Source organism: Chenopodium quinoa, unplaced genomic scaffold (assembly GCF_001683475.1).
Source record: "Chenopodium quinoa cultivar QQ74 unplaced genomic scaffold, ASM168347v1, whole genome shotgun sequence".
In the NCBI taxonomy this organism is placed as follows: Eukaryota; Viridiplantae; Streptophyta; class Magnoliopsida; order Caryophyllales; family Amaranthaceae; genus Chenopodium; species Chenopodium quinoa.
In genome coordinates, this window is record NW_018744362.1 from 1,869,777 (window position 1) to 1,941,602 (window position 71,826).

At 38.5% G+C, this 71,826-nt stretch overlaps 3 protein-coding genes and 2 long non-coding RNA genes across 7 annotated transcripts; 3 read left to right on the forward strand and 2 right to left on the reverse strand.

The window, feature by feature from the left end:
- The first annotated feature begins 5,316 nt into the window (after nucleotides 1–5,316).
- Nucleotides 5,317–20,922, forward strand: LOC110696400 (histone-lysine N-methyltransferase setd3-like). Of its 2 annotated transcripts, none has more exons than XM_021873689.1 (13): nucleotides 5,317–5,912; nucleotides 6,011–6,086; nucleotides 8,734–8,939; nucleotides 9,033–9,119; nucleotides 10,818–10,910; nucleotides 12,873–13,027; nucleotides 13,973–14,057; nucleotides 14,144–14,230; nucleotides 15,578–15,688; nucleotides 18,490–18,591; nucleotides 18,668–18,838; nucleotides 19,381–19,456; nucleotides 20,528–20,922. In XM_021873689.1, exons 1-11 carry the CDS (start codon nucleotides 5,535–5,537, stop codon nucleotides 18,833–18,835), a joined length of 1,548 nt encoding a protein of 515 aa, XP_021729381.1. In that variant the 5' UTR covers nucleotides 5,317–5,534; the 3' UTR covers nucleotides 18,836–18,838; nucleotides 19,381–19,456; nucleotides 20,528–20,922. The 2 variants fall into 2 exon arrangements, with proteins under 2 accessions (XP_021729381.1, XP_021729380.1); XM_021873688.1 differs by having other exon boundaries at nucleotides 5,320–5,912; nucleotides 15,578–15,697.
- A 1,845-nt stretch (nucleotides 20,923–22,767) lies between these two features.
- LOC110696401 (acyl-CoA-binding domain-containing protein 4-like) lies at nucleotides 22,768–33,621 on the reverse strand. Of its 2 annotated transcripts, none has more exons than XM_021873691.1 (14): nucleotides 33,479–33,621; nucleotides 32,987–33,102; nucleotides 31,270–31,347; nucleotides 31,002–31,115; nucleotides 30,861–30,924; nucleotides 30,712–30,773; nucleotides 30,439–30,578; nucleotides 30,229–30,355; nucleotides 26,815–26,929; nucleotides 26,611–26,699; nucleotides 24,589–24,672; nucleotides 23,728–24,039; nucleotides 23,586–23,645; nucleotides 22,768–23,481 (listed from the first exon to the last, which is right to left on the reverse strand). In XM_021873691.1, the coding sequence occupies exons 2-14, from the start codon at nucleotides 33,095–33,097 to the stop codon at nucleotides 23,305–23,307; spliced, it is 1,533 nt and encodes a 510-aa protein (XP_021729383.1). In that variant the 5' UTR covers nucleotides 33,098–33,102; nucleotides 33,479–33,621; the 3' UTR covers nucleotides 22,768–23,304. The 2 variants fall into 2 exon arrangements, with proteins under 2 accessions (XP_021729383.1, XP_021729384.1); XM_021873692.1 differs by having other exon boundaries at nucleotides 32,987–33,105; nucleotides 33,479–33,617.
- A 525-nt stretch (nucleotides 33,622–34,146) lies between these two features.
- Nucleotides 34,147–34,646, forward strand: LOC110696402. Its single transcript, XR_002506285.1, has 2 exons — nucleotides 34,147–34,239; nucleotides 34,347–34,646. It is a non-coding gene; the product is annotated as an uncharacterized LOC110696402 (long non-coding RNA).
- A 14,206-nt stretch (nucleotides 34,647–48,852) lies between these two features.
- On the forward strand, nucleotides 48,853–57,883 carry LOC110696403. Its single transcript, XR_002506286.1, has 3 exons — nucleotides 48,853–49,294; nucleotides 53,498–53,518; nucleotides 57,382–57,883. It is a non-coding gene; the product is annotated as an uncharacterized LOC110696403 (long non-coding RNA).
- A 10,778-nt stretch (nucleotides 57,884–68,661) lies between these two features.
- Nucleotides 68,662–70,134, reverse strand: LOC110696375. Its single transcript, XM_021873661.1, has one exon. The coding sequence runs from the start codon at nucleotides 70,132–70,134 to the stop codon at nucleotides 68,662–68,664; it is 1,473 nt and encodes a 490-aa protein (XP_021729353.1).
- Nucleotides 70,135–71,826: the final 1,692 nt, after the last annotated feature.

The window sequence follows — 71,826 nt, forward strand, 5'->3', positions numbered from 1 at the left end:
AAAAAAAAAGAGAGAGAGAGAGATAAGGATTAGAATATAAATTATGTAAAAATTTATATAATTTAATTTGCTATTACAAATTAAATAAAGAATATTGATATTTTAAATGATCTGGACCAATCGAATTGAATGGGACAAGGAATGGGACACAATAGTGGGATAGAGGATTCGGACCCCTTTGAAACCCACCTATGATAAGAAAATATTAAAAAAAAAAAACTTAAATTATTAATTATCATTAGTTTTAGCTATTATATTAATATAAAAAATTCAACAAACTTACTATTTACCTTTCCTGCTGCCACTTTTGAATTCTTTCAACCTAATTGTTGAAACTTCATTCTCTAATTTCTCCTTTTTTATCTTTCGTTAGATATGTTGAATTCAAAAATGACTTTGGAGAGTTCATTTCCTTTTATCTTTCACTCGACAAGTTGTCGTAGCACTACAATCTGGTTAACTCATTCTTTCTCAAAAAATATAAAAAATCTCCCAATAGGTAAATTTTCGCAAACACTTAAGTAATCACTATATTGGAAAAAGTATTATGAATAAAATATTAGTTGAATATTATTAAAAAAAACAATTGAATATTATTTTAAAAAAAATAAAGGCAACTAAACAAAATATTGGTGTAATGATTTTCCTATCAACATTTCCATCAAATAGGGCCAGATCTAAGTTTAAGGTAATGGGGTCAATTGACCCCACTCATATTTAAAAAACAAAAACTTTTGTGTTTATCTGGCTTACCATAATACTAATATTGAGATGTACTAGGGTAATTTTTAGGCAATTTGGGGTAACTTTTAACTCATTTTGAATAACTTTAAATTAGGTAAGCTTTAATCTAAATAAATAGTGGGATAAGTTTTATATGGGTAAAATAGTTTGAATAATGATTTTTACTCATTATAAAAGAGATAATTATACCAATAAAGCATAGATTACCTTTGTTAATACTATGGAAACTTCCATATATATTATGTTAATTTTTATTTGATTTAAATGTATATTTTGTTCATTTAAAGACAACTTTGTAACGGACGTACATTTTTTATTGTACATCTAATTTCTTAAAAAATTGTTTTAAAAAAACTCTTATTATAAATATTTACAAGATAACGAAATTATGATTTATTTATCATTGTTTTATTTATTGAGAAAGATAATATAGCAATTATAAGTATGTAAGTTTACGTAATTTGTTAATTTATAGATAATTTAATATAATTTGCTTTATGTTGATTTGAACCCATTTATAAAAAATTTCTAAATTCAACATTACCATCAAATCTAAATAATATGATTTTTTTTTTTGAAAGAAATCTAAATAATTGATATCATTCTTAATTTCTTTACTCCTTTTTCAAATGTCAATTTGATTACACGTGAAGCAACTCTTATTTCGGATTCGATTGGAGAAATGACAAAAACGTAACATGATAAAGATAAACCCTACCACTAGAGACGACTAGGATAATTCCTCCACATTGAATTTGATACTTATTTTTCCCAAAAGCTCTGTCGAAATAGATTAGGAAAATTGTTATTATTAATCCCAACTTTGGGTCATTTTCTTTGATTAATCCCAACTTTCCATTATTATTGAATAATCCCAACTTTGGGGGGCATTTTCTTCTATCAGGCCAAATGATCGGTGACCTGATGAAGGGGTAATTTTTGTTTTTTAATTTTTTTTAAATGCCACATGTCTTATTATTATTGGTTAAAAAATTATAGGAAAGAAAAACAAAAAACAAAATAAAACAAAGCCACCATTACCAACCTCCTGCCCCCACCGGCCGGCCTCAAAGCCAGTTCCCGGCGGCACCTTCGCCCTTCATTCATCGGTTCCCAGACGTATCTCCACCCTTCGGCGGTGCCTAGGCACGCCTCCGCCTTTCAATTCACCGTTTCCCAGACGCATCTCTGCCCTTCACCGGTGCCTAGGCGCACCCCCACCCTCCTCTCTGACACTGATCTCCCTCCCCAACTCACGAAAACCGCCGATTTCCCTCCCCCACTCACAAAAACCACCGATCTCCCTCCTCCACTCACGAAAATCGCCATGAAAACCACCGTTTGGTGGTTTTCATGAGTGGGGGAGGGAGTCGGAGTGGTTGTGTGCGACGCAAGGGTTGGTTATTAGGGTTAGGTGGAGGGGCAATGCTAGTGGTGGGGGTGGGATGGTGGCCCGGCGAGGGAGGAGATGTGACTAGGCGGTCAGGGTGGGGGTTAGGGTGGTCAGTGAACGGAAGGAGAGAGGTTTTCATTTCTTTTATTTTTTGTAATTTTTAATTTTTTTTTAAATTTTTTGGACCAATCAGGGTTTGACACGTGTCAAGTTACCTGTTACAATAAGTCATTGACTTTTATTGACCGGTCATGACCTGATAGAAGAAAAATGCCCCCCAAAGTTGGGATTATTTAATAATAATGGAAAGTTAGGATTAATCAAAGTAAATGACCCAAAGTTGGGATTAATAATAACAAATTTTCCAATAGATTACTACCCAATCGTTTTTCCGGATTTTTACGGTTTAGAATTTAAATGGATAGGATAGCTTTGTGGTAAAGGTTTGAAATTTTGAAATAAAGGAGAGGTTTTATGGAACCATTCTGTTGAATTTTAATATACCCAAAAACAAATTCTTAAAGCTAGGAAACGGACTATTAGTTTGACGGAATTTTTAACATCTACTCCCTCCGTGTTTAAATAAATGAAACGTATTCCTTTTCCTACCGTGTTTAAATAAATGAAACATTTTTTTAGTAACTTATCTTTATTTTTTATAATAATATTCTCTCTACTTTTTAATAACATTCTACTAACTAATGGTCCCCACAAAACCCCTTACTCTCTTCTCTTTCCTCAACTTATACCCAACTACCTATTATTCTAATAAATTCAACTAACCTTCCTAAAACTCCGTGAAAGTCATAACGTTTCATTTATTTAAAAATGGAGGGAATACGACATTTTTAGTCGGAGAAAATCTTAACATTTATAGGTAACGCAACCTAAAGTGTGGCATAAGTGCTAAGATAACTTTTAAGAAAAATTGAAATTAACAATTCCACCTTTGACACTTTTGCTTAAAATAATCCCACCTTTGAGTAATCTAGAAATAATCTCACATTTAACCCTCATCTTCCCTAAACAGTCCTTTGACCGGGTTTTTTAAGTTGGTAACCGATTCTATGGGTTGTCGTGCCACGTGTCACTTTTTAATGGGCTTTTTTAATAATTAATAATTAAAACAAAATATTTAAAACAAAAAATTAAAAACTAAAGTCAGCCCCTTCCTCTTCCCTAATCCCCACCTGAACCAGCGCGCCACCCCATTCCCGTCCTAGTTCGTCGGATTCTAATCTACCCCCTCGCCAAACAGTCACCAATCCAGAAGATTTCTCCCTTCGATTAAATCAAATCAAGCACACCCTTATAGAATCAAATTGGAAATACTATAAATTGAACCAAAACCCACCACAAATTTTACATATTTCAATTCTCAAATTGTAGAATTAGAATCTTAAGAAAAAAAAACTTTACATATTCCTAATATTACACCATATTAAGGCCCATTAATAAGTACCAGTATCCACTCATGTTCCTCAAATATTTGAAAGGGAAATTTGTTAAATTATTGCAGGTATTAAATCGTTCCACGTACATTTGGCGTAGTATCAGTGGATTTATGCGGGTTTTGGAACGGGGGTGATGTTCAATTTAGAAGTTGGCACATGGGTTTTGGGATGGGGATAGGGTTTCAGGATGGGATTTCGAGGTGGAGGAATCTAGCAGTCATGTGAAATGAGAATTTGAGGTCGAGGGGCTGGGATGGGCTAGGCTGCCGGAGAAGGGGGTATGGTTGCTGAAATAGGGAAAGAAGGTTTTTTTTTTTTTTTTTTTTGGGTGGTGGTTATGGAAGTGGTGGCTGTGTTGTTTTAGAAAAAAAATAATAAAATAACTTCTTAAACAAGTTGTAGGTAAACGAGACTGATTTAGGAAAATGAAGGTTAAAAATGAGATTGTTTCCAGATTATTCAAAAATTGGATTGTTTTGAGTAGAAATGCGAAAGGTGAGATTATTGGTTTCAATTTTTCCTAACTTTTACTCCCTCTGTTTTTTTTTTAAAATAATTTATAAAAGTAGATATTATGACAATCCAACAACATATTATATGATCATATTTATATAGTATATATTGATAAAAAAAAATTAAGTTAATGATAATTTATAAATTGTGAAATTTTCCAACTCTACCTTATAAAAACAAGTGGATTTCTAAACATCGCCCGCAAATCTCCACATAAAGCCCACAAACTTATATTGAAGTTACAATATTGCCCTTGACCTTAAAAAAAAACACAACCTCAATAAAAATCAAAGTACGGGGATGTCGAGGCTCGTGGCGGCAAGGTGGTTGGCTCGTGGCGGCAAGGTAGTGGTGGCTCGTGGCGGCAAGGTGGTGGTGGCGCCAGGTCCGGCAGCCACGTCCACCGGCCTGGCGTCTGGGCAGGACGCCCAGCCACGGTGAGTGGCGTTTGGGGCAGGCGCCAGTCACTGTGGCTGGGCGTCCTGCCCAGACGCCAGGCCGGTGGACGTGGCTGCCGGACCTGGCGCCACCACCAGCCACGGGTCGTCCTGGCCAGGCGCCCCAGTTGCCTTAAATTTTTTTTGGAAAATCAGAAAATTTTTCTAATTTTTTTTTAATGTGTTTGATTTTTTTTAATAATTATTAATTTTATGTGTTATTTTTTATAAGTCTAGTATATATATTTTTTATACAATCAAATAAAAAACATAAATTTCCACATCCTAAATCAAAACATAAATTTAATAAACATAATTAAAAAAAAAAGGCAAAAAAAAAATAAATTAAAAAGTAAGGGCGGCGTCCAAACCAGACGCCAGTGCACTGGTGGTGGCGTCTGGCCTGGACGCCAGTGCACTGGTTGAGGCGCCTGGGCTAGACGCCAGTGCACTGGTTGTGGCGTCTGGCCTGGACGCCAGTGCACTGGTTGTGGCGCCTTGCCTGGACGTCCTTGCCATGGTTCCGGCGTCCAAACTAGGCGCCACCTCGTTTTCCGTCGAAGACGACGTATCTTCGGCGACCCTCGCCTCTCCGGCCTCCCTGGGCAACCCAGTACGACTCCACATTTGTTAGATCGAGATTTGTTCACTTTGGGTACGATTTTAGAAATGGGCAAAATTGTCAAACCATGTCTAATTTGTGGGCTTTATGTGGAGATTTGCGGGCGATGTTTAACAAATCCCAAAAACAAAGGAAGGGACTAATGGTTAACTTTTACCCCAATATGGTCTATTGGCTTCGACTCTTCGAGTACTCCAATTCGCTCCTCCTTCCTTATCTTAGTTATCTCAGTTATGTAAAACGACAAAATGTGAACCTCCATAGACCAAAAACAAAAGCCAATCAAAGACCTCCTTCAAACTCACTCATATTCATTCATCATCTTCACTTCCTTCAATCTCTGATCATACTCCAAAACCCTAAAATCCGCCATGGAAGCAGCTTCTTGCTCTTTACAAGTGTACCAAGTCTCACTCTCTCCAATTCGCTCTTCACCTCGCTTACTCACTTCCTTCTCTCGAATTTCTTTCTCTTCCAACTATAAATTCAATCTCAACTCCTCATTTCGCGTCATTCGGCTCAAAAAACACTGCTCAATTTCAAGTAGATCTGACATTTTCGTCACTCAAGGAGCGTCGAAAGAAAATGGGAAGCGTATTGAAGAAGATGCGGAGGAGAGAGAATTTGACTTGAAATCTTGGATGCATTCTAATGGTTTACCTCCTTGTAAAGTTGTTCTTAAGGAAAAACCCTCACATAATTCTAATCACAGGGCAATTCATTATGTTGCAGCTAGTGAGGAACTTCAGGTTTGATTTTTTGATTTTTTATATTTTGATTTTTGGTATTTTTTGTTATAATTTACAGTTGCTTTTGATGAATGAATATAATTTAACCTCTTTGGCAGGCTGGTGATACTGCATTTTCGGTTCCGAATTCGTTGGTTGTCACACTCGAGAAGGTCTTGGGTAACGAAATTGTTGGTAAGCTGCATTTTCAGTTCTGAATTCATTGGTATTGCATTCGTCTAGGAAATTATATCTGTGAAACAATTTCATATGCTATGGGATGTGTACGGTGTTCTAAATATTGTATGTACAATTGTTTTTATTTATTTTTAGCTATTAAAATTGGGAATCACAATTTCAATTTATTTTGTGTATGTACCTTTGTCAATTTTATTATTTTTAGTTTTTTACTAGTGTGTGCGCATGCTAATGCATGGTATATATAATGTAGAAAGCTTAAAGTTTACTTATAGAAATATTGTGGGGATTAAGTATGACATTGTAATAATACTAATAAAATATTGTAATAATTAGTACTTTGAAAATGAAATTGTAACTGCACTGATTTCTTAGCTAGTGGCCATACGAACTGAAGGCTCATCAAATTACTTGCCTCTTCTCAATGTCCTTTCTCCATAGTTGTTAGTTCTCATCTTCTCAACACCTCTATAGCTGTGTGAAAGTTTAGTTGTTAAATTCTTTGTTTTCATACCCGAGTTCAAATGTATACTATGTAGTACAAGGACCTTAACGGTGTGTTTGGATTGAAGGAAATGGAGGGAAAGGAAGGGAAGAGAAATGGAGAGATGGGGTATCTTTCATTTGGATAACAAATGAGGAAGGAAGAGAATTGGAGGGGAGAAAAATGGAGGGAATAAATTGTAGGAAATTGATCCTTCCAACAATGGAGAGATTTGGAAGAAAAACTCACCATTCTTCCCTCCCCTCCCCTTCTCATCCCTCCCCTTTTTTTCTTCCCTTTTCTTTATCCAAACACACTGTAAGTCTTCAAATCTACATCTCTAAGGACTCTAACTTTCAATTAAACAAATATGTTAACAGGTATATGGGATTGAAATATACTCACGATGACTTTACTGTAGTGTAATCTTAAAATATGAAAAAAAGGAGTAACCTATACTATATAGATAGAGGAGTCAATATTATAACTTCTAACCATATTTGTCCAAAACTTCAATACTTAAATTCTACGCACTTTAACTTTTATTTAAAAAGTAAGATATAAAACGATCTATTTATTTTCTTCTCTTTTCTGGCATATGGTAGTGCATTAGCATAAATACATTCCAATTTTCATCAAAATCAAAAGCAAACTAAGAAAATTCCTTTTTTCATAGAAACTTATGGTGCTAGAATTTACACTTCCTCCGTCCCATTTTAATTGCTTAGTTTGAAATTTTCCCCTATTTACACACAGTTTTTGCACCGTCTTTAGTGATTCATAATCCAGGAAAAGTATAGTTAGGCGTGATCTTGTTAAATTGTTCTCATTATGGACTTTTAAATATTAACTTTTTATATCCTTTGTATATATCTCCTTAGATAGATCAAATGAATTTCAAGTTTATTTAACAATTTAAATTTCTTTTATTAGGTGCAAATGTGAAATTGTTTTAAAAATGCAGAAAAAGAAAACAAAGTACTTGTATAATGAATCAAATTAAAGTGTAATTGTGAACCTGAAATTAGTTGAGAAAATTATGACATTTACCATACTTATTAGCGCCACTTACCATGATAATCGTGGACCATAGAAAGCAAATCCAGAAAGCAACATCCAAGAACCAAGATCTGTAAATATGAAAGTAATACACCGGTGATTATTGAAGAAAACCATATGATAAAATTAGCTACAAGAACCACACAATAACATGGTAAAAAAATATTTAAATATACACCTAAATCTTCATCATATTGGTTAGATGATGACAATGAGTATATGACAGAAGGTAAATTTAATTGGGGATCAACTGAAATTAGCGTTGAACTAATGCCTCTGCTCCTTCCTGCAACTTGTGTGGTTAAATTTGTGAAATTGAGATGTAAAAAGGGGAAGGATAGAGGGAAGTAAAAAGGGGAAGGATAGATGGAAATGTGGCAACTTTGGGGAAGATTTTGGTATGTGTCAGTTTTGGATAACGGTTTTGAATGAAGCAGTTTTGGAAAACAAACTTAAATTTTAGGCGAGTGTGCAAAAAGGAGCAAGATCGGGGTTTTGGAAGTTTCACCATAAAATAGACATTTTTGTTATTGTATAGATATCTCTTTGGGATTTCACTTTATAACGTTGCTGTTTTTTGTCCACTATGTTGTTTCTCATTCTTTATGCCAATTCATGTTAGCCGACTCCAAATCATTTCGGGACTAAGGCGGCTTTGTTGTTGTTGACCAACTCATGTAATTTGGTATAGAATGAAAAACAAATAAGGCTTAGTACATTTACTTTCCATGGTCTGAATTATTCTAGACTTGCATTTTTTTTTTTAAAAATAACTCTATGAAATTTTCTTCAAGATGTAAAATTTGAAGCTAGCTTTGTATGATGCTGGGTCTTTTTGACAGTTACATCAAAAATTCAAAACCTGGTCTTTCTCATTTTAAAGACTGTTGTACCACTAGGGGTACCATGTGATGATGCTTACTAGATAAGGTGCTTTTTATTTACTATTTCAATCAGATGCTACATAAATATGTCCAAGCTAATTTATCTGGTTTACTGTGCTATTGGCCGTGCTATTTGCTTACAGACATGTGCCTTTCATGATATGGCAACAAATCAAACTGAGTCTAACTTGCTTCAGCTTCTTCAACTTGTGTGCAGCGGAACTTTTGGCTTCAAACAAATTGTCAGAGTTAGCTTGCTTGGCATTATATTTGATGTATGAAAAGAAGCAGGGTAAAAAGTCTTTTTGGTATCCATATATCAGAGAGCTTGATCGGCAGAGAGGTAGGGGACAACTTGCCGTGGAGTCTCCTCTTCTTTGGTCAAAGAGTGAACTCTCTTATCTTTCTGGCAGTCCTGTCCTGGTAATAAAGAAACTGTGCTTTGTTTGTTTCGTGATAGCGTATTTCGGTTGATAATATTGTTGACTATAAAACTCTTGTTTTGATGGTTTGCAGGCTGAAATTATGGTAAGGGACGAGGGAATAAAAAAGGAGTATGATGAGCTCGACACAGTATGGTTTATGGCAGGATCGCTTTTTCAGGTGACTTTCTTTGTCTGTTTTAGGAAATAGACATCATCATTTACTCTTATATAATTCATAATAGTAATGTGCATAAGTTTCTTTTAACAAAACATTTATGTTGATTTTACTTATCAATATGGTATAGTTCAGCTAGTATTATCACTGCTTTTTGTACTCAAGCAGCTAGTGTGTATTCTGAGATTTTATTGACAATGATTCTACATAATTGACAAACTAGTTTGTGTTATATATTGTGGTAGATGACTCTTGAATGAAGCTGTAGTATGACATTTCTTAATCAGTGCATTCTACAGAATTATGTGTGTACTTCCATTTCAAAATTATAAGCTACATTCATTTTTTGATGTCAAAGGTAAGTTACCTTTGGCAATCAACTTCTCAAATAACTTGCAACACATAAACATTTGAGATTTATAATGATAGATATTTTCATTGTAAACTTTTGATCGATTTCTTTTAGTAATATTGTTAGCAGATTTGGGTTGGTTCTACTTCGAGTCCCTTTGGGCTATTATGGGATGGAGACCATTGCTTGATCCTGACCTTTTACTCCCATGTTTAGCTTCAGCTGGACTAATAGCTAGGCTTCCTCCGTTTTTATCTCTGACTATGATAGTAAGGTTCTATTTGTATCCATAATAATAAAAAAAAAAAAAGACAAAACCATAACCGCTCTCCCTCTCCTCTCTTGGTTTTTCAAAAACTCAAACTTCTCTAGGCTGTTGGAAACTTAGCTATTTCTGACCCTTTCTCTTTAAATTTTGCATGTTCTTGTATTTTAATTTCAATAAAACTACATTGTTTTAATGCAATGAGTTCCTCTGTTGGTGGGATTTGTTGTGTATGAGTGTGAGTATGAGTTTAGTTTAGTAATGGTGGAGTACTCTAAATTTGGTTTGATGAAAAAGAATTATATGATATCGCAAGAGTTCAATACAAGTAGATGAATTAGATGGAAATTATCCTCGTGACTAGAATAGATCATTAGATTGTCTCTCTGAAAAGGTTTATATTCAACAATTGTAGTCTTGAAGAGTTGAAGTAGGTAATCTTAATTCGATTCGTATTGTTATGCTTTTGTTATTTTTATATCTCTTTTGTAGATGCTGTATAAAAGCTATGTTCTCTCAAAAGTTTCAGCAAACATAGTTAAGTAAATACAAGCTAAAAGAATAAGGTTACCAAAAATAAGTTAGCTTCTGCAAAAATAAGTGTATTTTAGGCAAAAATAAGTTATGTTCAACATAGATAAATTGCCCCAAAATTTACTCTAATGCAAAAGCCAAAACTTAACTTATTAGAGAGTAATTATCAATTCAAGATCTTAAATAAACAAAATTTACAAGCAAAACACATTAATAAGTTGCAGTTGGACTAAGGGTTGTTTGGTTCACAAGATTCGGGAAAGGGAAACAATAGAAAAGTAATATGAAGGGTTATGGATCAGGATAGATTTACCGATAGCCTGTAGGTGATGATCAGCAATAATGGTCAATGTTAGCAATGTTTTTGACTACAGAAGTCCAATTTAACTGATTATTTTGGGATAACGAGAGCAATTTGAAGCCTATCTTTCTCTTTTACCCCCCTTCCAATTGTTAATTGCTAGGAATCATGATTTATCATCCTTTCTTTCTATATCTTTATTCTTTTTATTTAGTTATGTGTTTATTTTTTGTTGTTGCCATTTTACAGCAATATCCTTATGACATTCCCACCGAGGCTTTTCCTTTTGAGATCTTTAAGCAAGCGTTTGTTGCTGTTCAGTCTTGTGTGGTGCATTTACAGGTAAGTTTAGTACAAGGACATATTGACATTTGCTATCATTTATAAATCATTTGAATGTCTTTTCCATCTATAACTTGTAAGTAGACCATATTGTTAAACAAGTGGCATTTCAGTCTATAAAAATTGTGGTTGCTTGCATATGTCATGTGCTATCTTTGAGTGTCTTAACATAGGAAATTGCTGTAAATGCCCACTTGTCACATAACTAGTTTTTTTCTTCAGTATTCTAACGTAAGTTCTGTCTGCTACTGGACTCTTAGGGTTACACAAGTTATTCGTCTTTTTAGTGCTCATTTTATCACCTTTTCTGTGTTCTCAAGCTGTTTTTCTAGTCTTTCAAATGTATATTACCAGAGTATTGCAAATCTCTTTTTTTTTTTTTTTTTTCCTTCTCTTTTCTGGAAAGACCTCTCTTCAGTTGCTTGGAGTTCTATGGTGAAGAGATAGTTTGTAGCCCCATGATACCTAGTGTAGTCAGGGTGAAGTCTTGTTCGTATGATGAGATTGAAGGGGGATAAGCTCCTGGTGTAGATGGTATGTCTTTTAAGATGTCAGGTTTGTTGGGAAGAGGATAGTATGATGAAAACTGAGATTGTTAAGGAGTGTTTTCTATACTTATGATGACTTTATAAATCTATGTTTCCTGAGTATCAACTCTACCTTTTTTAGAGGGCGTTTGGTTCATAAATTTTAGGTATGAGGTATGGGCAGACCTAATACCTAATGTTTGTTTTAGAAACTTTCAATTTCTAAACCCATACCTCATACCCAAATGGTATGGGATTTAGAGACTCAAGAGAGGGGGGGGGGGTGGTGTGGCTCTAACTCTAATAGTATATCAACATCTGGATGGCGTGAGTTCTTGTACAAATAGTCAAATAGCCTTTTTTTCTTAAAATTCTCTTTTTAGAGGAAAATATGTCAATTACAACCGGTACCCATTTTGCTGGTTACAACCATCAAAGTTTATTTTTGCAAATTACAACCTAAAAAGTCACCAAACATTTTAAACTACAACCAAAATCCGAATTTTTGGCCACTTTTACCGGAATGTGAAGTCATTAATCATTAATTGATATAAAATAACCCAAAGCTAATACTAGTTTAGAATCATTTATTGATTAATGACCTCATGTTTCGGTGAAAGTGGCCAAAAATCGGATTTTTGTTGCAATTTGCAAAAATAAACTTTGATGGTTGTAACTCGCAAAATGGGCTTTTTACCGGTTGCAATTGGCAAATTTTCCTTTTTTAAAAAATACCCCTTATTTTCCTCGAGTTTTATGATTGCCGATTAATTTCGCTAAATTATACTTTAAGCTGTAGTGACCAATTTGGTTATAGATTTACTACTTTGCTGCAGAAATGATTACAAATAATTTCTAGTTCCCAGGGAGCGGGATTGTTTGCTTGTTCTATGAGAGTAAATATTCCTGTAGTATGCTGATGCCTGCTTATGCTTTTCTTAGAGTCATGTTCTTATTTGCTAAACTTATACTACCTCTATTAAAATGTTCTAGTCACTTACTATAGATATGCAATTTAAGAAATTGTTGAATAATGTGAGTGGGTGTAAGATAAAGTAAAGAGAAAGTGTAAAAAGGTGGGTTTGTGTAAGAAACAGGTGAATAAAGTAAGAGAGAGAGAGAGTATAGAATAAAGTAATTATTGTGGGGTTATTGTCCTTATAGAGGTAGATGGTATAAATGAGTATGTCATAAATAGAATAAGGCAAAGTAAGTACATAAAAGAATGGCATAAAATGTAAAGTGAGTAGAACAAAAAAGAACGGAGGGAGTATGATAAGTAAATGCTTTTTCTTGACTTTTGTTTTGCTGCTTCATTTGTTGATGTATGACACTTTGCATTCCATTTATAAAAATGCTTAAATAGATAATATACCTGAAATTTCCCCCTTTTTTAAAAAAAAATTTATTATAATTTTTTTTTAATCTATGATAGGGAGTGAGCTTGGCACGCAGATTTGCTTTGGTGCCGTTGGGCCCCCCACTTTTAGCTTATAAAAGTACCTGCAGGGCAATGTTAACTGCTGTAGACGATGCTGTGCATTTGGTGGTTGACCGACCTTACAAGGATGGAGAACCTATTGTTGTCTGGTATATATATGTACTCTTATGCTTTCTTGGAACAAGGATTTCCCTTTATGTAATTACATTCTTTATGCTGTTTCTTGAAAGTGTTTGAAATTAGGCTTCATGGATATGGTTATTTCTGTTGCACAAGGAATCACGGAATCAGGCGACCATGTTTGTTAACATACTTGCATGAATGAGATTGTAACCCATCATGTCACCTTCTTTCTAAACTTTGTGAAGCAGCACATTAAAGGCAGCTCTATCTCTTATAGTCATATTACCCATTGTTCGCTCAAAAAATCTCTTGCATATCTTTCTGTTTCGTGTGTACATATTTTAGCTTCTACTCTTCCATGAAATTTCTCCTGAAAATTTGTTGAAATTGCTAAAAATATGTACCCTTGTGTTATTTCAAAAAAAAAAAAAAAAAGACCCATGTGTCATCTGTACACCAGAAAACTTATCAAAATTGAATAAGTTAAAAAATTGGTTGGCATGGAGAAAGTAGTGAGAAACAGCATGTTAAGTTTTAATTTCCCACTGCAGTTTTGTTACAAACAGCCATCCAGTGTATAAAAAGGCATGCCACTGAGGTGCAAGATGACATGGTCCATGCACATTTTTTAAAGGCAAGGCGCACAGCTTTTTTTACCAAAATTTTTATCACTTTTTTTTTTATTTTTAAAAAATGAAGTACGCTTCACTTCAATGAGGCTCACTGAGGCACAGGGAAATCCATATTGCCTTGTTGTGCTTTGAGTTTTCTTATACACCATAGTCCTTTGCTGATTGTCTGAGGTGATTATTTCCCTACCCTTTGCTGGAAGACGTAATAAAAAATTATTTTGTAAAAAACTAAGATTCAACCTAGTTTTTTTACCTCCTTTTTTTGTCTCTTTCTTTGTCTCCTAACTCATGCAACTACATTTTCTATCTTATTATTGTGATATGTTTGACATGTGCCAGGTGTGGGCCGCAGCCCAATTCCAAGTTGCTAATTAATTATGGTTTCGTTGACGAAGATAATCCCTATGACCGTATTGTGGTTGAGGTAAAATTAGCTAGTAGCTTTCTTACGGTACACTATCTTCTTCAGCAACAATTCTTTACATTGCTAATTAATTACGTATTCTTTAGGCTGCTTTAAGCACAGAGGATCCACAATATCAGGAGAAGAGAATGGTTGCCCAACGTAATGGAAAATTATCTCAGCAAAGTTTTCATGTAAGGACTCATTCTTTCAGTAGGGATGAACCTTTTCAGATCAAATTCCCTTGTCTGAAATTTACTATAGGAAAACTTAAAATTTATGATACCTAGTATCCTTAAAATATTCAGCTATGCGATATTGAACATTTCTGGATATTTACTATTTAACTTTTTTTTAGTGGCTTGTGAAAATTTTAATCTGTTCGTCAATTATAATTAGCATCCTAAGTTAGAAGCCAAATGACAGATACTAAACAAAAACTTCTTAAATTTTTGTACAAGGAACGTAAATTTTGCATTTGCACTACAGAAACCAAGCTGCTGTTTGGTTGCATTTAATTAAAACTCTTTTTACAATTAAAAATGCTTTAGTTGAATTTCAAGGTGGGAGAAGAAGATGCTGAAAGTAGTTTTTCTAATACGGATTTTTTATAAGGAAATGTATGGGCAGGTAAGATTTTTAATTATGAGAGGGCAGTGGTGGAAGGATGAAAAGCTTCTTGGGTCTTCTGAAGTCATTTCGTTCCGGAACTGACTTGATTTTGCATTTGAAATGACATGTTACCTTTTTCTCCTGTTAATTCCAGAAACACTGCAGTTGTGTTGGTTAAAGTTTTCAGAAATCTGATGTCTATATTTCAGTTATTGAAATTCCAATATCGTGAAACTTAATGACCGAATTGATGTTCTATATAACTTCTTTTGGATCTCACCATGAATGCTTATTTGTTGAAATTATAGAAGACCTAGCAAGATTATCGATTCAAATTCACCAATAGGCATCCGATCCTATCGAATTCTAAATTCTGCTATTCCCAAAAACCGAATGCTATTGAAGTTGAGAATTCATAACTAAAGTTATTCATTTACCTGATTAAATTTGATCAGATTTTACTGAAGTTCAAGTGGACAAAATTTACCTCTCTTTATAATCTCATACTATTTTTAATACTAGTAAATCTTTTAAAATACGAATCTGATTCTATTTTGTCTCCTCTTCATATTATCAAATTTTTTTACTTTTGTCGTATTTACTTTTTCAAATAGAAGTATTATTTATGTGTAAGTTTTAATTATGTCTCCCTTGTATTTTTAAGGTTTAATTCCTTTAGTATACCATTATGGCATCAGAGTTAACTGGATGAGACTTGAAACCGAATTAGTTCATATCCAATAAAGCAACATCTGCTTCATTTTAACTTGGTCAAACCTGATTACCTGAGCCAGGTACTTGCATGACCTGAAATCACCTGAATCCGCAGCAATACATTACTGCTGTGACGTGACCTGTTTGCAATCTGGTCTGCCTAATTGCCACCTTTACTGACAATAGGGTTGTCATTTTCTCAATTTGTGTTGCAGGTCCATGTGGGGAAGGAAAAAGAAGCAGTTGCTGACATGCTTCCATATTTGAGACTTGGTTATCTTTCAGATCCTGCAGAGATGCAATCTGTTATCACTTCTCAGGGGCCAGTATGTCCCGTGAGTTGACTATCTTACTGTTATGTCCTGGAATCTAAACTTTAGAGCATCCACATCTATTAGGCTCTCCATAATTTCTCTCTCCTCACCTTATTAGTCCACATCACTTTCCACTAACTTTATTACATACCCCTCCCTTTTCACAATTCCATACATACATTCATTAACCTCCCCATTTACTTTCTCTCTCCTATTTTTCCATACCCCACCACCTTTTCTCCCTCCTATTTTCCATACCTCACTAATATTAACAAAACAATTTATAGTGTAAAATGGGACCACTTTACTTTTGGGAGGGTTCCAATATTATTAACCTCCCCAAATTAAAGTGATGGATGGAAAGCTAGTACCAATGGTGGGAAGGTCCCCACTTTTACTTTTTGTCAAATGGGGAGCTAAATTTCTAACCAATGTAGATGCTCTTACTATGTTGATACTTTGGTGGTAGTTTCTTCAATTTTTTAGTCACATACATGCTTTGTAGGTTTTTTTTGTTTGTCTGTAGATACACCACATATCTGCTTGTCTGTATTCTACCCCATAGTTCTGGTCAAATTTTGGAGGAGTCATGCTTTATGTATCTTGATACATTCTTGAGTTAGTGTGTAAAGGTCAAAGAATTATGGATACCTTTAATACTTACATCTCCTGTATGGTTGTCCTTGTGAATTAGCCCAATCTAGATAGCTTCTTTACGGTAGTTTCTTTCTGTTACTCTGATTGTTGAATTGCTTAAGTTTGTGGCTTAATCTGTAATTCTCTATAATATTGCAATTATTACTAGGAGAGTCTATGTTGCTCTCAGTGTATACTCCCTCCGTTTTTTTTTTTTTTTTTATTTTTTTTATTTTTTTTATTTTTTTTTTTATTTTTTTTTTAATTTGCATCACTTGCCTTAAATGGGTGTTTTTTTTAATTGCATCACTTCCTTATATAATAACTTTATACTATATTTTATTATTTCTCTCACCTACTTTAAACCCCACTCAAATTTATTTATCATTTCTCTCTCTTATGGTCCTCACTACTCTCTCACATACTTTCACTTTCATGGTTCCCACATTACTTTTACTATAATAAATTATTCATCCACTCACATTATTATATTATAACAAATTCACTTTCCTAAAACTCCGTGCATTTGCAAGTGATGCAAATAAAAAAAATGGATGGAGTAAATTCTAAAGCTTGATATAATGCCCTAATCTTTGCAAGAATGCAAGCCATCATTAAAGGGGATTTCAACAAGGATTTTAGTTGTGAAATAGAATGAGTCTATGCTTATTCCATTGCCGTTTTTCTTGTTTTACTTGTACTGCTGTTTAACTTAATTGAGTTGTTAATTGCCAATTTTTGAAGGCTTTATTGTTTGACCTTATGAAATAGAAGTGAATAATTTCAGCTTTGTCGTTGCAGATTTAAAAGAAATTGCACTTTGGTGACCTATGCTTTCAATGTATTCATTCTGAGGGCTGGTGTTAGAGTTCTTGTTCATTTTGGCGTCCTATTGTTACCCCAATGCTTAAATAACTAGGCATGTATCATAAATTACTTATTAGATGAATGACATTTATCCCAGACGAACCTCACCTAGCCTAAGTCCCTAAAAACTTTTTCTTCCAAGACACATTTTTCTCAATTACTAGTTCAAAACATTTGTCTAATTATTTAAGAGGAGTTGTTAACTGTAAATTATCGAAGTGAACAAGAATTTTTTATGTCAGATTACTCAAAAGTAACCCAAGTCACCAAAGTGCAATTTTATCAGAAAATTGGCACCAAAGTGAGAAATTTTCTATTTTCAAATTTACATTTGTTTCTGCGTTATCTGAATTTATGTGTATGGTTTCCCTTCAAAGTATCAAGCCTCACTTCATCTATGGTGATTCTTCCTTGGTTGAGCTAGAAAAGCGGTTTTTATAGAAATGAAAGTGTGCCTCTCTTTTAGACTGGACATACTTAAGTAGTAACTTCTATGCTCTTAGTCTAATAAAACCTAGTCTGATTCACGTTGCAAAGCCAATTCTTTTGCCTTTTAAAGCTAACTTATTATATCCTCATCTGTAAACAATCACAGCCTAGTGCTACACCGCTTTTGCCTTTATTTGACACTGTGAATATTGGATTGAATCAACTTCCGCTATGTTTGAATGAGCTGAAAGTGAAAGAGGGTTTTCCAGTGAAACAAACTCTTTAATTCCACATATTCACTTCTCTTTGTTATGTTCTTTCATTCATAGAACCCATGCTGTTTTTGGAAAGCTTTCGCCCCCTCCTTAAAAAGTTAAAAATAAGAAGAATGGGCATTGTTGGGAAGGAGTTGTTTTTTAGAATTCTTCCCTTTTACGCATCCTAAAGAGATTATGACATGAAGAATGATGCTTGATTAAATGAGCGTTTGGAAAGAGTTGTTTCACAGAACAACACCCCCCCCCCCTATTTGTTCTGAAGAGATTATGACATTCCAAAGACACCTCATTGTGGGATGAAGACTGTAACCTCAGTAGCTCAATGCTCTATAAGAGGCTTCCTTGTGGCCGCTTATTTCTTTGAAATAAATGATCAAGGCAATTTATTGTTTTTCCCCAAATGAATTGTCGGCCTTGCACCATTGGGATACTTCAATAGGAGGCGTGGGTTTTAGTGGTTAAAAAACTCATAAAATATTCTGGTATTGTGTAAAAGGATTATCATTGCAATTAGTGGAACTGAAGCTAGTTTATAGAATAGCTGAAGTGATATGACACTGCACTGTTATCTAATTAAACATAAAACAAAATAAATTATTGCAGGTGAGTCCTTGCGTTGAAAGAGCTGTTCTGGACCAGCTTTTGGATTATTTCAAGGAAAGACTTTCTGGCTACTCTACCACATTAATGGAGGATGATGCCTTGGTACTCTCCTGTTCTCTCTATTTCAGTATGAAATGATTCACTGTGAAGCTTTATATGACAAGGGTTAATAATTTAGTTGGCAGATCAAAATCTAAATCCCAAAAAACGAGTTGCTACTCAGCTTGTTAGGCTGGAAAAGAAAATTCTACAAGCATGCTTGCAGGCAACTGTGGATTTAATAAACCTGTTGCCTGATCACAGTGTCTCTCCTTGTCCTGCTCCATATGCCCCTTCATTGAAGTGAAAGGTATTGTAGTTTATTTATTTATTATTGTTAAGGCACAATTTAGAATAAACTTTATTATGTGTAGTTTTGTTGAATAACATGAGTACATCACATTATGAAAAAAGAACATGGAGTAAATTTTTAATTTGTAGCTATAGTAAATAAATGAAAGAATATATGTATCATGTTCATTTATGAAAATGACATGTTGTACTTCCTCCATTTCTCAATATTTATTAATAATGTATATAAATAATTTTCATTATTTTTAGTTGTTAAGTTGATCTCAATATTTATTTTTCAAAAAATAATTTTTTTACAATTTTTTTAATAAAGCATAAGTAAAGAAATTAATGGTCAAAGTTGTGCGTTGACAAACGTGTATAGTCAATTGGTGCAAATATTAAGAAACGGAAGTATTACATATGCACTCGTGTTTTTCGAGGCACAATATTCACTCTTTTACATAGTCTTCTAATTGGATTCAGGATATAAAAATTGTATCAATTTAATATTTGTGTCTTGTAATATTCTCTCCTCAAAGGGTGTCCTGTCACATGCAGTACCATAAGATTTCCTTGTGGCTGTAAGAGGAAGCGTTGGAATCTTTTCTTGTACATGGTGATATCAAATTATGAGGTCAGTATACGCACTTTTGCATGATTTGATGATTAGTTGTTGTTGTTGTTTTATTTATTTTATTTTATTTTATTTTAATTATTTATTTATTGTTGGGTATGAGGCTCGATATGACCAAGCCTTTTCTGTGGACATTCTTTGCTGAATTCAGGCTATGTTACTAATTGAATTCCATCTTTGTTTGGTAATGAATGTATTACAATATTACATGGGAACTTATACTCTTTTTAACATGATATGATAGTTTCATTAAATTCTGGAGTCAACATTTATCTATTTCTCGCTCTTCATTGGTGTGTGGGGTAAGGGGGAAGGGAAAGGGAGGGGGTGGGTGGGGAAGTCGGGGTATTGGTTAGGGCTACAGGGTATATTTGTGAATGAAATTCAATGAGTTTTACTGTTTGGACATGCATTTAGTGTCTGTGTAGTGGTGGAAAGGGGGAGGACAAACAGAGTTTTGAGGGATTAAGGGTTGGGGGTTGTTTGGGAAAAAAGGTAGAGCAGTTGGTAATTTCAGGTTACGTTTAATGATGTAGCATAATGATACTGGGTACTGATAATTAGCAGCAGCTCATACATTGTGTAACTGTGGAGTGGATGGTTTGACTACTGGCACCTTGCACTGAGAGTCACAGTCACCCTCCTAATTGTTCATTGGTTTCATTTCCTGACTTGCAACTCTGACTAGAAGAATGTTCATAGTGAGATTTGTACACAAGTCATTTTCAAGAATGTTTTATGTATTTGTCTATTTGACTCATGTTAATGCTGATTCCAAATTGCGGTGAATAATCAAGAGTCTTGTTTGACTACATTGTACTTAATTCTATAGAAAAAAAATATAAACCTCTTGCAATATGGATGTCTAACAAGGTCTACAATTACTTATTTGGTCATTCAGTAGTAATATCATCAAAGTCTGTGTGTACATCTGTTTTCCCTGTACTCGTCTTAGTTGGGAGACTTCTTAAGGGTGCTATAGTCGACCTTGCGTTACGAGTTTCATTTAAAATGTTTTTTTTGCATCTAACTGTTTGGTTTCGAACTGTTAATGTCTTCTGTGGCCTGCAGGTGTCCCGAAGAGAATGTGCACCATGTATTTCTGGTGTATATGGTGGTGGTATGGCAGAAGTAAATATGCAATTAAGATGTAAAGTTGCTATAATTCTGTCTCTATTGTTCCTCGCTCATCATATACAAAATAGATTAACTTTAGAACCCCTTGCGCCAATCTAGCTCTACTATCTTTTATCTACACTGTAATTTTTTAACAAATCTATGATGTAAGATTTGTTTACCAAATTGATGTAGAGGAATAATATGATGGGTGTTTTGAATCCTTGTGTTTTAGAGTATTCAAAGGGCCTTTCCATCTAAAAAAACAAATTAAGTAGCTTCAGTAATCATTAGTAACAATTGATTATGCAGGTTAAGGTTATTTTATGACATTTGAGATATATTTTCTACAGTAATGTTGATAAATTTCAATATTTGTGATATAAACTTCTTATTGTACCCTGTCAGAAGAACTGAGTTTTATTGACAAGTCACCACAGGTGAAGAAAAGGCATCATTTCTTTTTTATTATATATATATATATATATATATATATATATATATATATATATATATATAAGGAACCCTCTTGTCAAAAAAGGAGGACCCTGATCATACCTTAACCTAAGCGGTTTTTTTGGTCCGTATGTACAAGTCAGACACTTTGAGAGTGAGGTAAGCGTAAAGGATCCCCACCTTCAAAGTGTGTAGTGGGGAATGGAGATTGAACCCCCAACCTCGGGTTGGAAGGTGCAATTTTTCCCGTTAGATCAAGCTTAGCTTGGTTAGAAAAGGTATAAATGCTTAAAAATCTTTTATATGAGGTTTATCAATGAATATACAAATCTCGTCACAGTAATATATGTTCACACTAACAAATGATGTTTAGGGATCTTGTATGTAAAAATAGGAATTGTGTCAATTCATTCACATTCTTTAGAATGGGTAGCACCATATGCGGTGGAACATTATAGAGCTTGGGATTATGGAATGGTTCATAATATTATGTCATTTCTGTCTGATAGTAAAACTACATTATTTTGGAAACTCATAAAGTTTCAAATTTATGCTTTTAGAAGAATTTATGAATTAAATATATGTAAAGGAATTGTGATCAAGTTCGAGTGCAATGTGCGAATATCAAAGTAATTAAAGGAAATGTAAGTCCTCATATCCTATTTGTGTCTAGCAGAAAAGAGTAAGGGATCCTATTAAAGCAAGAGCATATGGATTCTTCTGTATTGTTCAATAATGCAATTAGTTCTTAGCAGTAAAGGATGAACCCCCCCAGTCATGATCCATGTAGGAAATACAACTATAGTTTCTCCAAAATAGTTAAAAGTTCATTTAAATGGAGTATCTAATGGTGAATTAGTCGATTATATTGAACAAGTTAAAGCTGGACAATTCTTATCCTTAGAATGAAAAGAGCACCTGTTTGAAATCTTTGTAACATGGTAAGATTCCTATGGAGACAAATGTGTCCAAGAATTCTGTATAAAGGAAGGAATCACCGAACACCCTATATATGATAGCTATTTGAACAACAAAGATAGTGAAAGTGGCCTACAAGAAATGATGATGGATGAAATGGTGGAAGACTAAGCCCCACAGTAGCAATCAATGGGCAAACCTTTTACTATAGCCACATTAAAATGATTTCACTATTCACTTTGTAAAAGGAATGGATGAAATGAATTTGCTAAGTCAGGCAAAGAGTCAAAGGCAGGCTTAAAGTGAGTTTGCTAGTCTTTTTGAAAATCTGAGAAAGTCTTTTAGAGAAAAACCTCACCTTAAGAGAAAGATTGGTTTAACATTTCTCTTAAAGTAGAGAAAAACTATAATTATTGCCATGTCTGTTTAGGTTTTCAATTAGAGTGTTGTAATATATAAGTGTTGTAATCTTTTCAAGTTAAATTAAATAAAGATTTCTTTTAGAAGGGAACATTATCCTCTCTAACATTATGTCTCAAATAAATTATTTTTCTATTTAAAAGTTCATCATAAACACAATATAAATTGTTTAATTAGATATTACGGTCTAAATTAGGAAACGAATTAGATTTGTGAACATGGTTGAGGTTAGTTACCTTGGTAAAGATGGAATTTGTGAACCATCACATTTGTCGGCATTTGGTAGTTGGTTATAAAAGGGTGCCCAGTTCCTAGTAGGGGTTTATCATTCCCCTCTTAGATAGAAATGTTGTGAAGAATAATTTGGTGCTGCAAACAAAATGAGAGAGAAAACATGTGTATGGATAACAGAAATGAAGTAGAATTGTTAATTGCACAAAATATTAAAGAAGCATAATTGTACATTTTCAGTCCACATTCACATTTAAAAAGAAGCGACAGTAAGCCAGGACAGGGCAATGACTTTTATGTTCATCTAAAACAATGCCAAATACAATCAATTAACTTAATGTTCGTTTGGCATCATTGTGGTTTTCTGTTTTTTTTTTTTTTTCATACTCATGATATATGTCATTTAATGAAACAAAAATTAGTCAAACTAATTAAAATCATGATACTTTTGAAAACTGACAACAAAAAAGTGGAAACACCTTTTTCTTGTTTCCTGTTTTCTTGTTTCTTCTTCTTGTGACAACAAAAAAAGCTGAAAACAAAAAACAATGCCAAACAAGCCCTTAGCTATCATTGCCGAATTTTCAGCTAGCAATGCATAGTTGCTGCTAGGAAAAAAAATCGACAACTTTGCCATTTCAGAATGGAAAGCTACCTAAACTGCAATACATCAACCCCATAATAGAGTTGAAATATTTAGCGAACTCTCAAGGACTGCTTTCACCGCCAGAAAACCATTGCCAAACACCCCGTGAACCTTGTCTCTGTACTGCTGTATTGTGCTCAACCTGCTCAGTGAAGAATTTTTCTTTTCTTAGTGATTGCACTTCAGCCTCTACAGAAGGGAGTGATTCCAACATGCCTTGTAATTCTGCTGTCTGTGCCTGGTAGACATTTACCGGAACAAAAAGAATTCAGTAAGATCAACTATGCGTTTAGAAAGCATGTTCAGTAGATATAGAATAGTTGCAGCCTTTGCAGGTTGTACCTCTAACTTGAAACATCTTGATCTCTCTGATATCAACTGACCTTGAACAGAAGCAAGTTCCTAAAGAAAGAATATGTCCTTTTCAAATAAAATTCACAAGTTGCAGCATTGGCACCATATAAGAATTGATAAATCTGCATACCTTGGATAATTCTTCATGGTTACTGTTAATTTCATCAATCTTTCCCTTCAGCTTAGAGTTTTCTTCTCTAACTTCAGCAAGTGACAATTCCAAGAGTCTTTTCGCATCTTTAACACTAGTTGTACCAGAAAAACCATCCTGCTTTTGACCTGCACCTTCTACTTCAGTGTTCTCTGTCTTGGTTGAATCCAACTGCTTCCCTGAACCGATAGAATAAGCTGCAGCAACGGATGCTGCTGCTGCAGCTGCGGCAGGGGACAGGTACATCTTAGGACGTGCAGAGTCGTTCAGTTTAGGTCTCATAACAAGTACCTAATAATAAAAGGTAGAAATAGCGGACTGTCAGCCAGCTTATGTCTTATTTCTAGACAAGAAATTTTGAATCTAGAGTATCAATAAAGGCTTCTTAGATTTAACCTTCATCCAAAAGTTCGTTTACCAAATCACAACACTGGAAATAGGATATCCAAATGAAAGTGAAAGTATTGAGCATCAATTAAATCATTGGAAGGAGTAATGCATAAAAGTTCAAAAAAATTAGATGCATGGTTCATATGCTGTACATAGTGCACTCTATGCATGCTCCTCATAAAATTTAGATGTCAGCCTCATATTTCTTAGATTTCATTCAAACCAATTTGAATACAAACATCATTTTTGTGAGATTTTCATGAATCTTCTACCAAAAATAAGTATTTATGTGTTCACTAAATCGAGGTTTTACTCTCTCCAATCTAGAAAGTAATGGGTTATTTGAACCGTTCTTGAGGGTTATTGGCCGGAATTATAAAGGTTGAAACTCATTCATGACAAGTTCAAAACACTGAGTTAAATAAATAGGATTACAAAGTCTCTACATACCTCATTGTTATAATTTCCATTATATCCACCAAAAGCAACTAAATATTGGTCCCTGTGAATGTGAGCTAAGCAGATGCTGATTCCCTGCTCAGAAGAAAGTAACAATTATTATCCAGTTTCATTCATTCATTAAACAGAATAAAGCACAAAATATCTCATATTCAAAGGTGATGTCTCCTTAAGTTACACAAATAGTTTTACGCCACCCACCAGCCACCGCAAAGTTGTAGAAATATAACAAAAAGACAAATGTTAGGATCGGAGTGCTGCTGCGATTTTCAATAAAAAAAATTATATGATATTGCCTACCATACAATGAGTAATAAACTTCGTAAAATCTCTCTATATAAAAAGTCTATTGGTAAGTTTGATATAACTCTGCATAATATCATCTATCTGGTCAAAGACAAATCAGAAGATTTGCAGTCATAGATTAGTTTTATACTCAACACTTATCTTAATCATTGTGCCACTACATGTTAAAAGGACAATATGTGACAAAGGTTGTACTCCCTCCTTTTTTTTTTCCTTTTAAGTGTTACATTTTTTTTATTTAAACAAGGGCGCTTTTTATTCTTTATTTATTTTATTTTGTTAAGTGTTACACTTCTGTTTTTTATATTATTTTTCTCCTCTCATGGTTCCCACACAAGCGCACACATACCTAACACTACCCTTTTTTTTAATTTTTTTATTTTTTTTAATTTTTTTATTTCTACCCTTTGACATCCCTTACTGTACAATAAGGAATATTTGCCAATTACAACCAGTAAAAGTACCAATTTTACGGGTTACAACCATCAAAGTTTATTTTTGCAAATTACAACAAAAAGTCACCAAACATTTTAAACTACAACCAAAATCTGATTTTCGGCCACTATTACCGGAATATAATGTCATTAATCATTTATTGATATAAAAATAAACCCCCAGCAAATACTAGTTTGGAATCATTTATTCCATTAAAAGTGGCCGAAAATCAGATTATGGTTGTAATTTGCGAAAATAAACTTTGATGGTTGTAACTCGCAAATTTTCTATACAATAATTCAATAATCTATTACCTCTACCACTGTCTTTATTTATAATTGTTTAATACCCCAACTACCTCACTTATATCTTATTATATTAAAGTCAATTAAATTACCTACAACTATATACTGGTCAAAGTGTAACACTTACCAACAAAAAAACACACACAGGGATACCAAGTTATCATGGGAGGATCTAAGAAAAAGAGAACACTTTAAAGTGGATAAGGGGAAAAAAAAAATAAAGGTAATTGTTTTTCCTTCAATCATTCAAAATTGTATGGATTTTCTCATATCAATTAATGTAGCCAATTTAATTGATACTTATCACAAGATTGGATTCTAGATGTTGAACCAAGAAAAGCTGAAAAACAATGTAATATATAAGGGGGAAAAAAAAAAAAAGAAGCCTAATGGTAGGAACTGATTGACATTCACCACACTTGTCAAAATGCCTATTATTTAGAAACCAAGAGGGCATTTTACCCACAATGTATGTGATCTGTGGTCATGGTATTCTCCAAATTATGTCCATAATTCTATTTAATTATGTATCCCAACAGAATTTTACCCTTACATAATAACTAAGAGATGTACAAGTGTATGAGGTGTCATTTACTTGTATAACAAAACCCCAACTGAACTATCAATTGCCAGACGCTCCTGCTCATGGGCAATCACCCTAGCCATACGAGGACTTTGGTGCACTCAGGAGCCTCCACCACTCATTGAACCTTGCTGCTAAGCCATACACCTTGATGCCAAGGATGTAATTAATCTTATGTTTTTATCCTAAAAAGTGAGACTTCTAAGCCCCTAATTCTGCCCTTAATACGAGACTGGGCAATGGTAATAATAATCATTGTAGCAAGGTAATCCAAGAAGTATCTAAAATTCTAACTACTCACTATATCACAGAGCTTTCAACAAACAATTGCAACAATACAAGGATAGTAAAAATCAACAACACAAATAGGCAAAGAAATCAGACCTCACTGGCAAGTGGATCTCTTGGTTTCACCGAAGTTACCACTGACCAAACAAGCTTGGTCATATCTAAGACTAGTGTATCGAGGGCTCCTAATAAAACAACCATAAAATTCAATAATAAGTGCCACTAACTCCTTGCAAAACTAAGGGAGGTAACATTTAGAAAATCGTAAAGTCGAAAACCATAGACAGGTTGTGTATTTACCGCTTTTATTGTCTCCGCCACCAACTATATACCAGTTTCCATGCACCGTAATACCAGAATGTCCAGCTCGGGGAGATACATAATCACCTCGAGTCTCAGGTTGAGACCACTCCATCTACACAACAGGAAGAACCAAAATTCATTTAACAACTTAAATATAAGTAAGAATATAATGGGTTAATGAACAGACTTCACAGGTTTTTCAGATTTATCTATTTCTCATTGAAAATACATTATACAATCATCTAACACAACTTTGAACATTACCAAAAAAAAAAAAAAAACAGTACTCCTGTTTCAGTATTCTCCATTTTGCATTATTGGTTGTTACTAAATTACTCACCCCATTTTATCCAAATTACAGTTGAGCCACACAAAAAAAATACTATTCGATCCTTCCTTTACACATTACCTCACCAACCCTACTCTCTCTCCTAAAAGTAAACTAATAAACAGATATGAAAAAAAATCATCTATCAACACCACTACCCACATGATGGGCCCACCTTATACTCCCTCCATAACCTATGAGCCCAAACAAGGTATTCCAATGGTAGAGAGGATGGAAGGTTCTTTCTCCCATTAGCAATTGCAGGCTGCTGATCTTGATAGAACCAAGCATGTCCTCAGCATTTAGCAGAAACTTGAATTGGTGTTCAGAATGAGGAACAATCTTTGTAAATGTAATTTAGCATGCAATAGTCTCTATCATGATTCTATCAAATAGTTAGCACATTAAAGTAATGGCATGGTGTCAATATCTGGATGTTGGTTATAACTTACTCAAGATTGCTGTTGGGAGGCAAACTACAGTTAAAATCTGATTCGGCGCAAATAATATTTCAGATCACGAACTTTGGTTGGAGGACGGGAGTCTTAATCTCCCTTGATGGTCAGATTTCCTAGCTAATCTTATTTGTTGAGCGTACCATCCTACTAGTTCTCTTTCTAACATAGGAGTTCCTCTTAAGAACAAGATAGACAAATTAATAAGAGACTTCCTGTTGTCAGGGTTGTGATACTAGGGGAAATCATCTTTATCTGCCCAAAGTTTAGGGAGGCTTAGGTCTCCAAGACTTGGTCTATGATAGACTCACTTAATCCACACAAGAAGCAGCCACTAATGAGAGTCTATACAAGAAGGGGGAAGCACCATGGGCCACAAGATCAAGGTGACAGGCAGCATGAAAGCAAATGATCAACAGTGGAAGAAGACAAACAAGTTTCATAGAAACACTTGCGGAAGTGGTAGCAAGAAAGAAAGACTGATTCTCTGATGGAAGTAAAAGACAAACTCTAATTAATACTAGAATGCTTTATGCTGTAATATATAATGAAAGAGAACGTTAGTAAGAAGGCATGTGTGTATTGAGATATTTGAATTGAGATTGGTAACCTAAAGTTACTTGTAGAGAATAATAGCCTCAAGCTATTCTTTGTAAACCTTTTACCTTAATTATTTAGAAAAATCAGCAAGCTTCCATCTTTATCAATTTCTTAATTGTTATTTTACATAATCAGTAAATCAGTCTATTACATGGTCTCCATGCATATAGCCATTGAATGATATGGACATGCATTTCCTTGGATCCAGATTCCCTGTGGAATCCTGATATTACTAGAACAATAAATTGTGCCAGTGTGATGCTCATCATCCAACACTTACATAGCCGAAAAATAATTACCTCTTGGATGGCTTTTGCTCTTTTTCATGTTGGTCCAATCTAAGGCTGAAAATTAAAAAAAAATTTACAGTTTCAACGAGCATAGCGAATCGTCCATATCGCAAGCTTCTCGAAGTGTAGAGGTTTGTGAGCAACCATCTATCTAGCGATGTCCCACGTGCGCGGCGAATTGTCAACATTGTGAGCTGCTTAAGGCGTAGCGGCTCACACAATAGAATTCCCAACATATCTAATGTTGACGTACTAGTCAGATACGCATTTCTATCTCTTACTCTTCTATCTGTAGAACTAATACTTTTATGCAGGTATCGGTGTAGACAAAGTAATTTAAAATTGCAGAACGTTTTAAATCATTCTCCGTCCCTATCGACTACTTTAACTGAGTTTATAGAGACGTAATTCAAGGGAGAAATGAAAAAGGGGGGGGGGGGAGGGGGGGGACAAATAATTAGATAGAAATAGGAAGTTTTCTGTGGGCCTCAATGAGTATTTTTGAGCTTCTCCAAACTAGCAACCCACACGAACACTTTCAACCACTTTGAAACCTTTTGATGAATGTAGAAAGTAAGTGAGAAAGAAAGATGGTTTAGCATTTTCAGAAGTTTGCAATATAATTGACAGGGGAAAAAAAAACAGATCTCAAAAAAATCTGCCAAAGGAGACATAATAATGGATTCCAAACAGGTTAATAAGCCCCCCAAACTATGAAACTATCTATTTACACTAAAATTGAAAATCTATGAAAATTATCACCATCCCTCTCCCAAAATAAGAAATAGGAGTAGGATGAACTGTTCACAATCTATATAGAGTGGTAAACAATAATAAGGCTTCTCCCATGCCAAAGAATCCTCCCAATGAACAATGCACTCTAAATCACCCACTATGTATATGACCAAAGTCAAAAAGAGAGAAATCCATATGAAATAAACTTCCAACAGTAAAAAAAAAAAAAAGCCTGGTTTCTGTTGGCGCTTCTCATTCATTCCATTTAGTACTGTAAGCATATGAAGTTCATCTACATCAAGCGCAAAGGGTAGAAAATGACAGGTTCAAGTAATGCTGTTAGCAGACATAATCTATCATATTTATCTTCTATTTCTGCTTTGTTCTTTTTCTCCTTTGATCTCCTTCCTCTTCTATCACCTCAAATCAGCTTAGTATACTACATATACATAACTACTATGTGCCTAAGAGAACCAAGCTCAAGAGGACAGCCATCTTCCCCACTAATATAATGATTTTAGTCATCAGATTACCAAAACCCAAGTCACCCTTCTCCATAGGAATGTGATAGATTTGGTTAAGAGAAAAATTTATCTTCTCAGGAACAACTATTCAAACACAAACATGTACATTGCTCTAAAGATAGCATCTGCATGAATAGGAATAAATAAACCAAAAACACTGCCAAAGCTTCTGTAACAAAAACAGAACACACACATACAAAGTTTAATCTTTCCATTGTAAAAGCATGTAAATTTAGCATCAAGTTCAATCAAGTTCCAAAATGGTTTGACAGACATCTAGATTCTAGAAATCTAAGTCCCTCCATCGTTACCTATTAGATAGAAGCTTCAATGGTACATTTTGTGATTATAATTGGTCTTTGTGCAACCATATGATCCTAAATATGTAATAGCTCATGCCTTGAGAATTAAAATACTAGCAAATTATATCATATCCGTTTTAAAAAAAATAAAAAATAATCTCAAAGGACAATACTTACCGTTTCCAAGTCTAGCACGTATAAATCATTGAAGCAAGTTGAATGAGAAGATCCGCCAAATACCAGGAGGTAACGTTCAGCATGTACAGTAGCTGCATGATCATATCTTGGAGAAGGCGGATTCTGCCTATCAAAATAACAAGAAAGTGATGCACAGCTCATATGCAATCACACAAAGAGCTTAAAGAAAAGGGGAGAAGAGATACTCACGTAGCTTCAACTTTATTCCAAGTCATTGTGTCAAGGTCGAGAATATATATATCATTTAGAAGTTTCCGGTGGATATCTTCACCACCAAACACTATCAATTTTGAGCCAACCAGTGTCACCGACTCTCCTTCGCGAGCAACCTTAGCAAAAAAATACAAGGTAAAATAATTGTACGAACTTCAAAACTTGTGTAACATAGCAGGATAATAGAACAATAAAAGAAAAGAGGCGCTTTGGAAAGTGAACAAACATCAGTCAGCATATTTTAGTTACCGGAATTTCTCCAATAGTCTCCATAACACCACATTCTTGCGTCTCTAGATCCAAAATTAGTACTGCAAAATTGACACATAGAAAGTCAAATAAAGTACCTTTGACTAACAATAATAAACCAAATGAGAGTAATGAGAAAATGGCTGAACCTGTTACACAACTAGAATACTTTGAATGCCCATCAAGTAGTAGCAATTTCTGTCCCCAAACAATCTGCAAACATGACAAATAAAGCGCATAAGAAAAAATGTGTTTTACTTGGCTGGGATAATTATGGTTAGTCAATTTACCATATGGTGACCTGAGGTGGCTGGGAAGACTTGTACCAAGCTATCATTTTCAGCTGCAGATGAGGCAGCAGGAAGCTTCAGCGACGACCATGTAGTATTTGTAAAATCTAAAACCTAAAAATGCAAATGTACGTTAGAAATGTCTTTCAACTACAATCAGCAAAAACAATGACAGCTTTACTTCCAAAAGGATGGGATTAGCATTAGCCACATGAATAAGTTACTAACGTGAATAATATTTAAATATGAAATGTAACCGGATGATAACCTGAATATCTGACAAGTGACGACCGTTACGACTACCACCAGAAATGAAAAGCCTCTCCCCGGCAACAGCTGCAGCATGCTAAAAAAGACAAATTAAAATGTTATACCTTGGTTCATATGAATAATCACAACAAAATATCAAAATATTGTAATAAACAAACAAGAAAGGTAGGAGGAAGATATCCAGTACTACATCCACCAATAACACCTAATCCATTTTGACTGGGCGTATCAGCTAATACTATAACTAGTACGGAGTAGTACCTTTGATTATTTAGTTAGCAATATTACCAAAAAAAAAAAAAAAAAAAAAAAAAAAAAAAAAAAAAAAAAAATTAAGAATAATCCAACAAATTTTTTAAACAACAATCTATAAGGCAAGACATGCTATGATGCCATGCCACATGTCGCCTTCCAAAATGCAATGACTGTAATTCCTATAATCCTTTCACTCTACAAAAATGTTTCTATGATTTCAACCACCTTAAAATTATAAGATATATTGCTTATCATCTATGATATATTATTTTTGTGTCTACACACAGTCATCTACTCATCTTAACTGTTATCATCTTCAAGATAAAAGAATTAATTTCAATAATTAAAAACAACATAATTTTAAATTATTAAATAATGATTAGCATATATGCACTAACATTTAGCCATTATGTTCCAACACATTTACATGCTATTTCGTATAGCATTATTTCACAACTAACCATTAAATTTCTCTAACTTTTGGTTCATGTTGTTTTGTTGTTGTTGTTATAGTATATAAGAATTCCTTTAAAATTTCAAATACTTTATAACAACTTTAATCTCATACGTAGAATTATAATGACCCGGGACACCAAAAGTTGATTAATTTAAATGCATTCAAAATAAGTACATGAATATTGTAAAAGTCAAAACCAGTAAAGGCAACAAGGTAATATGGGACTAAGGGAGTACAATTTTTAACTACAAGAAAAAACTTATCATATAAGAAAAATGTAACACTAATGCTAAAACATTATTGAAACAAAAGTTTTCAATGAAAGCCATGCCTATATCTCCATAATGGTCTTATAATTTGGATTACAACCATTATGCTGGCTACTTTAGAAAAGGAATTCGTGCTACAAAAGTTCCTCTGTTTCTTATTAATTGCAACACTTACCATTTTCATCCATTTTTTATTGCAACACTTCCTTATTTGGTAAGGGTCTACTACTATACTATGTTTCTCTCTTGCTAACGCTACTTGCACTACTTTTTTTTTATTATTATAATTTCTTTCTTTCGCTTACTAACAATTATATATACCCCACCAACTGTACTTTATGTTATACCCACCCCCCCAAAAAAAAAAAATTTGGTCCCCTCCCTATAGTTTTTAGTAAACTTTGCGCTAAGTCTAGTGTCACAATTAATTAGAAAAAGGAGTACAAGTTTTCACAAAATAACACATGGAAAGACATATATGCTACAAGCAAGTATGACTTAAGTTAATGGCATTGACATAAACCCCATCTTTTCCATTACAAGTAAAGTTCCAAATCCAATAACCTTGATTGATTAAACTGAACCAGAATTCTTTAAAAAAAAACAATACCATTCAAGCCAAAAGAAAGCAATCTCAACTCAATTCACCCAAAGTCAAATATCTTTCTACCTTTAATGATATTGCTTAAAATGCAGAAGAATTTAAACAAACAAAAACAATCAATGATCACAACCTTATAGCGACCCGGAGGTCGACGACCGGCAACAGGAACTGTCACCCATTGATCATGGAGCAAATTGGAGAACCAAGTTCCAACATCAACATCCTGATCTCCATTATCCATATCAACTGCTTCAGAATCGCAAATTATTAGTTCATATAACATAGCATTTCTCTATTGCCAAAAACAGATCCAATAAAATCAAAATCGAACAATTTCCAATCAATAATTCACAGGCCCGTCCCTGAGGCAGGGCAGGAGGGAAAAGAGATCTAATTTCATATTCAATTATCTCGAAAAATACATAATTTTAGGGATATTTGATTCAATATTCAAATTAGGCACATAATTTTGGTTATGATGTTTCATAATCTAAGAATTTAGAACCAATAGTTGAGATTTACGAACCCTAAACTTAAAGCACTGATAATTAAATTAGATTAGATCAAATATAAACTCTAGATTGTGAAATTGATATGATGATAACAACAACAAACAACTTACCTTAGAAGCTGCTTCAATAGGGATACAAGAATGCGCTTCAACGGAGAACGTCAACTGCGCTTCAATGGAGAACGTTGAGTTCGAACCTCCTATTCTTATTTTTGTGCATTGACTTTTAATTTTCCACGTACTTTTTTTTTGGACGTAATTTTCTACGTACTTTATACAGTATACTTCTTTGTTTAATTTAGGGGTGAGCAAAGACTCAGGGTACCCGGTATCGGACCCGGAACTGATTAGGATCCGTCGGGTCCGGACCCAGAACTGGTCTCACCGGTTCCGGGACCGGACCAAAATGTCGGTCCCGATTATAACCGATTCCGGGACCGAGTCCTGAAATTTCGGACCCGGTACCCACTGGTACCCGGTTCAGTTATAAATTTAAGTTTTTTTAAGCCCATATATATAAACTTATACAAACCTAAAATGCAAACCCTAACATAAAACCAGCCGCCTCCTTCCTTTATCCTCTGATCCTCTTTGCTTTCTCTCTCCTCTTTCCCTTCTCTTCATCTTCTTCTCTATTTCTCTATCTTCTTCTCTAATTCTCTATCTTCTTCCACCCTTTCTCATCATCTTATTCTTCCACCCGGTCGAGCTATATGTCTCTTTGTTTTAGTGAGTTGCAGCCATCATTCTCTCTGTCCCCTTTTGGAAACTCAATTCCAAAAAATTTGGTCCAACAATAATGATCAAAGGGCAAAGGGTGTTAATGTTCGTCAACTAGTAAACATGTTCACGCCTCCCTGCAAGCCATAAAGGTTGATTTCATATATGTATTGGTTGGACTTTAGATCTAATTTTTCATCTCAATATTCTGGAATTTTTCTATGATTTCAAGGTTTTTTTTTTTTTTTTTAATGGCTAGAAACGCAACATATCAAACCGGGTACCTCGGTTTTGGAACCAGTTCCCAGCGTTTCGGTTCCGAATCTCAAATGTTGGGACCCGGTTGTTACCAGTTCCGGGTCCAGTTTCAAAATCTTAGACCCGGTACTAACCGGTTTCGGGACCAGGTCTTTAGTTTTACATCGGGTACTCGGTAGTGCTCACCCCTAGTTTTTTTTTTTGTAATTATTATTATTATTCAAATGTAATACTCTTTCCGTCCCTTTATTAAAAACCTGTATTTTTTTTTTGACAAATCAAAATTAAAGACTTATTTCTATTTTCAGATTGTACTATTTGAAAATATTCTCTACATTTTGATGAGTTGTCATCACTTTTTTGTACTAATAATGACTTTTTACATCAATTTTCAACACTTTCTTTCTCCCTCTCTTCAATTATTCCCAACCACTTTTTTTTATCAATCTCAAACCCCACATTCACTTATGTACTTCTACCACCTTTCTTAATTTTCGTGAAATAAAACCAAAATAGGTCTTTAATAAAGAGACGAAAGGAGTACTTTTTTGTTAGTTGTAATAAAAAAATTAGATATAAATTACTAGTGTGCTAAACCCTGTTATCTTCAGTTTATTTAAGTTAAACTGAAATTTAATTGTTTTTAGTGAGGTGAAATTATTTTTGTTAAACCGAACTTATTTATACTAACTAGGGAGTTCTCCACACGTGTTGCGCGTGTGCTAGTGGTGTCGTAGCTAAGTTATTTCTTATTCGGTTATCACTTGTTTAGAAAATATGTAGTTAAGTTATACATAGTATAAGTTTAAGTTTTTGTAAATATAGACATATGGGTGAGGAGTGATGGAAAATTGTAAATGATTGAGTGTAACACCCTAAAATTTCCTTTCCTTTAAAAGACCTGTTTTGCTCTTTTAAAGTAAGAAATAGGAAAATCTAAGACAATACCACCTCCTTGAAAACGACTTAGGTAATTATTAAAGACACACAACGGAAGACTCACTTAAAAAAAACCATTCAAAACAAGTTAACTCAAAAAGTCAAACCAATGAAAGTAAAGTCTAACCAAAGCCAAACGAAATTAACTTACAACTTGGACCATTATAGGCCCTTATCATAACCCAAAACAAATATAAAACCTTTGTGTTAGTCTCACAAGCAATTATATAACAATCAAAGCAAATAAAACACATCGTATTCTTATGGAAACTAAACAGGATTCGCTCTTCACTCATGTCCATCATGAATATGGTTCATCACTTGAAAAACTTCTCTTTACTTTGTCCTTACTACTCGCCATTAGAAATGGGTCGTTGTAGGACAAAGATAAAGATAAGGTCAAACAAACATACAAACACACAATCAACAATGCTAAGTACAGAAGCGTTAACAGTACACACTAACATGCTTTCATCCTATCAACACACAACTTATTATGTTACGCCTGTTTCAAGCATACAACATACCGTACAACCAACCAATAAATAAATGAATTGCTTATTTAATTTGATTACGCATCGACCGGGTTTCCCACCAAACCCCTACCCCAAATAATTTGAGGTAAACTACATCGGAAGCTAACCGGGTAGGCAAATGTCACATGAAAGTGACGAACATCCTGCGCATAAAATAATAGAAGGAAAATACGGCGTCCTGTACTCCCAATAGAAGTTATGGTTAAATATAAAACCCCATAACTCCCCTCATATGTTCATACTCAAGGTATATACGTTCCAAGAGTTTTGGTGCATAATCTCTTTCACTTTACGTTGTTTACATATTTTAAACTTGGTAATGACTCTCAATCCACAACACAATCAATCATTATAATTCATTCAAGCAATCAAACATACAGTTTAATTCTTGAATAATTAGTGACCACATTAATTTAATATTGAACCCTTTTTAGACTACCTCGGCGTTTAATAACACCTTCAGTGCATAAAGCACCGCAAAATCCTATCCTTCGGTGTTTAGAACACCTTAAGTGCACTAGGCACCGCAATATATTTTATTCCTGTGTACTAAGACACTTAATAGCTCAATTCCCATGCTTAAAGAATCAATAAAAATGATATAAACCATCATAAAATTCCCTTTTATATTCAAAACCAAATTAAATATTTAGTTTAATTAAACATTCTCTCAACCATGCCAATAATAAAAATGTGGTCCATAATCAACATGTCAACATAATTAATTCCAATCAATAATTCACCTCAAATAATTCATACTTCACAAATCAATCACCAAAATCAATCTAATCAACAATTCCAACCAATACCTATCATGATACTACCTTGGAATTAATTAAACAAAGTCTAGCATGCTACTACACACTTAAATAATTACCGAGTACGCGAACGTACCTCGAATATGATCTCAAAATCGCCGCGACTACACAAAATCACTCGCTTGGAAGTCTTCTTCATCCCAAAATTACAAAGAGACATTAATAACTATTCATAATAAATTTCTAGCAATAACTACTACATTTTTTACCAAATGCAATGGCCTAATAAAGGCTATTACAACAATATTTAAATTACCGTTGTAATAGAGTAGGCTATTGTCACGGATTTAACACTAATTTTCTTAGAGGTAGAGCTATTTCCACGGCTCTAAAGAAACGTTGCAGTAGCCTAGCTATTTTAACAAAAATGAGACCTGTTTCGGGGTTTTCTGATGTCCTGCGGGAGAGTTACAATTCCGAGACTGGAACCGGACGCCTGTACCTGCAAAATAACGGAGACTCCTGGGAGCTCCGCCTCCAACGGTCAAGTTAGTACCTGATTAAGGAGTAATTAATGCGGAAATTAAAGTGATTTGGTCTCTCTAGGTGAGAGTGTTTAATGTAGGTAATCTGCTTTGTTAGCGAGATCAGCCGGTTATTACTGTGTGTAATTAATGTGTTTTTTTCCGTAATGTTTCTGTTCTCCCCCTTAATGAGGATTAAGGGAGGTATTTATAACCTTGGAAAACGTGTTCATCCTAGGTTTAAGTAAACCTAGGGCCGATTGGGCTTCCCTCGGAAGTTGGGCCTGGGTGGCCGGTTTCTCCATTAGGCATGGAGTATGCCACATGTCTTGACATAACAGGTCCAAGGTGGACGAATAAGCGCGTGCCACGTGGGAAGCCCTGACTGTTCCAATTGGGGGACACTTGGCAGGACCTGATTGGTCCACGTGGCGCATTCCGATTGGTGGGAGCAAAATCCCCTAATCATTTTCCCCTCACAGGTGGCACGTGATTGGTCACGTGTTACCTGTGACAGGTGTCGCACTGTAACAGGCGACGGCCTGCTACAGGTGTCAGTCGGCGAAAGGACGAGAGATTTTCCCGCCCAAATTTTGAATTCTGAAAGTGACCCTTCGCCTTCCCACTTCGCCTATATAAGGGAGAGTTGTCTTGAGTCATTTTCACACTTTGAGAACTTTTTGAGAACATTCGGACCCCTGAACTTGCTCTGACATTTTGGACCTTTTCTGCCTACCGCCTGTTCTGACAAGCCGACTGCACAGGATTTTCAGAACTTCATCAACCATCACTCGTTCAGGTAACTCAGTTCTCTTACTCTTAATTTTCTTTTTATTTTCTGAAATGGCACCACGGAAGCACACGACACGACCTAGGTTAGTGATTAGCCGGTCACCGGGGACGGCTGAATCTAGGACTAGGAGTGCCGCCTGCCCTTTTCCGGACCCATCTTTTCCCTTTATACAAAGTCCGACTGTATCTGTGTCTTTGCAGAGCAGGATGGCTAGAACGAAAAAGACAGCTAGGATCTCAAATTCAGACGACTCCTCCCACATGGTGCCGCTTAGTGAAACATCTGACCAGGCGCCAGATGTGGAAGTGAAACAAGGCGGCCTGGATGCCGGCAATTCTGTGGGGGGAGTCATAGTGACCCCTTCCCATTTAACAGTTAACAAATCTGCTCCTTTTCAAAGAGAGGAGGCGGGCCCCTCCAGGAGAGGGGAGGAGTCGTCCTCTTCGGACTCGTCGGAGGACGATTCCGAGTCAAGCTCTTCTGGCCATGCTTCTTTGGGTACAGAAGAGAAAAACAGCCGCCTGCAAGAGGCGAGACTTTCTCACGCAGTTTAGAAGGGGGACAATTGGGCGGAACCATCCGCCTCTTACCGAGAGCTAAATACCCCCTACTACTGCACGGTACCTCGGGGCCGAATCACAGCCATGCAAGAGAAAGTGGAGAGCTTTATTGCAAACCACACCATGGGCCCCGATTTTCTAGTGTTTGTGTCAGATCCAGAAGACACAGTCGTCTGGCCGGCTGGTTCCAGTTATGATAGCGCCTGCTTTGGCTGCTACGAGGCGGCCATCAAGGCAGGGCTTCGCTTCCCATTACATCCGGCTGTTCAGCGGATTTTGGATGGGTATGAGTTGGGGTTATGGCAGTTAGCCCCAAACTCCTAGGTCAACGTACTCGGCTATGTGGCCGGGTGCGAACTGCACGGGGTGGAGCCGAGCTTCGAGGCTTTCGCCCATATGAACTATCTCAGCCGGACCCCTAAGACAGGCGGTACCGGCTGGTATCAATTGACAAGCCACAGGGGCTACCTCATGACAAGAGGTAAAGCAAACAAGTGGAAGGACTGGCGGAGCACCTTCCTCATCATTGAGAGTTCAGACATTGAGCTGTACAAGCGCTTCAATAGGTGGAACAGGAATCCGCCCCTTCTTGCAGGCGGCCGTAGCATGCCGCTTGTTCCCCCCAAGGCTAAGAAAGAGATCCTTGATAAAGGACTCTTTAAAGTAGAGTCGAGGGTCGACTCTACTTCAGGGGTACGAGAGCAAGTACCCCTGCACTACGTCCCGAGCTTCAAGTAGCTCTATGACGAGTACTTTTTGGCCGCCTGCGGCCTCAGCAGTCGGTGCTCAAGAGGTAGTCGGCCTGTCGAATACTCTGTTGTTCCATACATTTGTTGTTTATCTTTTATTAACTTTGCTGTTTGTTTTTGCAGCTGACGCCATGAGCAAAATCACCGCCTCCAAGACTGCGGCGGCCATGTTGCGGGCCTCTATTATGCAACAAGCTTCAACCGACTCCCCTAAAAAGGGGGCACCCTTGGTGAGCTCCGAACCTTTCACCCTCTTTTTGGAGTGTTTATGCATATACTGACTTTTTTCTTCTGTTTTAGACGGGTGCTCCAAGAGCTTCATCTTCCCAACAGCCGGACCCCAAGGCCCGGAAGACGACTGTTGGGAGCTCTCCTGGTTCTGCCAGGAAACAGGTGGCGGCTGAGAAGCAGCCGACCACTTCTTCTAAAACTCCAAATGGGCCGCCTAGAGGTATGAAGTTGTCCTTGTAAATTTTAGACTTGCTCCCTTTTTTACTATGTCTAATCCGTTTGTTTATGCTTGATGCAGCCGGCCCCCAGGAGCCTGACTTGGTAGAGATGGCCAAGTCTATGATCAGGGCAGTTCCTCCAGCTGAAAGGGAGGCGGTCAGGGGTGTCGGCACCCTTGACCTTGACGGGATTGCAGGGGTCCTTGCTGAGGTATACTTAGCATATTTTTGAGTATTTGAATTTCTGGACGCCTGTTTTATTTTTTGTTTGGAAACTGACGCCTGTTTCTTTGTACTTAGGCCCTGCTCCGAGTTAACGGCCTTCGCAAGCCGCTTGATCGGAAGAACAAAGAGGTAAAGGCTGCAAAAGCTGTGGCCGCCTCTGACTGTGATAAGGCAATGTTTCAAATTGCCCAAAATGAAGTTCTGACCATTGATGTTCTTTATTATCAGGCGCAGGCTACCGCCGCTGTTCGGGCTCAGTTAGAGGCGGCCCAGAAGAAGAATGACGAGCTGGAGGCGACCATCACAAATCTCAAGGCCGAGCTGAAACCTCTTCGCCTGAAAATGTACTCTTACGAAGCCATGGAGAAATCCTTGGCCAGCGTAAAGGAACGCCTAGTGACCCAGGAGAAGAGTCTTACCCAAGAGCTCTCGAAAAAGGCCGAGCAAGAGAAGAAAGAGCTGGTCCGGGAGATGATGGAAGACTCCGCTCAAATCCAGCGCATGACCTGGGGCCGCCTCTTCCCCAGTGCCGACTTTGCCTCTTGGGAAAGAACGTACCGCCAGTGTTCGGATACATATAATCAAGAGATCCTGGCGGCTGCTGAAGAAGAGGCGTTGGAGGAAGCGTTGGAGGAGGAGGAGCCGGTAGTGGCGCTTGTGCCGCTTGGGGGTAAGGCATCAAAAAAGGATGCAGCTGAAGCCGAGTCCAGCAAGAAGAGTGCTGACCACGCGGCAGCTGCTAATACTGAACTGCCCCTTCTTAAGCTTTATGTATTCTTTCCACGGCCTGCGTGCCGTTTGCTTTGTATTTACCCGGCCAGGGGGCCGGGGCTTTGAATATTTTGCTGGTCTTTAATGACCGGCTTATTTTTAATGAATTTTTGTTTTGCCTCAAATTTGTTTAAGTATTGAATATTCCAATATCCAATTGTTCACTAGACCGACTGTTTTACATGGCCGATAGTTGCAGACAGGTACGGAAAGTTAGTCACGCCGCCTATGCCCCTGGACGACTGGTTGTCTGTTTCCAGGATAGACGATCAGTCGGCCATTTATCCAATCAGTATTCGAACTATTTTAAAGACTGGATCCTTTTTAGGCAGGCGGTCCTGTCTTTTGTAAATTTAACCAAGTAGGAAAGTGGTCTGACCAAGTAAACATGAGTGTTACCTAGCCGCCAAGGAACTGAGTAGTTGAGATAACAAGCGGCGGGTACCGGTTGTTTCCCTTTATTCAATATTTGTTGGCTTTTAACTCGTAATTTGTTAACTTAGCAGGAGTAGTGGTTGAGAGCCCCTGTTTGATAAAAACAAGCGGACGACTCATACCTTTTAGGCTCCATACTAAGTTTGAGGGAGTGACTATAAGTTAACATAGGAGTTACTTAGTCTCCGTCACACTAGATTGAGAAGTAGAGGTTCCAGGCGGCGGAGGCCGGCTGATCCCCTTGATTCGCCAATGTTTGTTGGCTATTAACTCAATAGGTTACCTAGTAGGAATAGGGGTTTGAGTGCCCCTGTTTGCCAAAAAACAGGCGGTCTACTCAAACCTTTTAGGTTCCATACCAAATTTGAGGGAGTGACTATGAGTTAACATTGGAGTTACTCAATCGCCATCACTCTTGCTTGAGAAGTAGAGGTACCAGGCGGCGGAGGACGGCTAGACCCCTTAATTCGCCAATGTTTGTTGGCTATTAACTCAAGAGGTACCCCCTGCATTTATCCCAAGTAATACAGGCGGTCATCTGACTCAGATGTCAACTGGTACCACTGGTTTGGTTAGTGATAGAGGTATCCTTGTCTCAAAAACGGCTACGTGGTTGCCCTTGGGGACAGTCGTATAGGTGCCGTGTAATTAGTTTATAGAACAATGTTCCACCCAAAAGGGAGCTGCTCTCTGCGACGAATTTCATCCGGAGGGATGCCGCCGGACGCCTGCTATGATGTTGGGACAGGTCGTAGTAGTTTTGTAAATTTGATCAGTTGGCTTGGCGCCTTGTCTGATCATTCGGCCTGTGGCCTTGGTAAGTTCTTGGTGAACGTAGGTGCTAAGTAAAAGGAGGGTAGCCGCCTGTTAGGCACAGGGTCGACCAGGCCCCAATCTTTTTAGCTAAGTATTAGGGGGGTGGCTATGTGTTTGGAACCAGTCGGCCATCTTCTTATGGAGAGTAGCCGACTATATGTCCAGACGACATGCCCCTAAATAAAGTAAAATACTCAATGGAGAGTGGCAGACGGCATGCCCCTCTGAAGTAAAAATACTCAATGGAGAGTAGCCGAATGTAAAAGTACAGACGGCATGCCCCTCTAAAAATAGAGTAAAACTGAATGGAGAGTAGCCGACTGTAAAGGTACAGACGGCATGCCCCTCTTTAAGTAAGTAAAAATTAAACATGGAGAGTAGCCGACTATTTGTTAGTAGGCGTGCCCCTCTTAGTACGAAATTGAATAGTAAGTGAAAACTTTTATTAAGTAGCTCTTGACTATTTACATCATTCAAAAGAAATATTTCTTAAGATTATCTACATTCCAAGTTCGAGGCAACGGTTGTCCGTCTGGTGTTTCCAGACGGTAGGTACCGTCCCTGACTTCCTCATAGATTCGGTAGGGTCCTTCCCAGTTGGGAGTTAGTTTGCCAGACTCATTAGCCCTACCAACTGCTTCCATTTTTCTAAGTACAAAGTCCCCTACTTTGAGTGGACGCCTGTGTACTTTTTTGTTATATGATCTAGTCATTCTCAGGCGATAGATCTCATGGCGCAAGACAGCATTGCCCCTCTTTTCAGGAAGTGAGTCTAATGCCAGGCGCATGGCTTCCCAGTTTGCCTCTTCGTCATATAGCATTACTCGAAGAGTCAGCTCGTAGTGTTCTATTGGAAGAACAGCTTCCGCACCGTAAGTTAGGAGGAGTGGAGTTTCTCCAGTCGCCCCTTTTTCAGTCGTCCTAATGGCCCAGAGAACATGTGGTAGTTCATCCGCCCATAGGCCGCCTGCTCGTTCAATCGTTTTCTTGAGACCGTCTGAGATGATTTTATTAAAGGCTTCTACCTGGCCGTTTGCTTGTGGACGGCCGACAGATGCAAAGTAGTTTGCAATTCCTTGGTCACCCAACCAGCTTTTGAGAACAGGCGTCTCAAATTGGGGACCATTATCAAAAAACCATAGACATGGGAACCCCGAACCGAGTGATGACATTTTTCCAAATGAATGAAATTACATCTTTCGTCTTGATTCCCTTTACAGCCTCCGCCTCTACCCATTTAGTGAAGTAGTCGACGGCAACAAGTATGTACCTCCTTCCGCCTGTAGCAGGCGTATATGGACCCAGAATGTCCATGCCCCACTTAGCAAACGGTAGTGGGCTGTGAATGGTAGTGAGGTCAGTAGCCGGACGGTGAATTAGTTTGCCAAACCTTTGGCACTTGTCACATTTTTTCACCATCTCCATTGCATCTGCTTCCAAAGTAGGCCAAAAGTAGCCCTGCCGCCTTGCCCTTTGAGCAAGCGTCCTACCGCCTATATGAGAAGCACAGTAACCAGAGTGAAGATCGTCTAGTATCTCTCGTCCCTTTTCTGGAGTAACACACTTTAAGAAGGGTTGAAGGTACCCCTTTTTGTGAAGTTCTCCCTTTATCATTTCAAAACAGGTGGCTCGTTTTTTCAGTGCTGCCGCCTGTTGAGGATCATCCGGCAGTGTACCGTTTGTCAGATATGCCCTGATTGAATCCATCCAGGTTGAGCTTCTGTCTAGGATTCCAATAGGGTTTTCCTCGATGCTTCTCTTCTCCATTACTTCCCAAAAAACAGTTCGAGGAGTATCAGAGGAGGCGGATGATGCTAATTTTGATAGTGCATCCGCCTGGTTGTTTTCTAATCTCGGCACTTGGATCAGATGGAAATCCTCAAGGGAGCCGACTGCTTGTCGGACCGCCTGTAAATACTTGATCATGACCGGATGGGTTGCTTCGTATTCGCCATTGTACTGACTCACTATCAATTGTGAATCGGAACAGGCGTCTATTTTTCTTGCCCCTGCCGCCTTGCACATGCGGATCCCGGCTAGTAAAGTTTCATATTCTGCCTCATTGTTTGAAGCCTGAAAACTGAAGCGTAGAGCATACTCGTACCTGTTGCCCTCTGGCGACTGACATATGACGCCTGCTCCACAACCATTTGAAGTAGAGCTTCCGTCCACATATACCTTCCATACTTGGTCTGGAACTTGAGAGTCAGGAGGACGAGTCATCTCTACAATAAAATCAGCAAAGGCTTGCCCCTTCACTACTTTTCTAGGCTCGAATGTAACTTCGAGGCTCTGTATTTCTATGGCCCATTTGATCATTCGGCCTGACGACTCCATGATGGTAAGTGGCCGCTTGATAGGTTGGTCTGTATACACGACGACTGCATGTGCCAAAAAGTAGGGCTTCAATTTTTTAACAGCCATGAAGAGTGCAAGACCAAATTTCTCCACTAGGGGATACCTCAACTCGGCATTTTTCAGTACGTGACTGACAAAGTAGACCGGGAGCTGACAGCCGTCTCTTTCAGCAAGGAGAACAGCGCTTAACGCATGATCAGAGACGGCCAGGTACATGTAGAGTACCTCTTTGGGCAAAGGGCTGACCAGCCTCGGCAAGGAATGCAAGTGAACTTTTAATTTCTGGAAGGCGGCCTCAGCATCCGGCCCCCATTCAAACCTTGCCTTTTTCTTAATTGCCTGGAAAAAGTATAGGCATTTGTCGCCTGATCGGCTTAGAAATCTTCCCAAGGCCGCCAGACAACCTATTAACTTCTGAACCTCTCGGATGGTACGAGGCGACTGCATGTCAATGACCGCCTGCACCTTCTCAGGGTTCGCCTCTATTCCTCTCTGATTGATAAGGAATCCGAGAAATTTCCCAGACTCAACTCCAAATACACATTTCTTGGGATTGAGCATGACATGGTGCCGCTTGAGTGTGGCGAAAGTTTCTCGGAGGTCCGACAGATGATCTTTCTGAAGTTTAGTCTTGACAATCATATCATCAATGTATGCCTCGACGTTTCTCCCAATCTGATCAAAGAACACAGTGTTTATCATTCGTTGGAAGGTAGCCGGGGCATTCTTAAGACCAAACGGCATGACCGTGTAACAGTATAACCCCTGATCAGTGACGAAGGTCGTCTTCTCCTGATCTTTCTTCCATAAAGGAATTTAATGGAAACCAGAATAAGCGTCCATAAAACTCATCAAGGCATGGCCGGCTGTTGAGTCGACCAGGTTATCAATTTTAGGCAGAGAGTAACTGTCTTTGGGGCACGCCTTGTTTAAGTCTGTGTAGTCTACACACATTTGCCAGGTGCCATTCGGCTTTTTAACAAGCACCACATTTGCAACCCAGTCTGGGAAGTAACATTGCCGAATGAACCCTGCATCAAGTAATTTTTTAACTTCGGCGGCTGCCGCCTGACTTCTTTCTTCGCCATGGTTCCGCTTCTTTTGTCGTACCGGCTTCTTTTTCGGATCCACGGCCAGTTTATGTACCGCCAGATCAGGACTAATGCCTGGCATTTCATGGACTTCGAATGCAAAGATGTCCTTGTATTCTTTCAATAGTTTGTGAAAGTTGTCACCAAGGTTTCTCAGAGCAGTCGTCCCAACTTTGACTGTTCGGTCAGGACGTGAGTCGTCTAAGATCAGGTTCGCATGCTCACCAGCCGGCTGAGGGCGGAACTCATCCGGCCGCTCCTCTGCCAATGATTGCTATTTTCTTTCTTTTCTTGTGGCCCCTGTCTGGGATGCCTTTCTCTTTTTGCCGCCTGCTTCTTGAACAGGCGCACTCTCCTTGTCAAGGTCTGCTTTTTCACCGCTTGACCCAGTAGCCATAACAGTGGGCTTGACATCCGAGAGATAGCACTCTCGGGCCATCCTCTGATCTCCCCTTAGGGAGCCGACTGTTCCATTATCCCTCTCAAACTTGAGCAACATAAGAGATGGGATTATAACAGCCTTGGAATTATTCAGGGTAGGTCGACCCAGAATCATGTTGTAGGCCGAGAGTTCCTCTACTACCAGGAACCGGACTACCATGTGTCGTCCTTCCCCTTTTTCTCCCAGGCGGATGGGTAAATCTACTCGTCCCAGTGGGTGGACTCCTCCTCCTCCAAACCCTACTAAAGGGTGGGAGGCCGGATGTATGCAATCAGTCTGATATTTTAGTTTCGACAGACATTTGCTACTGATGAGATCTGAGGAGCTTCCGGTATCTATGAGGATTCGGCCAACTCTCTGGTTGGCCACTTTACATTCAATAACGAGAGGGTCGTCATGCGGCCCCCTTACCCCTCCTAGATCTTCTTCAGTGATGACAATCTCAGGAAATGAATATTTGGACGGCCGTTCTGGTGAACGGAATTTACATCTAACCGCCTGATATTGTCTTTGTTGCCCCTAATAGTGGGGCCGCCTCCTGAGAAGCCGCCTGCAATGGTGTAGACGACTGCATCATCTCTATCAGAGCTGTCGGCCTGCTGATTCTTTTTGGCCGACTGCTTTTTTGAGGAAGTGTTCCCCGTAGATTTCTTGACATAAGTGTCAAGATCACCTTGCTCAGCCAGGCGGTCTAGGTACCGCGTGAGACTGATGCAGTCATTGGTGTGATGACCAACATCATCATGATAAGCACAAAATTTATCTTGGTTCCGGTTGTTTGCAGAACCCTTCATGGGGACCGGCTTCTCAATTGAGAACCGTCCCTTGATTTCTTTTAGGATAAACTGGTTATCCTTGTTAAACGCATACTTTGGGGAGTATGGTTTGAATTCTTTTTTCTTTTTCTGGGCCGGCTGTTTAGAGGAATCAGCCGCCCAGACCTCTTTTCTTTTCTCATCTTTGTTTGACGACTGTTTCTGTCGTCCTTCTCTTTTGTCGAACCTTTTCCCGTCCGACTGTTTTATCGTACAAAGATCAGTCGCCTGTATATAGGCTTCTGCTTCAATCAAGGCCTCTTGAAGAGTCGCCACCCTTTTTCGAACCAAATCAAATTTGAAGGTAGACCCGTCTTTGAGACCTCTGAAAAAGTCAGTATAAGCTACCTCATCCGGTAACCCTTGAATCTGTATTCTCATCAGGTTAAACCGCCTGATGTAAGAACGAAGCCCCTCCTTCTCGCCCTGCTGAATTGTTCCCAAATCAAGGGTCGTTTTCTTCGCAGGGATGTTCATGGCGAAGTTGGAGGCAAATAAGTAAGCAAGCGTCCTGAAGCTATTTACACAACCAGTCGGCAAGTTGCCGAACCATTGCTGTGCGATTCCTTTGAGAGTCGCTGGGAAACACTTGCACCAAGTGGGATCATCCAACCCTTGAAGGTACATCAGGTTGGTGAATGCCATCAAATGGTCTTCTAGGTTAGTAATGCCGTCATAGGCGCCTACTAGTACATTTTTCACTTTGGCCGGTTGAGCGGCTTTAGTAATTTCCTTGGAGAAGGCCGACGGCTGTTCACCAAGTCTAAGCAACCGTAGCTGCCAGTCCATAGGTTGGACGTTTTTTGCTGCAGGTCCACCAAACGTCGGTGGCTGCAAAAAATACTGTTGTTGCGGCACAAATGGTAAGTTTGGTACCGCCTGATCACTATGAAAGCCGGACTGACGGGAGGTGCCGCCTGACTGACTCTCATGGTACGACTGAGTATGCCTCATCGAGGCATTTCGCAAACTGTCTTGAAAGTTTGAAGTAGAGGCCGACTCTGACAATCGGTCACTCTTCTTCTGCTCTAGCAGTAGCCGAGCATCTGTGAATGTTTGCTTCGACCCGTCCGCCTGAATATGACGAACAGGTTTCCTATTTCCTGTAGGATAACGGAATTTTGTGAAATCAAGGGCAGGTGGCTCCCGCTTCCTAGATTTAGGATGAGGAGTCGCCTCTCGCCCTTGAACTGGCTTCCTCTTCAGTGAAGTGGAGGGTTTCTTGGCCGACTGCTCCTTGACTGGAGCAGGCGGCTTCTTGTTGATCAACTCTTGAATCTCTCCCTTGAAGTCCCTCATGAAGGTCATGAGTTCGTTCCTTGTGATGGGAGCTGACCCATCAGTCGGCTGTTGCCGAACAGGCGGTGCGCCTGCTGGCTCGCTTCTTGTTTGAAGATGCTCCCGTTCCCTCCTGTCGGTATGACGGGTACGTCGGGCCCTTAGGGTCCCGTCTGAAGCTGTATGAGCTTCAACTTCAAATTCACTTTCGGTATCATGGTCCGACTGAACTTGAGGGTCGTCTAGGGGACGCCTCTCTTCAGGAGTCGGTACAGACTTGGATGCCATCTCAGAAGTACTCTCCCCACAGACGGCGCCAAATGTTTCGGGGTTTTCTGATGTCCTGCGGGAGAGTTACAATTCCGAGACTGGAACCGGACGCCTGTACCTGCAAAATAACGGAGACTCCTGGGAGCTCCGCCTCCAACAGTCAAGTTAGTACCTGATTAAGGAGTAATTAATGCGGAAATTAAAGTGATTTGGTCTCTCTAGGTGAGAGTGTTTAATGTAGGTAATCTGCTTTGTTAGCGAGATCAGCCGGTTATTACTGTGTGTAATTAATGTGTTTTTTCCGTAATGTTTCTGTTCTCCCCCTTAATGAGGATTAAGGGAGGTATTTATAACCTTGGAAAACGTGCTCATCCTAGGTTTAAGTAAACCTAGGGCCGATTGGGCTTCCCTCGGAAGTTGGGCCTGGGTGGCCGGTTTCTCCATTAGGCATGGAGTATGCCACATGTCTTGACATAACAGGTCCAAGGTGGACGAATAAGCGCGTGCCACGTGGGAAGCCCTGACTGTTCCAATTGGGGGACACTTGGCAGGACCTGATTGGTCCACGTGGCGCATTTCGATTGGTGGGAGCAAAATCCCTTAATCAAGACCTATTGCAACGGTATGTGTTGTATATGAAAATTTTAGAAGCGCGCTTTCTTCCCTCTATTTTTTTCACCAAATATTTTGAACAGGTTTCTTTAATTTGCTTCCCTCTATTCACAATTCTCACGTAAAGTACCATTTTCCCCTTTTTCTCAATTTTCCCCATTCTCACCTTAGTTGATTATAGAGTACCATTTTCCCCATTTTCTCCATTTTCCTCATCTTCTCAGATTGTCAAATTTTCACAGTAGATGAGAAGGAGTACGTTTTTGTCGTAATTGTTGCATCCGCTTTAAAACCCAGACCTCAAAACCACCAACAATGGCGTCGGCTAATCCAGCAATGGCGCAACCACCGCCTGCACCACCACCGCGCTCATACACCGACCTCGACTGCGACCCAATATAATCTACGAGTTAACCCCCTTATGGTTCAAAAACGACCTCTTTCTCCCTCCTTTCGACTTCGAACCCTACATCTCTAACCTCCAAACCCAGTCCTCTCTCGCTGCACTCAATTAATCTCAAGTTACTGGTATGTATTTTGAAATAATTAAATTTATTCTAGTATAATTTGTTGAAAATGGCTCGATTTAATTGTTAAATGCTATAATTTCTCAAAAATTGTGCTAGTATTTGTTTAATTAGGGTTTTCGTAAGTAATTGCTTCAATAATTCTGATGTCATCAATTTTGTTCAATTAATTTTGCATTTTTGCTGGTTTGATTGAGAGAAAGAGAACGATTAAGGTGAGCAATCTTCTTGATACTCTTCCTGATCTACAGTCTTACCGCAGTACTACATTTTTTTAAAACTTATTTATGGTTTCCTTGCGTTTTTGTTTAAATTTTTGTGTTTTCATTTTTCCTGATTCTGCTCAAAAAAATTTATTCTTTACTATTCAATTTTTTGTGGATCTATTGTTGTACTGTAAAATATTCTATCCTTTAAATCCTAAATCAGAAGCAACTTTTGATTTGTTCATTTGAAGATGTAATTTGTATCCAGTTTCCAATAGAATTTGCTGGAGGTTAGTTATTGCCTCGAGTAAAGTCTATATGTTTCTGGATGTATTTGGTTTTTCTGCTTGGAGTTTTTGCTATTATTTTCTTCATGCCTTTTCCAATGATCTCATCGTACCTAATGTATTGCTCGCTCGGATTTGTTTCGAAAATTGCAGTATTATTGTTGTTACCTCCCTGTGAACTTGAAGCCATGGCTGATTAACTTCAAATAAAGATATATGGAACCAGAAAGATTATAAAAGAAAATGATACTGATATTCAAGTGAGGAAAGTGAGTTTAACTTAGATATTTATTGATGAAAGTGTGGTGGATTACGATTATATAGACAAATGATAATAGTTGTCTATATTTTTTGACTAAAAAGTGTTAAGGTGTAAGTTATGTTGTTTATCCATGTATAGGCAATGGACTTTATCCTAACCTCACTACCTTCAACTAACTTGTAATAACTTGAAAATGGACTTCAAAAATCAAACATTCATTTATGTCACCAGAATTTTATTTTTCAGTACATAGAGACCTTGCATGTGTGACTTTTGAGTTACTACGTATTTTTTCTATAAGATAGTTGAGTGTAGATTTTAGAGTTTAGATGAAGTGCATTAGATCAGTGTTGAGATGTTTGGTCCTTTGTGTACTTGCCCTACTTGGTTATTTAATTAGCTTTGTTTTTAAGATTTTGCTACAGCATGAAAAGAAAATGCTAGAAGACTTTTGACATTGCTTAAAATCCATCAGCGGTAAAATAAACTTATTGTGGTCTTTGTGGATACGGCATTTCAGAATTTGGGGAATCAAGGGTGTTAGATTTTTACTCTGTAATTCTGGTTTACATTAGGACAGGGGAATTTGTGTAATATTGATGGTAAGCTTAGAATATCTGGTAATAGTTCCTATTGAAATGAAGTTAGTTGTAATGGTTTCCTTGACATGATATGTGAGTATAGATTAGGTGGCAGCTGGCTAAAACAGTGATGCTAATATGCAATTTTGTTAAGTCCTGGTCTAAGCTATTCTTGTGCGGTTGTCCCTTGCTTTTCAATGTTCCATATTATATTCATATTCATTTGTAATTAAAAGAGAAGGCAAAAATAAGGTAAGTGGCCAACATTGTCTCTTGCCTTGTATAAAAATGAAGGCTATTATTTGTAATTTTTTGTATTCGAAGAGAGGATAAGATATTGGAATAAGTTTCAGCACTTAAAAGTGATTAATCTTACAAAGTGTTATATGCCCTACAATATCCCTTATACATTGCAAATTATCTACTTGTCTGCCCATTTGGAAGTTCTCGCTGTATGGTAATAATTTGCTTCATACAGTGCAAATTAGCATAGAAAGGAAAAGTTAACTTCCATATCAGTATAGTATGTATACAGAGTAAAATTTTATAACTTGTCTTGCTTTTCTAGTGTTGTCGTGTTGGTTTGATATAACATAAAGCTTGATATGAAGCTTGATATAACATAAAGCTTGATATAACACTTAGCTTAGAGTGTGTGCCACCATTCTCTTCTCCATTCCTATGACTTCTATATTTATGACAAAGATTCAAAGTTAAGATTTGAAATCCCAAAATAAAAAGAAGATAAGATCCTAGGTCTAGGTATATATATATATCAAATTATTCACAATTATTCTAATGGAAAGAATAAAGTATTTTAATTATTCAATTCTTAGATGAGACTCCATAAGAGTCTATGAGAATGAGAGGCTGAAATAGTAAAGAAATTAAAGAGTATGGTTTAGTACCAAATAATGTGAGACAAGATCTTTATTAAGTGTTTGTTTGGTTAACATTATAAAAAAAACGAAGACTAATTTAAAGTGTTTAATAGTGTGTAAATTGTTATTTAAGTGTGTTGATTAATGCTTTTTATAAATGATGATGATATTTAAGGAGGATATAAATTGTTATTAGTGTGTTGTTTATTATGACATAGATCTATAGGATTATTACTTGTTATTTTCAATAACATCTAAGTTTTTTTTAGACATAATGAAGATAAGTAATTGTAAAAATAGATCGACCTCTCGCTAGCCAGTCCATAGTTTCTTAGTAGGATGGTTTGAATTTCTCTTAGAGTGTGTATAGCCATTTTCTCCATTCCTATAGCTTCTCCACTTATTACAATAGACAATCAAAGTTAAGAATTCACTCAAAAAACAGGATGAGATAAAGACAAAGGATCTAGGAGAAGTCTAGGTGGTAATTCAAAACTCATGTTATTATTTTTTCCTTTATAGTCAGCTATTTCAAAGTTAAACATGCATAGTATTTACAAGATATTGCACTCAATACTAATGACATAGTAGTAAGCACATAGACAAGGAAGAATTTGCTTATTTTGGATACTAACATCATTCCTGATGCAAATGTCTGTAGGAGATATCAATAAAAATAGACATAGGAAAAACAAAAAGCAAAAATGTTAATTTTGAAGATAGTGAGACACTAATAATCTTCAGTATGAAACACAGGAAATCCTACACAATTATTCAGCGAAATCCCCTATGTATTGCACACCTGTCATGCACAGACTGCAGTGTAGTGAGCCCGAGAATATAATGTCCAACACCTCTTCTTCGGGTGTCCTTATTCTAGCATTATGGGGCTGCTGGGTGCAGGCTGCTGTCGTGTAGGTTCTATGTTGGTTCAGGCAGTTGGGCTGCCTGGTTGTGGTTGTTGTTTTTTTTGCCTGTCCTGCTTGTCTCTGCTGTCCTGAGCTGTTGCAGGGTTGAAGAAGGCATCCTGGTTTGGACTTGCTTTTCCCTTTTGCTTCTGGTTTGTTGCCTAGTTTCTGTTGCTGTCTTGTTCTGGTTTTGGCTAGTTATTGTTGCTGGTGTTCCTAAACCAATTAAGTATACCTTACGCCTAGGGAAGCGGATTTGGGGGTTTATTAGGCCTTAACCTCATTCTAGAAGCTTGTAATAAACCCTAATTAAGTATACCAATTAGGGTTTATTAACCTTAACCTTATTCCTAAACCAATTAGGGTTTATTACAAGCTTCTAGAATCCTCTAGAAGGTTGTTTTTGATCCTAAATCTCTTAGGATTTACTATTAGTTTCTAGAATCCTCTAGAAGATTCTAATTTATCATGTTTTTGAAAAGATAAAGATTTAACAATTTTACATCGGTTTTTTAATGATCCTAATTTCGGTCAAAATAGAATACGTACGGATATTCGGTTAACCCAATTCGATTGGGAATAGAATTCCGTACGGATTCAATCTTTCAATAACCATTGCTGAGCGACAACACCATCGCACCGCGACAAGCCTGTCGCGCCGCCATGGCATCTGTTTTACTCCGAGTCGGATTCTGACTCCTTTTCGATCCTTCGACCCTTTTTTCTTATAAATAGAGGTTGTTTCACCCCATTTTCAATGACCAACAATCATCATCTAATCCTCTATCTAAACTAAAGCTTTTCTCTCTCTCTTCTTTCTTGATTTCTAGCCTTAGCCTAATTACATCCCAACATGTCCTAACACACATTCTTTGATACTTTTCCCAAACAAACACCATACCTCCTTCACGAGCTTTGAATACTCCTAGCCAATCTCGAATTTGCCTTCTGCCTCGACATGAAAGGTTGATAGTTTTGAGGGTTTGGTCCCAAATCTATATCTTAATTCTTATTTGATTTATTTACTTTATTTGATTTAATCTTTCTTGAAGTTACTAACGTGTGTATTGTTTTGATAGAAAGAAATACGAGGTATCAAAGTGAGTAATTTGATCTCCCTAATATTTATTCCTTTGATATAGAAATCATGCTTAGAATATTATCTTAATTCCTAGTATCATGTTAGGATGCCTTTGTTATTTCTAGTATCATGTTAAGATGTATATTTTTATTCCTAGAAATCATGTTAGGATGTTGATTTTGATTCCTAGTATCATGTTTAGGGTGTTAAATAGTATTTCTAATACTCCCTCCGGTTTTTTTTTTTAATTGCAACTTTTGCCATTTTAGTCTGCTCAAAATTATGTGCAACTTTCTATTTTATTTCTATTTGGGTAAACAAAAGCCCTGAAAATTACTATTTTACCCTTACATAAAATTTGTAAATTTTTTAATTTTACCCCTTTATTAACCATAATCCCCCATTATACTCAAAACATCAAAATTATACTAATCTAATTACTCCCTCCAATTATTTCCCCCAACCAACACCAATCTCCCACATTCCCAATTACCCACATTTAAGTGGAGCAGTTTAGGTATATGTACTTCTAGAATTCTCTGAAGAACCCTAGATCTGGTTCTTCGTCTTCCTCTTCCTCTCTTCTTCGCGTCTGTAACTATCTCCATTCTACCTCCTCAATTCTGACATTCACTCCTCAAAACTTCGAAAACCTGAGTCCCCCACTATAATAATTGACGTAGATCCACTAGTCGACGCCTATATTGCAACCAATGACAATAGCGAGGTAAATTTCATCAAGTCCCTTATCCTGAATATCCAAAGGCTAGATTCTTTTCCTCGTCGACTGTACCATCATAAAGATGGGAGGAGCTGCTGTTCTCCGAGTACAATCAAGGCGTTAGGGGAAGTTCTTCAAAGGATGGATGAGGAAGAGAAAAGACAAAAGGGTGAGGGTGAAGGAGAGTCCCGTGGGAAAAAAGCTCGATTTCAGTCCTGTTTGTGTAGATATGAAGTGCAAAAGTGGGGAGGGAAGTGCTGTGCCCATCTCCTAGCCCAGATCTAACCCTTCCAGGCCGCCGGTGAAGATTAGGACAAAAAGGAAGGCGGCGTATGTGGGGGTTGCCTGACCAGGAGGTGATTGTGCTGTCTTCTGATGAGGAGGGTGAGAAGGGTGACGATGTTGAAGTGGTTGGCCCTCTTGTGAAGAAGCACTCTGCGAGGCGGATGAATCCTAGGGTTCAACCCTCCAAGTGACCCTTGCGTAACGACTCCTAACCCTACCTATCTTAATTTTTTTTGAAAAAAAAGAGTCCCTTTTATTTAATTTTGTCGATATCCTGTTGATTTCCCTTGGTATTTGGTTGGTGTTGTGGGATTTTGTGACTAGATCTGGATGCATGTTGTCTTGCTTGGCTATTTGTCAAATCCTGCTCTGTTGTATGCGTTGATCAGGATGCGTGTAGGATTGCTTGATTATTTGTGATATCCTGGCCTGTTGTATGCGCTGCTCTGGATTAATGTTGGCTTGGTTGCTTACTTGTGATCTCCTGCCCTGTTGTATTCGCTGATCTGGATTGCCTTTGGGTTGGTTGCTTACTTGTTGTATCCTGCTCTGTTGTATCCGGTGTTGTGGATTAATGTTGGCTTGGTTGCTTACTTGTGATATCCTGCTCTTTTGTCATGTATAATGTTCCTGACTTGGTTGGCTATGTCTGCTGTTTTGGACTATGTAACATGTATGCATGTGTTGGACTATGTAATATGGCATTTGGTGCATATGGGTGTTTGATTGATGAATGATGAGGCCACTGTGTGAATGCATTTTTGAAAGGCCCCCTGGTCATACCTTCAATTGTTCTCAATGATCAATTTAGTAGAGAACACATGACAGTCCCTTATGTGGTAGCATGACTTCTATTTAATCCCCTATTTGTCTGCGTTTTGTACTCTGTCTAAGTCCAAATGAGGAAGGGACTTTGTTGACCTTCCCAACCTACATGTGTCTTGCTCCAATTATGTGCTTTATGCTCTTGTTGTTGAGGTAACTGTGTGGGTTGGTGTGTCATTGAAATATGGAAAAAAAAACTTTTGATGGATTGAAGGGCCACATAACATCAGACAAATAACCATTTATATTCCATTGAACATGTGGTTACAAAAGTACTTTACATTAGACTGCCTAACATGTTTGATCATTGTATTCAACAAAATACACATAACCACCTAAAAAAGAGAACATGAAAACAAAAAATAACCATACCAATTGTAACTGGTTATGTGTGGCAGTCCATGTGTTTCTACTTTGATGTGATAAGTCCCTCAGTCTGCATCTACCTCAATGTCTTCTGTTACTTGATCAGTCCCCTCATTCACTAGCCTAAACATAGTGTTTAGGTACTCCACTGCCTCCAAAACTATTTCCTTCTGCACTGCTACATGATTTGGCAACTCTCCAAGGTTTTCCAATTTTTACTTGTTCATGTGGGGTATTTTGTACTTGTTTCCACCTTGTACTTTGAGGATCTCAATCATGCACTTTTGCAAAGTTAGCCAAATGTACTTGTTGACTTGTGGATTGAATGCTTCATAAGATTCTTGCACTTTTGTAACTAACTCATCTAGGTTGGTAGGAAAAGACTGGTATTGCAATGATTGAATTGACCTAAACAACCCTAAGTCAAGCACATTCAATTCTGGTGATTGTGCTGGTTGGAAAACAAATAGGATGTTAAATCCATTAGCTGTTGTTGCTGCCATAAACTCTGCATCATTAGGAACTTGGTGAGGCATTGCATTGTCCCATTAAATTACAATGTTTTTTGGCTGACTGTCAGGCCACTTTGAAATAATTGCTGGAATGACATTGGTCACCAACATGTCTCTGATAACCTCTATGTTCACATTCTGTATTGCCTTTGTTTCCCATGTTCCTGCTACTCTGTTTTTACTTGATTTCTTGGCTAGTTGTTTGACTGTGAATGGGAATATTTCATATTTCCCATCACGGAGTAGTCCCCCATCTGTGTCATACAAAGGCTTCCCAATTAAGCCCATAAACATTGCTTTGAGCTTGAATCTTTTGGACTGTATAGCCATATGAGGATCTTCCTCACTAGGTAGGAGGTAAAACTCCTCTTGTCCGGGTTCAGATAGAACCATTTTTCATCCATGTGTATGACATGGTTCATATCAACAAATGTTGGGTCCTCATTACTTGCCACTGGATTTATGTGTGATAAAATCCATTTCAGCCTTGTAATCTTGTGGTCTAAGGTCAATGCTGGCTTGTTGATACCTGTGTGTGTTCTTAACCTTCCCTTTTTCTTCAAATTGTGGAGAGTCGAATGGGAGATTTTTAAGGCTGCTGCATAACTCCTTTATGTCTGCCTTAAATGCAAAGGCATAGATTGTAGGAATGCATCAGAAAATTCCTTTTCCTTTCTGCCTACCCTGCCCAACTTTTTGGTCCTGACATCAATTAAATTGCCCCGTGCCATCTATTTCTTTACGTCTGAAAATATTCTTGTGATGGTTGATTTATGCACATTGAAATGAACTGATAATTGCTTTAAGTGACCTCTTGGTAAGTTCCCTTGATGCATGTTTACCAACATTGAGTCCACAACTTCCCTTCTTTGTTTCATTGTCAGGTTTTTTCTTTGTATGTGTTGAGTCCCATGGTGAATGGGTTGTTCCATTTCCTGGCCCCCAGCCCCAGCTTGTGTTTCATCTGTGTTGTGCTGCCCTTGGTCTTCTCCTTCTGTATGTTGCATAATTTCATCTTCAGAGTCATAGTAATCCATACCTAAATCTTGCATATGTTCTGCATAATCGTAGTATAATTCTGCGACTTCTTCTTCTATTAGAATCTGATCAACATCGAAGTACATAGCTTCAAATGAGTCTGCCATGGCTGCCTAACGTGTTTTGTTTGTTTAGCTTCAGCTGTTTGATGTAATGGTGGCTGCTCTGTTTTTGGGAAGAAGATGAAGGACGAAGAAGAAGCAGCTGCCTTTGAAGGGTTTAGGGTCTTAGTTGGGCATTTTTTAATTTCAGATTAGGAAATTTTTTTGGTATATATTGGGCTAACACTTTGTAATTAATATGGTGGACTAACTTTTGAAGGAAGAAGGTTTAAGTTTTTGTGAACATGAAAACAACATTGAATGCTTCTAATGGAGGCTGTATTTAAATGCCTCATAAATATGTATTGCAATGACTATTTAAATGCTTCAATGTTTGAATGTTTGATGTTTTGTTTTTAAAATTTTGGAGGGAATTGAAAATTCCCAAAATTTCAGCCAAAAGAAAATTTTAGGAAAAATTTGGGGGGAAAATTCAGCCAACATTCCCACTACTTTCCCAAGTGGTGGGCCAAACTTTCTCTCTCCACACACTTTAATCATCTTTAATTAACCCCACTACTACATGCCCCTTAACTTTTGCCTCGTGAACCGCAAATCACACCAAAGTTGCAATTAAAAAAAACCGGAGGGAGTATCATGTTTGTTTTGGGTAAAAATACCCAGGCCACGTGGCCCAATAAGAGGGTGACATGTGTCACCTTAAGAGAGGTTCAAAATGAACCTCTCCTCAGCTGACACGTGGCACTTCCAATCAATGGGAAAAAGATGGCCTTCAGGGCCCAATTCTTGAAAAAAACCCGCAAAACAGCGCAGCCTATCAGTCCTAGGTTTCCGTAACCTAGGATGGGGGCACAAATTCCAATGACCTTATAAATAGGGAGATTTTCCCCACTTTGGGAGCAACATTCAATTATTGAAAACACTGAATTCTCTAGAAAACTGTGAAAAACAACTGATCTCGGAATCCGAGAAGATCCCACTTTACTTTTCGCACTTTTTTACATTCTCCGCACACGTTCTAACTTGATCGTCGGAGGTGGAACTCCAACCAACCGGAGTCTCAGTTGTTTTGAAGGTACAGGTGCCCGAAATCCAGACTTAGTGACGTAACTCTCCCGAGGGACATAGAAAACTCCGAAACATTTGGCGCCGTCTGTGGGGAGAGTAACTCTAAGATGGCTTCACAACAATCTGTGCCGCCTTCTAATGAGAAACGACCTACAACCAAAGCTGAGGTCTATTCAAACCATGATAGTGATGACAACTTTGAAGTTGAAACATATGTGGCCGCTGATGGGTCACTGAGAACCAGACGCACCTGTCCCAAGGAAAGAAGAGAACGGGGCGACGATCAAGCTGGTCCAAGTAAGTCATCCGGTTAGCCATCTGGACAACACCAGGCGGCGGAAGGCACAGCCCCAGGCACTCGAGACGAACTCATGAAATTCATGACAAGTTTTAAGGGGGAAATAAAGGACCTTATCAACAAGAGGACGACTGGCTCCAACAGGGCTCCGTCAGCCAAGAAGCCAGCTCTCTTTGAGAAGAACAAGCCAGTCAGGGACTGAGAGCCCACTCCGCATCCTAAATCAAAGGAGGGGAAGCAACCCTTAATTAATCTTTATAAGATCCGATTCCCTGAGACAAGGAAAAGGAAGGTTATCTGGCATGTTCAGCCGGATGGCTCAAAGAAGACATACTCTGATGCTCGGTTCCTAATCAAGGAGAAGAGAAACCAGCAACTGTCTGAGTCGGCTTCACCGTCGAGCTACCCAGACAGCTTCTAGAATACCTCAACGAGAGAGTCAGTCTGGCGGCCTGTCCGTTTACACTGCCCTCAGATGATCCATTCGGCCCTGTATGTGCCTCAGCAACCATACATGTTGTATGGACAACCTTATATGCAACCGACCCTCTTTGGGGGTCAAGCGGCACAAAACGTCCAGCCTTTGGACTGGCAGCTCCGTCTGCTAAAACTTGGGGAACAACCTTCTGCGTTCTCCAAGGAGATAACCAAGGCAGCATAACCGGCCAAGGTTAAGAATTTTTTGGTGGGTAATTATGATGGTACCACTAACCTTGAAGACCACCTCATGGCCTACACCAACCTCATGTACTTCCAGGGGTTGGATGACGTCACCTGGTGCCGACGCTTCCCGGCTACATTGAAGGGCATCGCCCGACAATGGTTCGGTAATTTGCCGGCCGACTCCATCAATAGCTTCAAGACGCTTGTGTTCTTGTTTGCTTCTTACTTCTCTGTGAATATCCCTACCAAGAAAATAAGTATTGACTTGGGTGTAGTGCAGCAAGGAGATAGAGAAGGGCTACGATCATATGTCATGCGGTTTAATTTAGTGAGAATCTAGATTCAAGGGATGTCTAACGATGTGGATTATACAGACTTCTTCAAGGGTCTGAAGTGAAAGGAATGGTGTCCTTCCAACAAGTGTAATCTTCCGATAGAGGGTTCAGAATTATTACGGAGCTAATTTTTCAATAAGGTCAAGTGATCGAAATTCCTAGGTGGAGGCCGCTTCCGATCAGTAATATCAATGTACAATTGGTGTTACAGCTTAATCTTAACTGAACCCTTCAGGTCGAACCCAATCGAATCATCGATTCGAGACGACGAATTAATCCGAAAGGATTTAATGAGTCAGCAGAGTTTTACGAATACAGACGTCGGATATCGAGCGTGTGTGTGTGTACGTGTGCGTGTGCACCATCGCCCAACAGCCTCGCAATGCAGCACGGAGCTGTGTGCTTGCGTGCGTGCCTTCGCATGGCCGCACCAAGCACAGCGAGCTAGCATGCAACACTGGCCTTGCAAGTGTGTAGGCACCATCGCAGGCCATGCACCAAGCATAGCGCACCTATGCGTGTGCGTGTGCGAGTGCTAGTGCGTAACTGGCCTGGGTGTGCGTAGCTATGCGAGAGGCGATGCCCAGCATGCGTGGCTCGCTAGCAGCACGCATGCTGGGTAAGCATATGCATGTGGGTGCGATAGGGAGTGCTAGGCAGCCAGCAGCGCCTAATGCCTAGCAAGCCGCAGCATGAGCATCACCCAGCACAGCAACATGCAGCGTGCATGGCTGGCTGGGCTGATGCTTGCTGCCTTGTGCTAGTTGGCTGGGCTAGCTGGCACGCTAGCTGGCTGCCAGCCAAGCAGCCCTTAGTGGCGGTTTTGTGAGGAGAGTGAGGACTAAGGCTTAGAGCCATGCCTTGGGGAGCAAGGCAATGGTCCCCCCCAAGGTTCATGGTCCTCACCTAACTCTCTCTACCCTTTTGCCACTTGATGCCTTGTGATTGCTTTGGCTTATTTATTTATTTTGGAATTAAATAAATTATTGCATTTGCACATGATCCCACATTGATCATGAAAAGGGGGTTCAAGTCCCCATTCTCTATAAATACCCACTTGATTGGGATTTTGAGAATACAACCTTGAGTGGAATTAAAAAGGCAACTCTAAGTAAGAGTAAACCTTTGATTCGTAAAACTCATAGCTATTTTGTGCGGGCCTTGACTAACCTTCAAGACTTAGGACGCTCGGGTCAGGTCGAGGGTACGATCCGTCGGAGATCTCGTGTTTTCGGGATTTTGAAGTAAGAGCTCTTTGGGAGCGAAGCACGCGACAAAGATATAATTCTTGTTCTTAATCTTGTTTGATTAAGTTTAATATGCTTGTTAATTGTTTTAAATAAAGGGCGGGTCTTGGTGGGTTTCCTTCCGCGTAGTGTCGAGTCACTACGAAACCCTACATGAAGGACTGATCGACTTTTAAGTTTGACCTCGTCAGAAAAAGGGTTGCCACCCTCCAGGAAGCGCTGATGGAGGAAGAAGCCTATATACAGGCAACCGAGCTCTGCTCCATCAGCAAGCAGTCAGACTCTAAGAAGTCTGACAAAAAAAAAAAAGTCAGCAAGCTCAGCCGGCTAAGAAAGCTGAAGAGAGTAAGAAGAGAAAAGAGATCTGGGCGGTTGACGATTCTGATCAGCTGTCCCAAAAGAAAAAGAAAGAGTTTAAACCGTACGTCCCAAAGTATGAGTTTAACAAAGATTGCTACTCCATCCTCATGGAGATAAAGGACCAGGTGACCATAGAGAAGCCCGCTGTTATGAAAGGTTCCGCCAAAAGCCAGAACAGAAACAAGTATTGCCATTTCTATGAGGATATTGGCCATAACTCCAACGACTGCTATAGTCTCAAGCGGCTGTTGGACCGTCTGGCTGATAAGGGGGTGTTGAAGTCTTACATCCTGAAGTCTAAGGTGACCCTGAAGACAAACCCCGGGCAGATGTCCAAAAAGGATGCCTAACCTGCTAGTAGTTCGGACACTGACAAAGAGTCGATCTACACAATAGCAGGCGGCTTTGCTAGAGGGGCCCCAACCATTAGGGGCACCAAGGATCATGTCAGACGGCTAGATATCAGTTTAGGTTATAAGGGCCTAGCGTCTACTGATACCTTCCCTGAGGTCATCATCACTAAAAAGGACAGGGGCAAGGTCCGCCGACCGCATGATAACCCCATTGTCATTGAGTGCAAAGTGGCCAACCAGAAGGTCGGCCGGATCCTCATTGACATCGGAAGCTCGTTTGACATCATCAGCTACAAGTGCTTGTCAAAGCTGAAGTACAAGCCCGGCAGCATGTACAAGTTGTTTCACTCCTTGGTTGGTTTTGGGGGTGGGGTTGTGCACCCGGTTGGACGAATTGACCCACCTATCCGACTGGGGGAGAAAGGAGATGGATGCCAAATGTTTGTCCGGTTCTTGGTCGTAGAGGAGTTGACCGTCTATAATCTAATATTGGGTCGTCTGACTCTGAACAAATTCGATCCAAGGCCGTAATTATTCCATCCCTCATGTTGTTGAAATTTGAGAAGGATGATGGGTCCGTTGGCTCCCTGAACGGGGATTAGAAGATGGGTAGAAAGTGGTACCTCTCAGACGTCAAGACCACAGTGGCCGCAGCCGGCCAGGGAAAGGAGCCAATAGACCTTAAAGATGTCAAGGAAGCCAAGCCTGCTCAAACTGCAGCTGGCAAGAAGAGAAAGGCCGACCAGCTGGTGGCCTTGAAGAAGGAAAGGCAATAGCAATCACTGACCAAGGAACGGTCGGATGAACTCCGTCCCCGGCGGGCTGGTGAACACACTGAAATTACTCTGGACGACACACGTCCGGAGCGTACAATTAAGGTAAGGACGGTTGCTTTTGCGAAATTGGGTGCAGACTTGCACAATTTGTTAAAAGAATTCAAAGACATCTTTGCCTTTGAAGTGAAAGAGATGTCAGGCATTAGTCCGGATCTAGCTGTCCACAAGCTCACCGTGGATCCCAAGAAGAAGCCGATTAGGTAAAAGAAAAGAAACCACAACGAGGGGAGAAGTCAGGCGGCAGCCGCCAAAGTGAAAAAGCTATTAGACGCCGGGTTCATTCGGCAGTGTCACTTCCCAGATTGGGTTGCGAATGTTGTGCATGTAAAAAAGCCGAATGGTACCTGGCGCATGTCTACTGATTACACTGATTTGAACAAGGCATGTCCGAAGGATAGTTATCCACTTCCAAAGATCGACAGTCTAGTCGACTCTACAGTCGAACATGCTTTGATGAGCTTTATGGACGCCTGTTCAGGCTTTCACCAAATACCCTTGTGGAAAAAAGATCAAGAGAATATGTCATTCGTCACTGATCAGGGGTTATTCTGCTATATTGTGATGTCGTTTGGCTTGAAAATGCGCCTACTACTTTCCAACGAATGATTAATACATTCTTCATTAATCAAATTAGGAGGAATGTAGAAGCGTACATCGATGACATGATAGTTGATAAGTCTATTTTATATATATATTTATTCCCCGTCCCGTGATCATAATCAGGAGTATTTTTGGCTCTTTAGAGCCAACTTTATTACTAATGCGCGTTTTCTAGTGTTTTCGTAGTTGTGGCATTATTTTACAGGAAATTGCAGATTTGGTGCATTTCCCGGCATTTAGTGGGGCCACCGCGAGCATTGGAGACGAGACGCATTTCTATGATCGTATTCCGAAGCCCAGGACCGTATTTGAGAAATCAAACCGGTGACTAAGGGCTCAATGAGCCAGATTTTGAGCTTGGGCAATTCGATCCAAGAAGGATGACGAATTGGGCTAAGGTAACAAGGCCCAAAGGACGAAGAAGAGTAAGCCCAAGCATCCGCCCGACCGGGCACTGCCCTCGCCCTGAGGCGCGCCCGGCCAGGCAAGAGGAGAAGACCATAGGGTGAAGGTTCGCCCAGATGCGCGCCTGACCGGGCGCGAGCAAGGCTTTAAGTGTGAAAAAGGCGCGCCCGGCCAGGCGATGCCTCGGCCGATCGGGCGCGTGTTTCATTTAGGATTTTTTATTTTCGTTTCTCTTTTTCTTTATTGAGGATTATAGTTTAGTATAAATACGCTTTTGTTAAGTGAGTTTAGGGGCGTCTTGGACACGGACGACTTCCCTTTCTCTCTCTCTCTCTCTCTTTTCCCTCTTACTTTCTTTCTCTACACTTTATCTCTCTACACACTTTTGATTTATGCAATTCATTATTTCCTTTAATTTTGGTAACGATTTCTTTCCTCTTTACTTTCAGTAACTCCATTGTTTATATTTAGTTATGCTTTCTTTAATTGCTTTGCCAGAGAAACTTATAATACAAGACTAGGATTGTCCCCCTACTAACAATAGGGAAAATGTTTTGTTGTTTACAAGGTCGCTCGAAAAGCGAGACTGTGAAAATGCATGGCCGTGCTCAGATGGATTTTAGAAATCATCTGCTTATTGACAATTGAACTCGGAGATCGAGAAACACTTCTGAACGTAATAAGGATGACAATGGATCTTACCTTATAGTTCACGAAGAAACATTAAGTGACATAGGAAATGGGCTATACACTGTATGCACACTTGTACGGAAGGACAAGTGGGAGATTGAAAGGAATGGTGTCCTTCCAACAAGTGTATTCTTCCGATAGAGGGTTTAGAATTATTACAGAGCTAATTCTTCAGTAAGGTCAAGTGATCGGAATGCCTAGGTGGAGGCCGCTTCCGATCGGTAATATCAATGTACAATTGATGTTACAGCTTAATCTTAACTGAACCCTTTGGGTCAAACCCAATCGAATCACCGATCCGAGACAACGAATTAATCCGAAAGGATTTAATGAGTCAGCAGAGTTTTACGAATACAGACGTCGGATATCGAGCCTAGGGCGTCGAGATCGAGCATCGCAAAATCACAAAGCGACAAGTATGAACATAGCCCTAGCACCACACTGGCCTAGCCATGTGGATACTAGGCTAGTTCAAGCTAGCATGCACCTAGCATGGCTAGGCGCAAGCCTAAGCACACTAGGTGTGCTAAGCGCACCATCGCAGCCTAGGCGCGCCATGGCAGCCTATCGCAAGCTCTAGGCGCACCAGGAGCCCATGACAGCCTATCGCAAGCAATAGGCGCACCAGGTGCACCAAGCAGCCCATCGTAGTATGCGTGTTGGCTTGTGTGCTAGCCTTCGCATGGCAGCACCAAGCAGCGCACCATGCATGTGCGAGGGCCTGGGCGCCAGCATATTGCTAGGCCACGCATAGCAGCCTAGCATCACCACGCACCAAGGCTGCTGTGTGATGCGTGGGTGTGCGTGTGGTGCGAGGCTGATGCGTGCTGTGCATGACTAGTACGCATGGTGCGTGGCTAGTGCATGTGCGAGAGATGCTGCGAGGTTGATGCGTATGGTGCGAGGCAAAGGGGCCAGCATGCATGGCTCGCTAGCAGCACGCATGCTAGGTGTGCGAGCATGTGCGAGGGGTGCAGCGTGGATGCGTGTGGTGCGTGGGATGCTAGGGCCAGCACTAGCGCCTAGCACTAGCACGCACCAGCGCCAAGCATCGCCCAACACCAAGCAGGCACTGCCTGACTGGGATGCGAAGGCAGCTAGGTGGGCTGGCACTAGCTGGCTGGGCTAGCTGGTGTGTTAGTTGGCAGCAGCCCAGCAGCCTTACTTAGGTCGGTTTGGTGAGAAGTGGGGACCAAGGCTTGGGCAAAGCCTTGGGGAGCAAGGCAATGGTCCCCCCCACCTCTTCATGGTCCTCACCTAACCTTCTCTCTCCCCTTGACACTTGTTGCATTGTGATTGAACTTGATTATTAATTTATTTTAGAATTAAATTAAATATCAAAATTACTCATTCTCCCTCATTGGTTGGGAAATGAGAATCAGGGGTTCATTTCCCTATAAATACCAAGCTTGGGTTTTTGGGAATGAACAACCTTGAGTGGAATTAAAAAGGCAACTCTAATTAAGAGTAAACCTTTGATTCGTAAAACTCATAGTTTTTTTGTCCGGGTCTTGACTAACCTTCAAGACTTAGGACGCTCGGGTCGGGTCGAGGGTACGATCCGTCGGAGATCTCGTGTTTTCGGGATTTTGAAGTAAGAGCTCTTTGGGAGCGAAGCACGCGACAAAGGTATAATTCTTGTTCTTAATCTTGTTTGATTAAGTTTAATATGCTTGTTAATTGTTTTAATTAAGGGGCGGGTCTTGGTGGGTTTCCTTCCGCGTAGTGTCGGGTCACTACAAAACCCTACATGTTTTTTGTTCTTCGTTATTCGATTTGTGGGTGTTTCATGTAAAATTTCCAATTTTGGGTTTGATTGCAAATATTTGAAAAATATTTTGTGGGTGTTAATTTAAGCTTCTAATTGATTTAAACTCAAATATAATGAGTTAGAGTGATCTTATGGAGTATCATATATATCTCATAATTGATATGGGTTTAGTTCAATTAGTCAAATACCTTGTTTCAAGGTCTTCTAATTTAATTTATTTTATATATATTAATTAAAAGTAAATAATTTTCTATTGATTTTGTGGTTTCATCGTCTCTTCCTCCACTCTCTTCCTTTGTCTCAATGCATTCCCTTTGTGATTTTATGTAGTTTCCTTTTTTGTTTGAGATTTTGGCCCAAATCCATTGGACTTCAAGTCATTTGGGTTTTTGCTAACTTTTGGTAGGAACTTTAGAGCTTAGAACTTGTAAAAAAAAAGGGGATTCAAGGGAGAAGCGTACTTCCCCATCTCTTTCTCCCACTTCAACTTCTCCTTGTGCTGATCTCATAAACGCCCACAACAATTCAACAAGTAATTTTATTGCTCATCTCTTTCTTATAATTACCTAATAAAGAGTAATTTAAGTACATATTAGGTTATTAGTTAATCAAATTGGGGTCAAATTAAGAACCCCTTTTCTTATTTACGTAAATGAATGAAGAAATATGCTTAAAATTTTTAGTTTTTATGAAATGGGTGTGTAAAATTTTCAAGTGATATGCGAAGAAATTTATTAAGGGTTAATGGCAAAAGAAGGAATGTGTTGTTGAGTGGGAGAAATACAGGGAATGTTCTTTTGATCTTATTTTCTTAATTACATGGTTGAGTTTTTGGTATCGTTTTTGGAGAAATTGTTAAATTTATGTAGTTCTTTAGATTATTTTTTGAAGATTAATCAGGCTACATATTATAGTATATGTATTATACACTAGTCATGACAACAAAACAATCGTTGATTTGTCAATGTGTAATTGTGTAATATCATCAATTGTTGATTTATCTATGATCTGGGGGTTGTGATTATGCCTATGATCCGGGGAACCCGACCCCTTTTCCACAACCCGAGACTTTTGGGAGATGGGGTCTTTCGGGTCCCTGAAATATAGTGATTGGTCCCATTATTTCAAAGCGGATAAAGCGGCCAAGCTTGCTAGGGAGCGTGGCCAAAAGGAACAAGAAGATCGAATGGTCAATGAATTTTTCAATGTTGGTGGAGGTGTCTGTCCCCACATAGTCGATCTTGATTGATTCCTTTGACTCTCCTCCCCGTCCCTATACTTTACTTCTTTCTTTACTTCATAAGGGACATTTGAATGCAAGCTTGGGGGAAGGGACTTGGCATATGTGGGCTTGTGGGGGGGGGGGGGTTGCTTTTGTTTGTTGGTGTTTGACTTGAGTTTTTGCTTTGATGAGCTTTGAGTTTTTGGTGATCGTGTTCTTGTTGATTTGTTTCTTGATGATTTTACAATGCTTTGATGATGGTGTTGAATTGATGCTATGTCGATGTTGATTCCTTGATGTTGATTTCGATGATGTGATGATATGATGACATGTATTATTGATGATGTTGGTGATACTCTTGGACTTTGAACGTCCATTCTCCCTATAATCCAAACTTTGTATATAAGTTTTGTTTTGTTATCTTTCATTATTTTTCTTAAAGTTACTAACTTTCTTTTATGTATAGTTTGTTCTCTTTTCTTTTCTTTTCTCACCTTGTAGATCCTTTTGGGAGCATTTGCCGCATAGGAGGATGGTGAGAGCTTCCTTTTTGCTTCAATTGTTCTTTTCGCTTGAATCGCTTGGTGAAACCTTTTTTATTTCTTTCACTACAACAAAATAAGGGAAAGGTAACAGCGAAAAATCATTACCTATTATGAGGTGTAGTTTATGCTCCCGTTGTCTATTCATAAGGCAACACTTTTTTTTTATTCAAAGACAACAATTTTTAAAGCTAAGGTAAAATGATATCTAAGGCAACAAATTTACAAAGGCAACATGTAAAAGTTGTTGCAACCTTAAGAAACAATCTAAAATTATCTCCTTATGTGATAATATAAAACAACCTTTTTTCTTATTATATTTGCCATGAATAATATAAAAGTGTTGCCAATTATCATAAAGACAACACTTTAAAAATTATTATATATAAATTGAAAGAACTAAAAATTAATCGACATGTGAACCCAAGAATAGATAACTAGTGTAATGGAAAGCTAAATATAATCATAAATGTAAATTGAATTTACAACATAATGTATGCGAACTCATCAAAATCCAAAACACAATATCCAATGAAATTTCATTTTTTTTTTGACAAGAGCAAATGATGAGACCATAAAACGAACCTACTACAAATTAGCGAGGTTAATCCGGCAGTTTCTAGCTATGTCATTGGCCTTTCCTACCTGATCCCGCTGGAATTTTAAAATTGTGCATCTTTGAAACGAAGCCCCTACTATCCTAATTTTCTTTAATAACCAAACTATCGAGATGTCCTTACCAGATCTTTCCTGCAGGTTGTTTAGGAGACCAATGGAGTCAGAAAGAATAAGAATTCCCTGTATCCCTTTCTCTCGAGCCCAATTCATTGTTTCCAGGCAAGCCCAGGCTTCACATTGTAGAACTAACGCTGTTGCTCCATGTTTTCCTCCTTTATCGAGATCAAAACAGTTGTGATTAGTTTTAACAGCCCATCCTATCACTGCTCGACTTGTATTTTTATCTCAGGATCCATCGACTTCCATAATGAAATTATCAAAGCCGTTGTATTCCTTTCCCAGATGCACATAGTTAAAACCTGGAGGGATGATCGGATCATCTCTCTCAGTAGCCCTCCACTCATTTGTAGACCATGTCTTGTGTAAAAATGCTTCATGATCTTCCATGGCCAGATTTATAAATTCCTTTACTAAACTTATCGACCCCAATGTACCTTTGAAGCATCTTGCATTCCTTGTTTTCCATAACCCCCATAACGTGGCCACAAACAAAGCACATCGGTTACTGTTCTTACCATCCTCGCTATTAAACAACAGGATATAGTGTTGGATCCATCTTTTCAAAGAGTTGAATCCAAAAGAATCAGGGCAAATAGTTAGGGAGCTGTTCTCCCAAGCTTCTTTTGCCAGAATACAGAATCTGAAGAGGTGTTGGCTGTCTTCCAATTCTACCCCACAATGGTCACAGACAGCTTCTACTCGTATTTCCCTTCTTACCGGGATAAGTTTAACTGCTATACCGTCATGAAAGAGCTTCCAAAGAAAAACCTTCCATTTTGGTTGAATGACCAGTCTCCACACTAGCTTTACAAACTCTTGATCCCTTACTAAGAATTCTGATCTCTCTACCTCCCCTTCTTTTGATAGATAATAGTACCCAGTTTTAACTGTATACCTTCCCGACGGATGATATTTCCAATAAAGGAAGTCATCCTCCGCCGAAGACTTAGGGAGCTCCATTGACAGTATCGTTTTTGCACTTTCCCAGTCGAAACACTCCCTTATTTTACCAGCATTCCAGGTATGATCATCCCTGTTAATGAAATCCTTCGCTTTCCAGTTTGCTGCTACTCTAAGAGTTTGACTTGATTTAACAGTTGGTATGTTACCATCGACCCATGGCATACTAATGGCCTTGATATTATTGCCATTTCCCACCTTCCAAGCAAAACCTTTCTTAAACGCTTGGATGGCCTTTTGAAGACTTACTCTTCCCATTGAAGAATTCCTTCTTCTAATAAGCTGGCCAGTGATACTACCGATGCCACATGGCTGGAAACTCTTGTGAACTTTTGAAAGTAGGAGCTGTGGATTAAGGTGCATTCTTGTTGCTTGCTTGAAGAGGAGAGCATCATTGATTAATGAACTACCTTTAATTCCCAAACCTCCCATACTCTTAGGAAGTTGGATGACACTTCTACTCACCCAGTGTATCCCTTTCGCCCCCTTTCCCGCCCACCAAAAACGAGTAATCAAAGCATCAATCTTGCTTGCAATACTCTGAGGGAGTTTCAGACATTTCATAACATGTGCCGACATACTTACCAACACCGTGTTGATGAGAATCAGTTTTGCAGGTTGAGAGAGCCTTAAAGATGCCCATGCCATAATTCTTTTCGAAACATTATCCACCAAGAATTGGAAGTAGCTACTGTTTTTCCCTTGGATGTCAATTGGAGCTCCCAAATGAATGCCCATGTTAGCTGATTCCGGCATCGAAAATATTTGTTTCATACTCACTTTCATATCAATATCAACCTCCGGCGAGAACTTGATGACAAACTTTTGGAGGTTAAGCTACTGGCCAGAGGCTTTACCAAACCCATGGAGAATATCTGAAATACACATACATGACTCCTTGTTTGCCTTGAAGAAGAGCATGGCATCATCTGCAAAGAACAGATGAGAAATAGATGGAGACCTTTGGGATACCTTTAGACCTTGAATTTTCTTAATATCCTCAGCCAGGTTCAACATTCGTGACAAAATATCCATACACTGAATGAAAAGGTACGGGGATAGAGGATCCCCTTGTCTCAACCCACACTTAGGAACAAAATGATCACTTGTTTTCCTGTTGATGATTGCCTTGAAACTAACCGTCGAAATACACTGTGAGATCATCCTTATCCAGTGGTTTGAGAATCCCTGACTTTGTAGGATTTTCAAGATAAAGAGCCAATCCACTCTGTCATAAGCCTTGGACATATCGATCTTTACCGCTGTAAAATTAGACCTTTTCTTCGAGTTTATTAGATGCATCAGTTCATGACTTAAAAGAATATTATCCTCCATATACCTACCAGGGATGAAAGCATGCTGATTTTCCGTGATAAGACCTGGAAAAACCGACTTTAGCCTGTTCGCCAAGCACTTAGAAATGCACTTATACACCGTGTTGCACAGGCTAATAGGTCTGAAATGGCTAGCAGTTTCAGGGACCTTAACCTTTGGAATCAACACCAGCAGAGATTGATTCCAATGAAATTTTACTACACATGTATCTATCCATAAAAATATCCTAAGTAGATTCACGATCCAGTACATCAATTATACCACTAATGGTTTGTATCTAATTTAGTACACGATGGAGGGATAGTAACATCCAAAGAATGAACCAAGTCAATTGACTATAAATCGACAATCTAAAATTCCAATAGATCAACTAATCTCCCATGTCTTCAACATATCTCTTTCTTCCATGTGCTTTACACCCCTGTAATACAAATTATATTACAAAGTTAAAGAAATTAAGAAATATATTCGAAGTTCTTAACAAATATAAAGAATTATAACTTTTGGCTAGTATGGCAAGCAAACCATATAAATATCAAGATTCATATACCAATTTTTATATTTATCAAAGATCAAGGGAAGAATATAGACACACAACACCCATTAGTATTCACCAAAAATAGATTAGAAAAGTAAAAGTGAACTTAAAAGTTTAAAGGTATCAAAGAGCACACAACTGAGCTATCTAACTATTCTCAAAATAGCAAAAACAATTTTTAGAGACTTAAATGCCGAGTATTCAATTCAAAAAATACGAATTTCCTCCTAAGAAATTGGAATCTAAAATATACATGTATCTAATTAAAATTATCATAATATGAAAAAGATATTTATGATATATGTTACATCCATTCAAGAGATATAACAAAACATAGTAGCGTTTTATCAATCTTCCGATAATTATGTAGTATAATCAAGGTATCCATCATAGCTTGAATCACATGTCCACAACCATTGTTAATGCAATCCTACCCAACTCAATACAACAATTCAGCATGGGCATCAAGTGAAAAATAACAGCCCCGCAGCGATAGAACCAGGGCAACAGACCACAGAATTTTCCGGAACACATAACTCCTAGCACACAAATCCAAA

Coding starts and splice junctions, on each gene's coding strand:
- LOC110696400 (XM_021873688.1), top strand. CDS start 5,535: ATGGAAGCAGCTTCTTGCTCTTTACAAGTGTACCAAGTCTCACTCTCT. Junction 8,940..9,032: donor TTTCTGGCAGTCCTGTCCTG/GTAATAAAGAAA, acceptor GATGGTTTGCAG/GCTGAAATTATGGTAAGGGA. Junction 9,120..10,817: donor TGGCAGGATCGCTTTTTCAG/GTGACTTTCTTT, acceptor GCCATTTTACAG/CAATATCCTTATGACATTCC.
- LOC110696401 (XM_021873691.1), bottom strand. CDS start 33,097: ATGGATAATGGAGATCAGGATGTTGATGTTGGAACTTGGTTCTCCAAT. Junction 30,925..31,001: donor CCACCTCAGGTCACCATATG/GTAAATTGACTA, acceptor TCATGTTTGCAG/ATTGTTTGGGGACAGAAATT. Junction 26,930..30,228: donor ACGTGCTAGACTTGGAAACG/GTAAGTATTGTC, acceptor CCTGTTGTGTAG/ATGGAGTGGTCTCAACCTGA.
- LOC110696375 (XM_021873661.1), bottom strand. CDS start 70,134: ATGGGCATTCATTTGGGAGCTCCAATTGACATCCAAGGGAAAAACAGT.